Below are 72,089 nucleotides of genomic sequence, written 5' to 3'. Positions count from 1 at the left end.
TGGCTCAGTGATTAAGAGCACTGGCTGCTTGTCCAAGGTTCTGAGTTCAATTCCCAGAAACCACATGGTGAGATCTGATGCTCTCTGATGTCATGCAGGCATACATGCAAACAGTAGCCATATGCATAAATAAACAAAATTTAAAAAAGAATGTGTAATTGATGATAGGTAGATCCTCACACAAGATTCAACTGCTTTATGTTAATAGATGACATACAATATAATGGAGGCCCAGTTTGGATACATCCATGGATAGAAGCTTCTAAGCCTTTATGATTGGATTTGATTTTGATTCCTGGGACTTACATGGTCAAAGGATAGAACAGACTCTGGCAAGCTGTCCTCTGACTTTACACACACACACACACACACACACACACACACACACACAGAGAGAGAGAGAGAGAGAGAGAGAGAGAGAGAGTATATGCATGTAATAAAATGTTTCTAAAGAATATAAGTTTCTAAAGAAGATAAGGATTATTTTTAAAGAAATGATGCTGTACAATCTGGTCATCAGTAAACCAAACCAAATCCTAAAAGCATAACTTCATGTCTGAAACTGTCAGAATACATCAAGGACCTAACAATAAAGTCTAAACTACAGACAAACTCTAAAAACTAATACTGAAGTCTTCTGAACTTAGCAACTTAGCATAGGCAACATTTTTAGAGTTCTCAAAGTACCTTCCATTAACAAATTATAACTTAGAAATCATCCAAGCTAAAAGCGCAGTTACTTGGTAAAGCAGTTGGATTCAGTATATATATATATATACATAAAGGATGCTTACAATTTAATAGTATACAGTCCAGTAAGAACTTTTTCAAAGATACAAATAGCTAGAATGTTCATATATTGTTGATTAGAATGTAAAGTGTTGTAGCTGTTTTGGAAAACATTTTGGAAATTTATATAAGCATTCACTTTCTAAACAACAGAGCAGTTCCACTGTCTTATATTTGGCAGAGAGAAACAAAACTTGTTTCATATGAAGATCTTTATGTTCATGCTTGTAAATTTTTTTTAATTCATAAAAAACAGCAGAAAATCAGGCATCCTTTAAGTATTGAGTGAATATACAGACTTTTACCTCCATAAACAAGAAACCTAAGGCCTTCAAGATGTGCAACACCTTAGGCAATGTGAAAACCAAACCAAAACAAAACAAAAAACAAAGCAAAACAAAATGGTCTTAGAAGGCTTCATTTACTTGGCATTGTGGAGAAGGCAGACTCAGGACCAGAACATGTCACTGGTTGCCAGAAGCTGGGTAGGAAGAGGCAGGTGTTATATTGAAGGAAGGTAGAGACCTGGGGGAGGGGATTGAAGTGCCACTCTCAACTGTGTACACTAGAAGGGATGAGTGCTCCAAATCTGAATTCCATCTCATTATACCCAACTCTCCTTCCCAAATGAGGGGTGCATAGAAACTTAGAATCTGTACAAATCAGGAGCTTCGGACTATGTTTCAGACTCCATAATCAAAAACAGTAGTGTGTTCGCAATGTTAAGGTCCCGAGGGACTATCTAAAAGAGAAACAACCAGTTGGTGCAAACGATGCCTCTGGGAGGGAGACCAGGGAGATGTAATTTTCATTTTTAATTCTTGCTATACTATTATTATTGCCATGTGCATTTGTGATATTTATTAAACAAATAAAATATTTTAAAATCATAAATAATTGATTTAATTTTGCCATAGAAGTTCCTTTGTTAAATACTTTCTGCACTTACTACTTTTTTTTTTGCATGTATTGTCTTCACTCTGTAAAATGATACAAAGTAGAAAAAAAATCCCAAAATCAATCTTGGATATATCACAGTACATTTAATTAGTTAGCATATAGTCGCATGTGCCCCTAGGAAAAAAGATTGCAATGCAGGCACCTTACCCATAAGTAGGCAAAGGTCTTTGTAATTGTGGTGTTGCACATGTGACCTTTTAAAATTGAAAGCGTTCAGTTTAACAGGGGAGGGAACACTTACAAGCTCATGGGTTCCCTTGCCCCATTAACTCTACTGAAAGGCTTCCTTATGAAGATTTTTGCTTGTATTTTCAATCTCATGGATGCATTTAACAAGTCTCATTTTGCTGAGTCAGGTTACTGGTCCTCTCATTCACTATATTGTCTTGTATCTTAGTCAGGGTTTCTATTTCTGCACAAACATCATGACCAAGAAGCAAGTTGGGGAGGGAAGGGTTTATTCAGTTTACACTTCCACACAGCTGTTCACCACCAAAGGAAGTCAGGACTGGAACTCAAGCAGGTCAGGAAGCAGGAGCTGATGCAGAGGCCATGGAGGAATGTTACTGGCTTTCTCAGCCTTTTCCCTTATAGAACCCAAGATTATCAGCCCAGGGATGATACCACCCACAATGGGCCCTCCCCCCTTGATCATTAATTGAGAAAATGTCTTATAGCTGGATCTCATGGAGGCATTTCCTCACCTGAAGCTCCCTTATCTGTGATAAGTCCAGCCTGTGTAAGTTGACACACAAAACCATTCAGTACATCATGTATATGGTAGGCAGTCAGCAGTTTCTTATCTTCTGTGGTCAGGAAAGTGACCAGGTCTGTCCTATCGCTCTCCAAGACAATTGCAACAACAAGAGGATGACCTCTCAGGCTATGCTGGCTTTTGGTCTGTGCCTGAACTATTAGGGAAGTTTGTGTAGAGAAAGAGAGAAATGGGGAATGACTATCTATTTGGATAGGTCATGAACAGCTCTGCACTCGATATGCTAGTCCGATTTTGGAGTACCAATTTCAGTTCTGGGACTGCAGGGTGGTACAGCATGGCAGAAGGACCTGTGGGTGTTCACCCAGACTGCTACCAGTACTATTATAAGAAACTTTCAACATGGCTGAAGGAAGGCATCAATCACCATGATATCATCAGCTCCTCCATGTGAGCAAAATACTTTGGCAGATCAAAGGATGACTTTAACAAAATCATATTGACTTCCGACTACAGTATTGAAATGCGTCCAGCACGGAGAGTGAGACAAATGTGTTGAAGGTCCCCTTCAGCTTCATACCTCAGGGAGCGCCAGGCTTTCAAGGTGTTTCCTTATAGTCTCTGTTTCAATGCATATGTTTGATGATTCTACTTTTTAAACATTTATAGTCGGCAAGTTCCACGATAATTGCATACTACTAAAAAGTAAGATCTATTGCAATATTTACATTTTGAAATCTTTTCAAATATTTTGACTTGGGAATACTTCACCTGTTTCCATGTTTTAGCCTTAAAATAACAAGATATTCCAAATAAACTTAGTGATCATTTCATCTCAAAGAAGAGCTCTATGTACAATTTCAAAATTAACAAATATTTTAGGACTCTGCAGTTTTCCTTATTGAACTGTATATGAAGATTATATTTTATCCATCACCCTTCCCTGATTTCAATATATGTATTGTATTTTTTTAGGTTATAATATAATAGCATTAGCCCACCATTTCTCTCCTGCTCCTTCCATGTACCTCCTACACCTTGGTCTCTTTCAAATTCATGGCCTGCTTTTTTAGTTGTTGTTTATACATATACATACACATACACATTTTTGTACACATACATGTACACATACACATACATATACAAGTATCTATAGCTATCTCTATATATTGTCTATCTATATCATTATCACTATCCTTATATCATCGATTTCTATCTGTACCTCTTTCTCTCTTTCTCTCCAAATATAGAAGATATATAAGTGTTACTTTCTGTGTCTGTAAAATATTACTTGTATATGTGTTTTCAGAGCTGACCATTTGGTATTGGATAAAAAAAAATTGGCATGCTCTTTACTGGAGAAGACTATTTCTCCTGCTCTCAATATCGTCCCTTGTTTCTTGTAGTTCTTTGTCTAGGGTGGAGTCCTCCTGAGACTTCCCGCCCCATGTTAGCTTGTCTATTGATCTTGTCATTGTTCAGGCCTTGTTTCAGCAGCTGTGTTTGTGAGACTTTATGGGTGTCTTGCTACTTTGGCATTTCTACGAAGACATACTCTTAGAGCAAACTTCCTGTTCTTTTGTCTTCTGCAATCTTTTGCCTCCCCCTCTGCAATGATCTCTGAGCCTGAAGTTCCCACCAATTTATAGCTATTATAATTTATAAAATCGTTTTTTAGTTTGACATCAAGATTAGATCTTTGAATTTGCTTTCTTCCTTGAATATTAATGGGATTAATTTTCCATATTATTGGCAGTTTTTTCTTTTTTGTTCATATACTTTGTTCATTATTCTGTGGAAATGTTTGTAAAATCTAAAAAAAGAAGCCAATTAATTGAGAAGGAGAAATTTTAGTATAGTACTGAGTTTGAGAGTCAGTTTTTCAGATATTTCTACCCTCTGATCATACTCAGGTATTATTGTTTTGCAATGTTTCCGTTGTTATTGAACTACTGGTTTTATTTCATTTAGGTAGTATGGCTCTAAAAGCAAGAGTTTATCAAAACTAGAAGGATTTGCCAGGACTCTGAAAGTTGCATTTTAAGGAGTGAGGCTTGGATCTTGACTTGAGAGCTGGCCATCCATTCTCTGTAATGGTGGGAGCTAGAGTTGTAGTTTTAATTTTTTGAGACACATGAAATGTATTGTCTATATCATTTAATCTTCAAAACAGCCCTGTGGGATAAATTACCTCCTTATCAGCACTGTGGAAGACCTATTTAGAGAGGAACAGTACCTATTCAGGCCACAGGGCTGGTCTAAGAGGGGCTCAGAGGGCTCAGTATTTCAATCATGGGTAGAGAGTTTCTCAAGGCATACCGTCTTTAGCAAAAAAAAAAAAAAAAAAAAAAAAATGGTGAAATTCTGACCAAGTTGAACTCAGCACAGACAGGAAGACAGGGGTTTTGTTTGTTTGACAGTTTTTTCCTGATTACTTTTGTTTTACATTAATTTATACCAAAGAAGCGGAACAATGTAGGACAAGCTGTTCCATTTGCTCTGGCTGAGACAAAGCCTGAGTATTCGCAGAGTTCCATTTTCTCTCTGTACTTTTGCCCGTGTATCTCTAGGCAAGGGCAGTTATTATGTTGAGTGAAACATTGATAGACAGAGAATCCCGGAGAAGCCATGTAACTTCATCTTCTAAAGTGACTGTTTGATCATCCCTAGAAGTCTGAAAATTATATTTTTAGAAGTATTTTTTTAAATTACGGATTTAAGAAGTTCACCTCCCACTCATCAGCTCCCACTCCTACCCATCTTCTTTGCAGATAGGGCCAGGAGCTGCTGTCCTTTCTTTTTGCATTATACAAATTCTTGTGAGTATCCGGACTAGATCTATGAACCCTGGTGGTCAATATTTAAAAGAGATATGGGATCAGTACACACACACACACACACACACACACACACACACACTTTTCTCTAATTACTTGCCCCACTCTTCCTCTTTTAATTTCTCCTGTGATGGCTTGAATATGCTTGGCCCAGGGAATGGCACTATTTGGAGGTGTGGACTTGGAGTAGGTGTAGCTTGGGTGGAGGAAGTATGTCATGGTGGGCATGGGCTTTAAGACCCTCCTTCTAGCTGCCTGGAAGTCAGTTTTCTCCTACAGAGTCTTCAGATGAAGATGTAGAACTCTAAACTCCTCCATCCCCATGTCTGCCCAGATTCTGCCATGCTCCCATGCTCCTACCTTGATGATAATGGACTGAACCTTTGAACCTGTAAACCAGCTGCAACTAAATGTTGTCCTTTATAAGTCATGGTGTCTGTTCACAGCAGTAAAACCCTAAGACACCTCCCTTGTCATTCATTTTAGCTAGACCATTTCTTCCTTCAGAGAGCTCCGTGTTATTTTTCAATTCATCTATTCTTTACCATAGCCGATCATTGTAGAGGTGCACTTGTGGACTGTGATGGAGAACATTTTGATAAGTGAGCCCCTGAGGGGCTCCTCCTCCAGCCCTGGAATTTAACAATGAATTACCGGTTGATCATTTGCCCCTCCTTTACAATTTTAATCTCTTCCTTGAAGCAAGACAGACATTTATTAGTTTTTTTAATGTCTTTATTATTAAGTTAGGACTGGATGCCAGCTTTCTCAAGCCCACTGCATATGCTGCACAATCCTCATTTCTTCCACACTCTCGGGATCCTCTCCCATTTGGTTTTTGGGTTTTCTACTCATCACTGGAGAGAGAAAGCATCAGGTAGTGGCCTTCATGACTTCAGAGACCTCCAAGTGATGAATTCTGATAGTTGGCTTCAGCCTGATCAGGGTAAACTCTCTGAATCTGGAACGTAATTCTTCCTAACTTTCCAATATGGAAAGTCCTTGATTCTCTGAGTGTATTCTCTTTCTCTCTCTCTCTCTCTCTCTCTCTCTCTCTCTCTCTCTCTCACACACACACACACACACACACACATACTGCTCTCATAGGTTGGCGACACCATTGTATGAAGCAGTCACCCCTTAGAGTTGCAGAATCTTAGACCTTGTCTTAGTTAGGGTTTCCATTGCTGTGAAGAGACACCATGACCATGGCAACTCTAAAAAAAGAGTTAACTTTTTTTTTTTTAAAAAAAAGATTTAATTGGGGCTGGCTTACAGTTTCATTATCATCATAGTGTTCTCTCGATGTAAGGCAGATGTGGTGCTCAAAGAGCCAACAGTTCTACTTCTGCATCCACAAGCAGCAGCAGGAGACTGTCCCGCTGAGCTATGAGACCTCACAGCCCGCTTCCATAGTGACACACTTCTTCTAATAAGGCCACACCTCTGAGTAGTGTCACACCTTGAGGACCAAGCTTTCAAGCATGTGAGTCTATGGGGGCCATACCTATTCAAACCATCACAGACCTGAAGGGACCATTCATGATCATCTAAGAATATTTTCTCAGAATGATTGGTTGAGACATAATCTTAAAAGACTATGTGACTAAAACTAGGTTTAGAACCTTAAATCTAAATTGGCTTTTGCCTGTACTGGCTGGCACAGGACTCCTAAAATGCTGATTTTTTTTTTTTTACACACGTTTACTCCCCCATGCAATAGTACATGATATTGCCTAAGATTGCATTCTGCCAGAGAGGACATTAATTACTGATTATTTTTCCATGGAAACAATATTAGAATTGTATATTGTTATACTTAAAATCAACAACATATCATCAATTAAAGCATGTATGATTAAATTATTACTGCTCTGTAATGGCATTGTTTTTAAAAAAAAAATACACTATGCTCCTGGTAAAGCAACATAAAGGTGTGGGCTGACAAACAAAACAAAACAGAACGGAACAGAACAAAACAAAACACCAAAAAAAAAAAAAAAAAAAAGTTAGGATTTGTGCCCTACTTCTGACAGAGCCTTTACTGGGAAATTTCGCTTCATCAATTGTATTAGAAAACAGGAAATCCATCATTCTAAAGGATAGTTAATTTTTGGCATTTGAACATTTCCAAAGATAATTCCTTGATCTTGGACTGAGAGCATCCTTGCTTCTAAGATTCATGTCTCTTCTGACCTGGCTGGGGACATAACCGAGCAGGGGTGGTTTCCCAAAGCACATGCAGCATATACTGCAGCGGTGGGATTCTAAAGTTTCAACCAAGGAAATCTGGGATGTGAGATTTTATTGTTCAGGATCAGAGTAGAGGCCACTGTGGTGTAGTGACCCTGTGGCCTGCATACTGCCTCTGCAGCCACTAGGTGGTACCCAGGTGCCCCGAAACCATCCCATCCCTGCAGTAAGTCCCCCTTGGCTGGGCTCTGAGGTAGGAGACAAAGCAAGCCTGGAGTTTGCAAGGTGGGGACAAAGTGGTGTTCTGCGGTGCCCTACCTGGCCGGCGACCAGACAGGCGGCCCGGGTCCAGGAGGCTCGGAGCCCCTCTCTGCAGGCCAGGGGAAAGGACTGAACATTCCCCGTGGCACAGGCCCTAGGGCCCCCCGTGGAGGCTGGTGACTGGGACACCGGAGGTGGCGATGGGGTGGGTGGCAAGCTGGGAGTCTCTTCCAGATGGAGAGTGGGAGTGACAGAAGCCGCTGACAGGGAGGGGGCAGGCAAGACTCTCCGTGCCCGTCTGGTGGGCGAGGGCTGCCGCGGTTTCCCCGCTGCTGTGGTGGTTTTCCTGGCTGTCTGACAATGGCAGAGCTGGCTACAAAGAAGCTTTTCCTCCCAGTTGCCTTGAGTTTCTTGTCCCCAGACCCAGTGGGGTGAAGCAATGCCCCACCTCGGTGTTCCAACAGCCTGTATTCAAGCATGCTTGTTGTAACACACCAACCCTTATACCTAGTGGGCAAAAGTCCTTTAAGGCATGCCGTTAACCTCCATCCTACCCCACTCTCTTTCTTAACTCAGGCTTGGCCTATGGCAAACAAACTTTTAAAAAGTTTAACGCTTAAAGATAAAAAAAATCACTTCGAATGTGCTAAAGAGAAATGTGTATTATCAACATGTTCAATACACATCAAAATTCCACATACATGTAAAATTTAACTGTCCTTGACTCAGTAAATTGGAAGAAAATACTGAATATTTAGACCATATTTAGGTTTAGAACATGCCAAGGTTTAAGAGAAGGGAGAAATTTCAAGTAAGAAGTGAGCTTACACATATCTAAGTATGAACTCTATATAGAGAGATTTGGAGAGGCCAATAACTGTAGTCATTTTGGGGATATGAGGATTATGGGTAATTTACTTTCATTTCAATAGCATGCATATTGCTGGATTTGTTTTTGACAAGGAGAGAATCATAAAACCAAAAACCAACTACTCATGTGTTTGCTAGAATTCTTGGGCTTCCACCCCCAGCACAACAAGAGACAACCAACCAAACCAAAAAATAAAAATAAAAATAAAAATAAAAATAAAAATAAAAATGAAGAGAGGGTTAAGAGAAAGTAGCACTATGAAGGAGGCAAGTGACTTATAAGTTAGAAAAAAATTAAAACTCACAGGATATGAACACAATCATCCAAAATCTTACCCAACAGGAAACCAAACAAATATTTGGAAAACAAAACAGGTTTAACTCCTTTAGCTGGGAAATGAAGGTTAGTATAAGCTACAACTATCACGTGTCGTTTTATTTAGATCGCAGGGAACCAAACGCTTATGCTGGTCCTGTGGAGCGATCATACAATTCCAGTGGAAATTTTAACTGGAGCAGCTCTGGAAAGTTCTTTCACAATAGCTATCAAGAATGTGTAATGTTGTAATTCCAGTCTGGGACTCCTGCCTAGGAAAGGCTCCGTGCAGTGTTATTTATTTGCAGAAACTGAAAACAATCAAAATGGCTAAAAATAAGAAAATGCTGTCTACTGCCCATGTTCACTGATGACAGTGCTGCGCGTTCCATTAAATGATCATAACAAAGACAATGTTGAGTTCGTGACGTCACGGAAGAAATGAACGTAAGAGCAGCACCTAAGTTGTGTTAATGGATTCAAGTATGAACAACTCATGTGACAGACACGATAACAAAAATAGCTATAGGTTGTATGACTTTTAGCTCTGAATGCGTCTGTAGTTTTCAGTTTTCAACATATTGTAATCCAGCCCACCTCTGTAGTCCATTCCACTTCTGTAGTCCAGCCCACCTCTATAGTCCTGCCCCCCTCTATAGTCCAGCCCACTTCTGTAGTCCAGCCCACTTCTATAGTCCAGCCCACTTCTATAGTCCAGCCCACTTCTATAGTCCACCCCACTTCTATAGTCCAGCTCACTTCTGTAGTCCAGCCCACCTCTATAGTCTAGCCCACTTCTGTCATACCGGTATCACACTGTGGGACCCTGCTGTAGATGTTGGGAATGTGCTTAGATGGAAATGGAAAAAGTCTCTCTTTGTAACATTTTCGTTATACTGGAACAATAAATGAGCTAATTATAGATTTGTGGGAAGAAGCAAGAGAAGCAAGGAACAGATTCTTGATCTGGAGGATTCTGGGAAATTTTACCTAGGTGGAAATATCTGAGCTGAGGCCTGAAGAATTAAAAGGAAGGGAAGCGGTGCTTCGGGGCAAAGGGAACACAAAGAAAGACAAGGGTGGGAGGAGTCGTTTTATGAGTTCAGTGGTCTGAGCTTAGCATTAAAGAGGCGGGAAGAGCTCAGACTTTTAGCGTGTGTGCCTCTAGCACTGTTGACTTTATTCTAAACATGACTGGAGTCTACCGAACATTGCTAGTCTCCTGAGCAGTGGACAGTGTATTTTCAAGGATGGAGGGAGGATACGAGCTAAACGTGTGTCTGAGGAGCAGTATCTCCTGATGAGGGCGTTCTTGCTTTCTGACAAGATACTCCAGATTGGGTATTTCCTGTTGTACAAGACTATTACAAAATCGAGACTTGGTCAAGACACTCAAGACAGTCTGTGCCCTCTCTAAGGGGAAAAGAATTTAGATTATTCTGCACTGTGCAGTCACTACACAGGTCCCACCCTGGCTACCTAGCCTGTTGCCCATTGGTACCTAACTTTCAATGATCTGAAAGAGTAAACTGTCATCTTCCCATCTAACATTTCTTCTTTGTATTCACTTATTTTAAGGGATATTTTAATAGAATCCACACACAAAAGTTTTGTCACACATCAGGTAACTGGGCAATACCCCCTAACTGATTTCTGTATGTGGCATGTTGTAGGGTCTATGAGGCTAATACTCAATCTTTTAAAGACAGATCTGTGAAACAAATCTATGCTGATAAGCAAGGCCATGCAAATGAGAGCTTCCTGGTTTTTAAATTGCACCATGATCTCATGCCACCATTATTGTCTTTTCTGTGCTTTGTGACAACTTTGAGGCTATAAGTAAACAACACACTCTGGCCTTGTTTACCCATTATCTTTTGAAACATTTTTCTTTCTGCATGAAAGAATATGGAGTCCTCAGATTACTGGGTGTGGAACTCACGAGTTGTCTTTGGTCTTGAGTGTGTGTTCTATGATAGTGGGTATATTGTGTATGATTAAAGGATTAAGCATCAGTCTCTGAATATCTAACACCATTCAGGGAGTCTGCAACACCTTCAGGTTTCCATCCTTCCCCCTTTATTTCCTTAAAATGTGTAGGTAATGGAAAGAACAATATCTTCTCATTTGCTGTTGCCCCTTTTCTAGATAGATGGTCTTTAACATTTACCAGAGACGTTTGGATGGGATGGTGAAACAACAGGGCTCTCATACTACCTGAAATATTAGTGTGATTTGAAAGTTTCAACCTTGCCTTCTTCGGGTGCAATTGTTTCAACCTCAGTGCTCTCTTCCTGTCCTTCACAGATAAGAATCACTAAGGCACTTAATACCGAGATAATGGTGCAAGCGCAGAGAGACAGAAACCAGGACAACTGGTGGAGTCTGAAAGAGACTAAGGAATTTGTCTAAGGCCTGGGGCCTAGCAGTTAATCGCTTTTTATTAAATACTGTGTTTCCACCAAGGAACTCCCAATGGTCAGTGGGGTGTGCTCTTCCTGAGCCTCATGGCTAGACGTTGCACCAGGCTTCCTGGATGGGCTCCCTCTCGGCAGGAACTGCATTGCTGAGCAGGCGGGGCATGGCTTTCTGAGTTAGAGGCACAACTGCCACACTGTGCAAAAGAACATTTTCTCCGAGATAGCCCAACAGATTGAGTTTCTATGTGGCGAGTCTGTATTAAAAGCCCTTTAGGCCAAAGCATTGCATTTAAAGTGCCCACATTTCTTTAACACTATTTTCTTCTTCAGTCTTGTTTTGTCTTTACCAATAAGGGAGGCAAAGCCAGATGTGGTTGTATGGGCCTATAGTCCAAGCCCTTGGGAGGCTGTGGTGGGAGGATTCCCTAAATCCAGTATCAGCCTGGGCGGTGCAGTGACATAGTAAGGCCAGTCGAAAAGGAAGGCAGGAAAGGGCAACAGGGAAAGTCCCTTCAGATTCTCTACTGCCATTTGCCTTGTGTCTTTCCTGTGCACTTTCATCTCTCTGAGGGGCTTGGACTGATCTCCCTGTTATTTCAGGAGCCTACAAATGACAAAAAGATTAAACATTCAGCAGGTCACATCTAAAACACACTCTAAGTTAGAAACGAAAATCAGGCTTGATAGCCTGGGCTAAAAGTAGAATTAGTGGACAAAGTGAACTGATTATCCGGGAAAGAGGAGTGAGTATGAATCAGATGTTTGAAGTGGTCACTACATAGTTCAGCACGTGGTCTCAAGATGTAGGAAACACAAAGCTGACATACTGAAAGGACTATTCTAATTTATTTGTCAAAAAATTTGTCTTTTTAATGATACAGGATCTAAAGACACACACACACACACACACACACACACACACACACACACACACACACACACACTTTGTAGCCTAACAATTTGTACACTTTGGTCAACAGGGTGTGCTAGTCATCATGTGTAAGAAATGGGTGAAAATTTACTTTCTGTTTGATTAGGAATGTGCACATCTTTCGGTAGATGTGGGTAACAGATGTCTTCTGGGTAACAGATGTCTTGGCTTTTATAGACTAATTGGCAAAGAGGGAGAAAAAGGGAGATAATTAAAGGGGTGGGAAGAGACACGAGAAAAGTGCAGTCCTAGTGTTGGGGAAAGGTCTAATAGACCTCCTTATTACAGATAATTGCCTCTTTCTTCGACTTCATTTGCTGTCTTACACCATATGACTTAAGTATATTGTAAGAGAAAGTATAAGGTAAAGAACCACAAGGAGGGGCTGCTATCTGCTAGTGACCAGATTTATCCTGCCATGGAATACTCTAGAAGAACTGACTCGATTAGCATCAGGTTTAAAGAAGCAAAATAGAAAAGCATAAATCAAATCAATAATGGTAACTTCCATTTTAATTGGCAGCTTAAGGTTCGGTGTTGAGGATGGTTGATGTAAATATTCTCTAATTATACAAATGCAAGCACATAGAGGATTGGTGAGAAGTCAGAGAGAAGGGACAGAATCCGTCATGTATTGCGCTTACATCGTGTAGGTCTCATTTAATCTGCTGTATGGTCCTCATCAGTGCAGGAGTCTGCCAATCGACCTGGAGTAAGTGGAGACATTGAACAGATGCGTGAAGCCATTACCATTAACAATCCTCACTTTTGTCAGCATTTTCTATTATGCAAGGTTTAAAGTGGGGCGTTGTTTTCTATGTCTTCTCTAAGGTCTATATTATCTTGCTTTGTAACTTATTTTTTTCTTTGTCAATTTTCTATTTCTTATTTCTTTGTCAATTTTATTTCATATTTCTTTTTTATTATCTTTATTTCATATTTATCATAAAGGAGTGGAATTATATTAAATATTATCTGCATACATTAATATTATCATAAACATTTCTATTATATTATAAAATATAGTGAATCTTGACTAATTGACCTGAGGATGGAGAGTGAGTGGAAGCAAGAAACAGATTTGTCAAGCTAAAGAACACATGTTATAAAACCACTGTAACTCTTATTTTAAACTGAAAGAAGTTCTATAGCTTCTTAAGAAATTAGTGTAATTCCTGGTAAGAAATGAGTGTATTTCCTTGGTAAGAAATACTATATAATAATTTTTATAAAGATCCAGTCAGTGATTTAAAAAGAAATATAGGGGATGTGGTTGGGAGTTCCACAGAAGTCTACCTAATACAGAATTTTGATTAGCAATTTAGAGCAAATAATTTAGATATTTATTCCAGCTGTATGGAACGTGCTACTGATTTTTATTTGACCACGTGTCCTGCTATTAAGCCGGAAGATAGTGGGGCGACCAGTTCTTGCCACCGTGGCAGCTTTGGTGGGACAGAAGCAAGATTGCTTGTGTAGGCTAAAGGTTGTTACGTTCAGTCAATTACTTGATTTTTTGTGCCTCATTTCATATCTGCAAAATGCAGATCCTGACAACCAAGTTGCCCTGAGAATTGTACACCATGATAAAACGCACATGAAGTCAGCTTAAATGTTGAGATCATGGTGGCTGTTTTTAGTCAGCAGGGCCCTAACTCCCTTAGTTGGTTGCCTTGACTTCTGGACTTAGCTCCTCCTGGAAACAAAAACATTAAGATTAAAAAAAGAGATGTCTTTCTACTAGTCCATATGTGTGGATCTTTTTCTTACATGTATGTATGGGCACCATGTGCATGAGGTGCCTGGGAATGCCAGAGAAGGGCAATGGATACAATGGAACTGGAGTTACAGATAACCCTGAGCATCCAATGGGTGGCAAGAAGCAAATCCAGGTCCCGGCCAGGAGAACCAAGCATGCGTAACTCTTGAGACAGCTCTCAACCCCAGACAGTTTAAGATTTGGATGACCGTAGTGATAAAGGGTTTGAGATAGTATGTCAAATGGCTAATCTACCCACTTCCAACCCCTTACTTATGAAGGTACAGACCAGGCATAGAGTGGCTAGTGTTTTTTTTTTTTTTTTTTTTTTTTTTTTTTTTTTTTTTTTTTTTTTGTGTGTGTGTGTGTGTGTGCATTATAATATCAGATCTTTACAAACTGTAAATTTAGAGTCGTCATATCTGTCAAGAGCAGACAGTGCATCCTCCACTGGGGATGTCAAGATTTCTGTACCTGGTATATTTATTGGTTCCTTTGCAAAGGATACTGTTGCTTCCCAAAGTCAGCCAGCAAGCAGGGAACATAGCCAGGCAGAGATCCCCTTTCTTGTTAGTATGCACTGTGGTAAAATTTAAGAAATGCATTAAAATGTATAAAAATATACAGATCAACCTGAGATGTTATGTTCCTTCATTGTTATTTTTGTTTGTTACATTAGATTTATATTTTATTCCCAGTTGCTAAAAACTAGTGGGATCAGAGAAAACCCTTGCAAAGCACAAGGACACTCAGTCCCTCTGGCGGAGAAGGGAGAGACCTATTCCTTTGTTAGGTCTTTTAAGCGGCTGCTGTATCCTTCTTCATGGAGCTACTCCTATGTGGAGGATGGAAGTCTGCTGATGGTTCCTGTAAGAAAAATAGTTTTACCTTCTTGAGTGTTAGAAGAGGCTATTACTAATGCTTGTGTCATATTTCCTATGTGCCAGAAATGGGTGCAAAATTATATGATTAATTTATTCTCCATAGCAGCAGGATGAGGAAGTATGTTGTCATTGGAGTTAGCATCTTTCAGATGAGACCCAGAGGGACCAAGTAATGTCCAAGATCACAAAGTTCGCACAATCAGGCGTTGAAGACACTTGCCAGGTTGGGAAATGCTAACTCCACAATCAGAGATACCTGGGTTCAGGACTGTTCCTCATGTGATTATTCTTTTATATAAGGACACTGATTTAATGTGCTTCTGTTTTTGTTTCTTACTATGTATCCCTGCTGGACTGGAATGTGCAGAGATTCATCTGCCTCTGCCTCCTGAGTGTTGGGATTAAAGGTGTGCTCCATCTTAAAACGTGTTTTAGTTTCTTTGGCTGTGAGCCTCAGCCTTTAATGGCTGCATCATCTTTCTCTCCACCCCCTTCACACGTCTCTTAATCGTTCGGTTTTGTACACCTGGCTCTCTGGAATCTCAGCCAACCTAAAATGTCTGGTCCCACTACAGCTCATTACTATTGATAAAAGGGTATTTATTCATGATTAGTCATTTATAAACTGAATATCTTATTAGTATAAATTTGGGTCTAGCTTTAGAAATTCAAAATTTAAAGATTAATTTTATTAACAGTGTTTGTATGGCACAACTTTGCATATTAAGATAATTTCGGGGGCAGTTATGATTTAACAAAATATTCATTCAAGTCATGACAGAAATACTACGAATTTCAGTATTTAGAAATGATCCTTTGAAATGAAAATCTGAATAAATTACAACCTCTTTACTCTATACTGACAACATTTCATATCAGGACAGAAATATCAAACCACTTGAATGTGTATTTGTGAAAGCATGAGTGTGTACGCTAAGAAAAATGTTAAGATATGTTAATAAACAGATTAATTTAACACTGTCAATATTTTGAAGGTTTTATTGTCAACATTAGATTGAACTCTATTGTCAATGTGTATTCTTCTGTGGAATAGAGGTACACATTAAAAATTGTCTGAAGGTTAAAGTCTGCATTCGAATCGCTGTCATTCTAAAATACATTCCTTACTTGAGGGAGGCAAGTAGAATGGTCCACCAATGCCTTAAAGGTGCCTACAGCAACCCTAACAGCCTCGAGATGCAAAGAATACAAGCATCACCACTGGTTTTAGACCTATGCATTTCTAGAATTTGTTTTGTGTCCAGCACAATCGGCTAAAAGTTTGGAGAAGTGTAAGTGAACAGGGTGTGCTGGTTTGTTGGGTTGCAGTTGCCCTCACCTCTGTCACTGTTCTGGAAGCTGTGCCTGCAGGCTCCCTGTGTTGCTGAGATACTGTTTCCTAGCATGTTATAGGAGCTATTGATTTGGGAGTAAACCAGTAGAGCTTAGAAGGATTTAGAGCATGGAGCAGGAAAACAGTAACTATAGGGACAGCTGTATAAATTATAATAACTGTGCAAAGGATGATTAATTGAGTAGCCTGTTTGATGAAGTGCAGGATCAAGAGGGCATCCTTATCACATTTTAAAAGCCATCTTCAAGTTTGGTTAAGACTGGATTCTATTCTCAAGCACCACCAAGTAACTCTCTGCCATCTTCTGCCTCTTAAAACTTCTTCCCTTTCTCTTCCCAGGACTGAAGTGTGTGTGTCTTTTGTGTGATTCTTCAAACTTTACCTGCCAAACTGAAGGAGCATGTTGGGCCTCTGTCATGCTAACCAACGGGAAAGAGCAGGTGATCAAATCGTGCGTGTCCCTCCCGGAATTAAATGCTCAGGTCTTCTGTCACAGTTCCAACAATGTGACCAAAACTGAATGTTGCTTCACAGACTTCTGCAACAATATCACCCTGCACCTTCCTGCAGGTAAGAGGGTTGCTCAGTCACACTCTTTCCTAATTATGTTTCATTTTGGTTTTGAAAGAGGATAGCATGACAGAAAACAAACCAACTGATGTTTCCTAGGACAAAGATGTGTGTTTTGCAGCGCTTCTTGTTTTCATCTGGTGGAATTTTCTAGAGTCTAGCTGAGGTTGATTTTTATTTTTTAACTTTTAAATTGCACATCACTGTCAAAATGGTGACGGTAGTGTCACAATCTTGGGGAAATTTGACCACATGAGTTAGAGTTTCTTGACATAATTAATGGACCTAAACTAAAATCTAAATTTTTTTGTGAATTCTTTTTATCAAAGAAAGAAAAAGAAACTAATGTACAGTGATAGAAGACCATTGGCCTACCTCAGTAGAAGGGAAGGGACCAAGAGAGTGTTTAGAATGACAGACGTGTCGTGGCATTTACATGGTCATACACCCATTAAGTTTCATTCAACTGTACTTTTAAAGCATGTATGTTTTATCATGTTAAAAATTACTCTTCACTAACCCTTATCTTTAAAAAATGAAAGACTGGTTCCTGACTGAGCGTACTAACAGTATACATTCTATCCAGCCAAGGCCCTTTGATTGCCCAGGCACATAACAGCATCTTGTCCTGGAAGAGATGTTGTTAGAGTCCTGTCCTGTACTCATGTCGACTGGCCAACCATGGCCTTAAAAAAGGTCATTGCTATAGCCAATGGACTTCCCTCTTCAGCCCCTGCACCTTTTGGATCTTGTCACTGATAAGATCATCAGTAAACATAAAGTCTTACTTTAGGATGCCTCTGGGTCTTAGGTAAACTAAGGAAGGACATGTCCATGACAATTCAGATCATCACAGAGTCCAGGAAAGCTATGTATAAAACAGAGGGAGGAAATACCATCTAAACCCACATTACAGGGCTTTAGCACATGACATGGGCCAACTATAACTTGCTAGGTCGAGCCATGAGAAGTTATATTTGAAATAGTGCTTCCTAAAGCATGAACTATGTGCCATCGTAGTACTTCAGAGAATTTTTAGGTGACTATTAAAGTGGTAAACATGATATCAGACTTCATCTGTGCATTTGTAGGTATGCACTGAAAAATCACAATGAACTTTGTTAGTGTGTAAAACTCATTTATGTTGATCAAGAATCCTAAACACTTAAAAAAAACCAAATTATATTGAGTAATGTTGAATTATATAATTGGTTTTTCTAATTCGTTTAGTTTAGTGATATCTCTGCAGTACTTGACAGTGAAACTTCATGCCCATGGCCAACTCTGTAGAAAGAGTCAGGAGCTGACCAGAAGCTGTTGTGTAGATGTAGACCTTCTCCTCAGGGTTGTGGAAGGGTCTATGCCCCCATGTTCCCTTCCTTTCATCTATCACCCTACAAACCATTTGTGGATGGGTGATTTGATGAAGAACTAAGTCTCTCTTTGCCTCAGGCGGCCCTCTTTTTTTTTTTTCTTCTCAGATCTTGTTTGTAGTAGCTGGCCTCTTGGTTCCTTTCTTTGTGACAAAATTTCTACCTTGAATAAAGCTTATGCCTCCTCTACTCCATTTACTTACTGCTGTGGTCTGTAACACACAGCTGGGAACCACTGGCGCTTGCTTTCGTCCTCCTTCAAAATGCTTTTAAATGTTTGATGCTAATTCCTAACAGCTTAGGGGCTCTCATGTGGGTTTCTATTGTGACACAGAAAGACACTCATTTTGTATAATTTGTTTCACCTAGCATGGACATAGAACAAGAATTTTACAAAACAAATCTTTAAAATGTATAAGGTACTTCAATCATTGCTATTTCCTTAAAAAAAGAAAAAGTGCTGGTTGGATACCACTGATAAGGCTTTTTCACAGCTTAAGAAACACCATTTTAACTGGTATTTAAAGGGTAGAATTTGTAAATGGAGCAAGGGCATTTATTATTTTAATTCATGAATCTAAAAAAAAACTATTCAAAATGTTAGTTACTATTTTAATTTCACACATTTTTTTCTTTTAAATGGCCTAAAATTGATTATATTTAAGACAAATTAATTCACATCACTGAGACTGAAATTTAATTTAGATCATATTTAAATTGAATCATTTGCTCTTAAAACGTACCTTCTGGTTTAATTTTACACATGGGTATAATTTTCAGGAGTTAGCCGTTTTATTTGATAGAAGTAAGCTTTTATTTTGGTAGAAATATAATACTAGGAAATTTTTCTCTTCCTTGGAGTTTATTAAAACAGTTATTGTTGGGATATCACTGAAGAAATAAATAATTTTCCAAGTTCAACGTGAGCACAAATATAGGTATGTTGTTATTATTATTATTTTAAATCTGACAACCATTTCAAAAACTAACCTTTTTTTTTTGGACTGGTACTTAAGTTCGTGCCTTTACAAACAACAAACGTGTCAGGCCCACAAAACAAATGTGGTATCATATGTTTAAAATTTTAATATAGATTATGCAAATTAATTCAACAAGAGAAACTCATGTTTTCTAGAGCTTTCTCTGTCTAATCTCTTTTTTATGTTTATTGTTAGACTAGATGGAAAAAGTTTTTATTATTCACTGCCTCTTCCTGGAGGTGTGTTTCTCATTTTGACCCTGTGCCCTTCTACCCAGTCCTTCCTACAGCTATGACATTTACAGGTTGTCCATTCTCAGTTCCTCTGAAATAAGGAGAGGTGATATTTTGGCTTGAATATTTTCATTTTAGAAGTAAAAGACGTAATCCTAGCCCTTCAAGAATATTTCTAGTTCAAAAGGAATATATTGATTTGCATATGTTAATATGCACCAAGGGGAACATCTGTGTAGAGCAAACACATAATAATCAACAATTTTCTATATTTAGGGTATATTTGTCCCAATAGTGACTTCTTTGACTTCCACAGTCTATTCCCTTCAATTTTTCTCACATTCCTTTACGAATCTTACCACAAAAGCACAGCTCTCACCTCAAAGGGCATTACTGCTCCTTTAATTGATGAGGACTACTATCTAAAGCTTTTTATCTGTTTATCCAGATCTTTAGTTCAGTTTTATCCGCTAGTTTCCCTGATTTTATGTCTGCCACAGAAGAAAGCATTGGCTTTAGACTCTGGACCTGTGACTTCCAAACTTCTTTGTGTCACTGATATTCTAACCAGTCAGTCAGCTTATGACAACACAGCTCCTTTCCAGGAATTTTTTTTCTACTGTTACTTGGTATAAACTGGACTTTATAAACTCCTCACTCCTTCCTTTTTTCTCCTAATTTTTGACATTTAACCATTTCAACATCTACAGCTTCTGTGGGCTGAATTCTGCTGTTTTTGGTTCTGCTGACTCATGTTTCTTGGCTTAATTCCTTGTTTGTGATTTTTGTATGTGCGTTTGTTTTGGGATGCTTATCTGGAGAAAGGGTAGAAACCTAACTTAAGTTGACTTCCTCAGAAAAGACTGAGATTAATTTTTGGCAAGTGTCTCAGGGTGCAGTCCACTCAAACCCATTCCACAATTTAATTAACTAGTTTGGGTAGATCTAGAGAGGGAGTTCTAAGCCTGCGTTTCCTTCCTTCCCTCCCCTACTCTTTCCTTCCCTTCTTCCCCCTTTTGCCTTCCCCTTCCCCTCCTTTTCCCTTCGCCTTCTTTCCCCCCTTTCCACTTTTCCTTCTCTTTCCCCCTCCCTGTCCATTCCTTTTCTTTCTGTTTTACTGAAAGCAGTGGTTGAGGTAGAAGACTACTCTGTCTCCGTCTGTTGAATATTTTTGTTTCTTTTGTTTTCAAGACAGTGTCACCTGTCTCACCTAGGCATCTCTGGCCTGACTTTTTGTTGTTTCAGGACCATATTTTATCTCATGTCTTTGTACACTAAGCACTTGGCCACCATGACAGAGCAAACAATTCCAGGGTACACTGGCAGATCCTGTACTTAAGCACGGTCTGGATTTTCACTGTAATTTTGAAGCAATTCATCCCCTCCCCGCCCCCCTGCTCTGCCCCAACCATGAAACAGAAGAAAATCATTTCTTTCTTTCTTTCTTTCTTTCTTTCTTTCTTTCTTTCTTTCTTTCTTTTTTTTTTTTTTTTTTTTTTTTTTTTTTTTTTTTTTTTTTAGCATTTCAATGTATACAGTACCAGGAAGGGTGCCGGTGGCCATCTAAAGTGGAGCTTGGCAAAAATGGAAACACTAGAATGGATTATTTTTGAAAGGATACTGGCATAAATATCTATCCATCTGGAAGAAAACAGGGTTGTATCAAGTGTCACATCATATACAAAAATAAATTACAGCTTGATTAAATATCTAATTGTGACATACAGAACAATTTAAATGTCAGAGGCAAATTTAGAAGAAAAGAGTGTATGACTTTATAGTATGGAAACTGTTCCTAAATAAGACAGGAAACTTAGATCTATAAAAGGAAAAGACAAATATAAGTGAGTACATGAAAACTAAAATAAAATGAATGAGAAAAGAACATAAATAAAACTAAAAGATAAATTAAATATCGGGTAGAACTATTTGTAGTGTATATGACTGAGGAAAAAATGACATAGACATATTTAGAAAGTGTGTGTGTGTGTGTGTATGTGTGTGTGTGTGTGCATGTGTGCTTGTGTGTGTGACTAGAAGAAGGAAGAGAGAAGGACTGTAAGGGAAAAATCCAGGAGAGAGCAGGAGATGCAACTAGAAAATTTACAGTAGAGGCCGAGAAATTTCAAAGCAATCAAGTACTGAAATGGTGTTCAGTCTCACTAATAGCTAAAGAGATACACATTCATGTGACCATATACAATTTTCTACCCATTAGATTAGACAAGAGGTTTTCAACTAAGAGTCATCAGGAAATTAGATAATAACATCTTAAGTGATAAAAAGAGGTTCACTGACAATGATAACAAGAAATTGGGATGTAATAGAGTCTGTGGTTTCTTAAATAAGGGAACTGAATGATGTCGCTGTCCTGTGAGCACCTTGACCAGTGAGGACATTCTTATTAAATTCTCTGATCTTTCTATCTGCTATTTCCTGGCTCATGTGGATCTCCCATTGTTAATGAAGCAAATGCATTTTGTTATGGGGTGTTCAAGTTTCAAGAGTGATAAATGTCAAGAAGCACAGCTTGCCAAATTAGGCAATCTAATAGAAGCTGACAATATGCATGTGAAATATCGTTTCTTTCTTTGATGTAAGTTTAAATCAATCATATAATCTCGTCTCCTTCTTATCCTATGTAAGACGCTTAGTTTATTCCTACATAGAGCAGAAAACAGAAATACTAACACTCCTGACAGACTGTAACCAGGGGCTGGATATCTTGCAGACTTCAGGATCTTGTTGGTATGCTGGAGTGATACAGGATCCTCCAGATAAAAAACTTATGTTTGAGAAAACTTCAACCATGCCAACTGCCTCCTGGCAGGAACATACATGTGCTTGGGATGGAGGCACTTCAACATCAGGCCTGTAGGAGACAGAGAACCACATGATCAGTCCATAGTACAGAATAACCAATACAGGGGTATATAAAAAAGCAAAGAGAAGAGCCAGTGTCTGGAGAGATGGCTCAGCAATTAAGAGACCTATTCTTGTAGGGAACTAGAGTTCAGTTCTTAGCATCTGAACCCTAAGCAGATATGGTGGCTCATATCTGTCTATTACTCCAGTTCTGTGTGATCGTATTCCCTCTTCTGGCCCTCATGGGTACCAGGTATGCAGGTGTACAATATATACTTGCAGGCAAGTACTCATATACATTAAAAGTTAGATAAGTCTTAAAAGCATAGAAACCAGTATAGAAGAATACATGCACAGGGAATTAGCAGGATGATTATAGACTTAGTTTATAGATTATAGTTCCTTAGTTTAAGGAAACAAAAGGTAAATTTGAAAATATGTATAGTGAATGAAAAACTACAATATAGTGATGTAGTAGATGTGAACAGTAGCAGAAGAAAACATTAATAAAAAATCTACTACAATTGAAATTAAAAACCTGAAGAAATAGGCTTAACAACTGAAGGGATATTATAAAATCTAAGATTTGGGCCAAGTGAAATTAATTTCTGTGTACTGTGTAAACAATAAATGATGAAAAAAGTGAAGAGAGGTGACAACGTGACGAAAAGACAAGTACAGGAAGGATTAGCACCAGGTAGGTCTCACTAATGGTACAAAAGAGCAGAGAGAAAACAAAAAACCAAAACAAAACAAAATGAAGCAAAGTATCTTTGGATAAAAGAGCTGTCTACACAACTAATAGATCAAGACTGAGGAAGTACATGAGTCCATGAATCTCATAAATTCAAAAAATATAACCAAGATAAATGAGAAGACAGCCCCAACATATTGTATAACTAACTGTCGGATACCAACCCAAAGGGAAGGGCTTACATTTGTTGTCCGAGGAAAAAGAGTAAACTAAACTCAGAAGAGGCATAGCGAAGATGGACGTTGTCCTCTCGATAGTAAAGAGGCAGACTTGTTTATGGAAACATTAAAATTATTCTCATAGCGGAGATATAACATATACATTAAACAAAGATGACAATTTACTTTTGCTAAGTAAATTAGCAAATTTAGCAGACAGAATAGACATTAATGCAGAAGAGTTTCTAGAGTTTAAAAATGGTCTGTTCAAACATGGTAGCTCTGTGGGCTTGCACTTCACACACACACACACACACACACACACACCCCACACAAGGAAAAAGAATCAAATTGTGCACAAAAATGGTCTGTTCATACACGGTAGCTCTGTGGGCTTGCACTTCACACACACACACACACACACACACACACACACACACACACACACAAAGAAAAAGAATCAAATTGTGCACAATCAAGAACATAGTGTCTTTTTCTTGTGTGTGTAAGTGCATTATCAAGCATAAGAACTATAAGACCTGTCTACCATCTCAGAGGGAGATTTTAACAAGTAAACCACAATATAATCAACTAATATTATTTTACTTAATTAATAGACCCTGGCAACAGGCAGATTATTTTCTATAAAATTAGTTTACCTATGAGCACAGTCCTGTGGCATTAAAGAACTTGAGTCAGCAATTTGAAAACACTAGAGAAAGTTTCACTGCCCTAGAGGATCCACCAGAAAACCCTACCAACCTTCCAAGGACAGGTGGTTCTGACCTAGACTCTTCAAAGCACAGACATAGAAGAAATAGCCCATAACTCATTTTATGCTTGTTTCAAGAATCTAATCTGGAAGGTGATGGTTTTGGGATGTGTGTGTGTGGGGCGGGTGGAGGGGTGCTTTGAGGAAGTAATTAGGTCAGGAGGGTGGAGTCTTCAGGAGTGGGATCACTGTCCTTATAAAGGGTGTCTAAGGTAGTTCCTTTGAAACATGACGAAGGTGCCTGCATGAGCCAGAACACAGGTTTTCAGCAAACACAAGATCTGATGGCAATTTGGCTTTGGACTTTCTAGCCTCCAGAACTTAACTATGAGGTAGAATTTATGCTCTTTATATGCCACACAGCATTCCCCCAAATCAACAGGTTTGTATAATATATATATATTATTTATGAGTATCATATATATATATATATATATATATATATATATGAGTGCTCTATCTGCACACCTACATGCCAGAAGAGGCATCAGATCTCAGTACTGTGAGATTGTGAACTACCATGTGGTTGCTGGGAATTGAACTCAGAATCTGTGGAAGAGCAGTTAGTGCTCTTAAATATCGCAACATCTCTCCAGCCCCTATATTTATTTTAATATATCACCTTGTTCAGGTTAGTACAATTTCCTATCTTACTTTTTTCCTTAATATCTAAGAAAATCTTTTCCTATGTGAAGAAGTAGGAAAAAAGGTTTTGTTTGCTTATTAATTAATTAATTAATTTTAATTTATAGTAGGTAGCCTGCATTTTAGTTTCTAACAGAAATGTTTTCTGATGACTCTCAGTAATGACCAAGACCACCTAGAGAAGTAGTTATGCTATCAAGGAATATCAAAAGCACTCTACAATCCATGAAAATTCATGTAGCACAAAGTGAGGATTCTTGGGCTAGAGGAATCAGTAATTTATAGAGTTAATTGTGAGAGGAATTGCTATTTGGTGCATGCTTACACTAATTACAGCTCTTCGTATGGAAATAGACTATTCACTACCAACAACCTTCAAGCTACACAATCTTTATTTCTATTATGCCTCCAAAATACAGAGCTGGGTAAGGGCAATGGAACTGTAATGTCTCATTTTCCCTTCTACATTACAACATACTACTTTAAAACAACTACCTTATTTTTCACTAATTTAAATAGTCATTTTAAATGAAAAAAAAACTAGGTTCAGCATTAAAAGGTGTGTACTTTGCTAACTTTTGACCAATGCTTATTTCCTGTTCTGTTGTTAATGTGTAAAGAAAAAAAGAAGATACTTTTATTTATATCAATTGTGTGTGAGGTGTGTGACTCCCACCCATAGGGGACATGCCTAAAAAAAAGACTTTCAGTGAAATGAAAGGTTTTAATCTGAAGAAAGAGAAACTGCCCAAAGTATCAATTTTATTAGACATCAATTATTTGGAAATATACTATGATTTGTGAAAAATGAAGATGTTACTAGAAAATGTGCTTCATTCACCATTGTCTTTTGATTTTGGTTTTCTGTTTGAGACACAAATTCACTGCTTATAATCAGAATGAAGTAACATGTGCATGAAAAAAAGACTCCTGACTCCTCGTGGCATTGCTCCACAGTCTAGGGAGCACATCCCTTCACAGCTCCCCTGAAGGACGCAGTGCACACCTGACAGCTGTATCAGACAGGAATCTCTCCCTCACCCCAGAAAGTGAAAGGTGCTATACTTCATTTTTTTCTAAGTTCAATTAGCTCTAACATTCCAATATATCACACTTGTGTTCTGAAAATTGAATAGAAGAAACATTTCTAGCTTCCAGAAACAAGTACACTGATTTAAATTAGACACGTTTCTTCATGAGGACGCAATGGGAGGTTGAACATAAAATTTATAACCAATTTTAAATTAAGTATTCTATACTATGCAAGACTGTATGCATGTAAATACTTATATGCCTCACTCAAATCTGGTTTGGTGACTATGATGGGACCTTGAATGAGGTCAAAATGTGCTTATTAATCTTTTCCAAGTGAGCAGGCTGCTTTGTGGAACACATTAGAGCTTACCCCAGTGAAGACTTTGGGACAATGACCTGTAGCTTTTCCTTTGTCGTCAACTTGTTAAGGACCTTTCCCTGAGCAAGGCTGTCTGCTGTGAGCTAGGGAGATTTTCATTTTTCTAACAGAAAGGACTCTTTTTGGTGGCAGATAGCCTAGACTATCTTTTGAATAACTGGCATCTAATGTCCTTATAAACATGCACCACTGACATATATCTTGTTCGCAGAGATGAAAGACTATTCCCCTTTGCTGCCCTGAAATGAAGGAAAATGAATTTTGAAACCTACTTGTGTTTTCTGCCAATATTTTATGTTTTTAATGATCAAAAGGTTTTGCAAAGTTACGCGAGTATCTGTGTGATTGTCTATCATATGTAAGTTGGTACCCGTTGAGATCAGGAGTAGCATGGAACCCCTGGATCTGGAATCGTGGGTATTGTGAGCTGTAGCCACTCCCCATTGTGAATGCTGGCTCTCTGGGATAGCAAGAAGCTCTTTTAGACATTGAGCATTTCTATCCCCCCTCTTCCAACAGTCTGTGAATCTCACCTCTCCTTGAGTGAAGGTTTTGTTTGTTTGTTTATTTATTTATTTATTAATATTCTTAGGTCAATAATTATATCTTTCAGCCCAATGCTCTTATTTCCTTAAAACATAAAAACATTGGTGAAAAGTTTTCAGTCTTCTGTAATACTTCCCCCAAACAAGAAGCACCACATAAAGCTGTCCAGGAAATAATTTTTCTCTCATGTGTGATACTACCTGCCTACAAAATAAATCATGAAATTTGGCCAGATGTGTACCTAAAAAGGCCTTTTCTAGATAGAGCACCAGAGCAATGAAACTTGTTTAAATAGGCCACAGTTTCAGTTCAAAGGTAGAAATACTTAGGCTTGTCTCCACAGAGGCTTAGTAGAATATTTTAGACTCATGGTTCATGAAGTACCTGTGGATCACAGTACTTTGAAATCACGGACTAGCAGTGTATGCATAAGGAAGAACATTTGCTACTGTGCACACTTGAGCATTATGGAGGAATCTGGTCAAATGAATGTGAGTCTGGTTTATTCCTCCTGAATCTTACCATGGTCACTGTTGGGAAGAGGTAGTGGACTAAGACAAGCAGGAGGCAGAGAGTGGGGAGGCAGGTGTCTACCTGCAGCTAAATGAGTCCGTGATCCTTGGGAGGTGAGATAGAAGTCCAGGATTGTGACTCGTCCCCTAGGTCCTTCCACACTACATTTCAGCCCAAATGTAACTGTACATAATGAAAGGAACCTTTAATAAGGAGTGATTAACCTGGGTCTCTTTAGGGGTATTTTGGGCTCTTGTAATTTTCCGAAGCCACTTGTTACCATGTTTGTCAAGGAAACATAAACCTTGAGAAGCACTGTTGGCAGGAAGCCCTCTGGCTTACTCTTGTCTGCCTGAATTTCTTTTAAAATATCCATTTAGCTTATGCATACCTCTTTCATCTATGTAGTCTCCAGGCAATTCTCCATATTGCCTCACTGTACTTCTTCATTTTAGTCATGTTAATACCATTTCAAGGTGGGAGAGAAATGAGTTTGCAATACATTGAATGTAAACTTAGACTAAGATTTTTCAAGGCAAGAGCAGTGTGGATTTTTTGAAATACTTGTTCTAATGCATTTATCCATACTTGCTTGGCCATGATTCTACTTATTCCTAACCAATCTCCTATAGCAACCCACCAAGCAATCTCAATATATACCAAGGAAGTGCAAAATTGGTAAGCTGGGGCCATATAAATGTAATGGACACCAATACCTTTTTGTCCCTTTGATAAAAGATACAAGGTCTGCCAGGGTTGAGAAAACAAGAGACTCATGTCCAACTGTCTCCTCTATTTCTTTGCAAATTGTTGAGTTTTCTTCCCAAAGCAAGGAATGGGAAGTGGTGGGAGGGAGCTGATCATGAGCAGCAGTTCAGGGGGAGGATGACAGAGCCGAACTCCCTCTGTTACAGGTCCTGGTGGCAGTCACCACCAGCTCAACTAGGCATTGAAGGAAAGATGCAAATTCACAAGTTAGTTTCTTTCCTTCCTCCCTTCCTCCCTCCTTCCCTCCCTCCTTCCCTCCCTCCCTCCCTCTCTCCTTCCTTCTCTCCCTCTCTCCTTCCCTCCCTCCCTCTCTCCTTTCCTCCTTCCCTCTCTCCTTTCCTCCCTCCCTCCCTCCCTCCTTTTCTGCCTTCTTTTCTTCCTCCCTTCTTCACAACCTCTCTTCCTCCCTTCTTCTCTGTTTGCCCTTCCCTTTTCCCTTCTCTCTACCTCGTTAATCCATCTAGTCCTCCATATCTATGCATTCTGCCTCCACAGATTCAGTCAACTGCACACAGAAAGTATTTAGGGGGGAAATGTGTTTAAACACATCTCCACAGACTTTTTCTGTAATATTATTCTTTACACAATGTGACCATGACATAGCATTTACATTGTATTAGTTTTTAGAAGTAATCTAGAGACAAATTGAAGCGTGTGGAGGAGTGGTATGTGGGTTATGTAAAAGTCCTATTCCATTTTATATAAGGGACTTGAGTGTGAATTTTAAATTACTCCCCATAAATACCACAAGAGACTTGTATTTGTTTTCCCAGTTCGATGGATTTCAGAGCCCTGGAGAGATGCTTGAGTGCTGGTTGTTCACACACCTGGGCTCGTACCTTTGCATTGCCATTCTCTTTTATTTGATTGGCTTAGGAAGTAAGTGCTTTGACTTTATTTAGTGTTCCCCAGATGTCACTTGTGGGCTGTTACTTGTGCCCTCATAGTCAATGCACCCCCACAGGCACCAAAGAATCATCTTCACTAGCAATTGTCAAATAATAAGTTCTCCTGTGAACTCATTATTGTCCCCAAAGTAGTGTTTGCATCAAAGCTATCTTCTACCATAATCTTCTATCCCAACTTATTGGCTGTGGTATACATGTGTTTGTTTTCTTTCCCATTAGAATTACAGGGAACATTTAGTTTAAGGCAAGGGCTTACAAACATTTGCTTTTAGAATTGCTCAGTGTTTAAGGAGTCCTTTCTGGTTGGCGTTGCTAGCCTGTTTCTAGCTGAGTAATCTTTTTTTGTCTGTTACTAACTCGTATCAGTAGATCTGTTCGCATTGGCCATCTACAGTAAACATCTCTGAGAGCAGTGGCTGGCGCCATGGCAGGTGACTCTGATTTCACGGTTGCTGACCTTTTGTCTCTATTAGTTGCCATAGTGATGAGTTGAGCTCTGCTTAATAGAGCTTTACCAAAATGGAGACAATCAATAGCTTTTAAAGGCTAATGCTTATGTTGGTGGCTCCTAATAAGAGATACCAAAATTAAATGTAGCAATATGAATGCCTCTGATGACAGTGCTGAGGGTAAAAGATGTTATCACGTGGAAACGGGTATTTAAAAAAAAAACTTAATTCAGAAGATGAACACAGTCAGGGGCTTTTTTGAACACCTACAATCCTCTGAGAGGATACAGAAAGATAGAATGATCGTGGTAGAATAGGCAGTTATGGTCTTTTACAATAGCAAGCTCCAAAAGTCACAAGGACTTGGTTAGGGGTTCTGAAGCCTAGTTGTCAGGAACCCCTTTTTTAGCACCCCTTGAAGAATACTCCAGGCTAAGCTCCCTCCATCCTCCTGCACAGATTCTAATGATCCCAGAGGAGTCGTGAGACACACAGATATGTGGCGGGCAGTTCACGTGTACTGTGGAAGCACAAGCGTCTGGACTGAGTCTCAGAGCCCGTTATCCACTGACAGCTCCCCAGCAGCCGCTGGGACTGTGGTGACACACCTAGGAGCACACCAGGGAGGAAGTTCATATCCTTCCTGTCAAACCTAATTGCTCTCAATGGTTTCACATATAATTTTTGCCATATCCTGGATGAAATGCAAGTATCAGCAGTGTACCTGTCCACCTTTGACAGCACAAGGGTACTATGATTCACGAAGCTCAAATAAATGACAGTGAGCAGGAGGTTGGTGTCATATGTCCTCTCTGAGTGATCCCCACTTTATACATTGAGGCAGTGTGTCTGGATGAATTCAGACCTTGGTTGTTTGGCTGGTCTAGCTAGGCAGCCTGCTAGGAGGATCCCAGCTCTATGTCTCGATGCTGGAGTTCCAGACAGGACTCCATGCCATCTTGGCGTCTACGTGGGTTCTGGAGATCTGAACTCTGTGAAGTGAGTGTCTGACCCACTGAGCCAGTGGTTCTCAGCATCCTAATGCTGAGACCCTTTAATACAGTTGTGTTGACCCCCAACCATAAAATTATTTTGTTGCTACTTCATAACTGTAATTTTGCTGCTGTGATGAATTGTAATGTAAATATCCATGCTTTCAGATGGTCTTAGCTGACCCCTGTGAAAGGGTTATTTGACCTTCAAATGGGTTGTGGCCCACGGGTTGAGAACCATTGCACTAAGCCATCTCCCCTTCTCTTAATTATGTCTTACTATTATTTGGTTTTAGTGATCGACATTTCTAAAGGAGAGATCTCTTACTTATCAGGAATGAAACTAGTCGGTTTTTCAGTGACCTAAGAGTTAAGAACTCTTTCCTGGTGACCTGCTGTGAGTCAGGCACTGTTGTAAAAACACTGGGGATTCAGCTAAGAATATCACAGGCAGTTTCCTTCTGTTACAAAGCTCATGGTCCACAGAGAGAGTCAGATAATAGGTGAACAGGCAAGATGACTTCTGACAGGCAAATGGTGATCTTAGCCAGGAGTTGAGCATAGGGAGTTTCCAGGAAGTGAGTGGAGACTGGGAAGAAACTCTTAAAATCTCTACAAGTTTTATTTATTTTTAATTTGAGAGGATTAAATTATGTAGTCAAGGCTAGCCTCGAGTTTTCATTCCTACTGTCTCTGGGATTGTAGGTATGTTGCTTTGGGCCCAGCCCCCTGAGAGTACTTTTTGGTGGGGTTGTTAGCTGAGACCATCACTCTACCAGGTTTGTTGACCTGGGCTTCTGGCAGTTCTCCGGTTCTCCATTTTCATGCTTCCTGCTCCAGAGGCTATTGACACAATGGCCACTCAGAATAAAACTTCAAACATGTCCCCAAACCTCACATCCGCTTCTGTGTGAAACAAAACTCTTATTCCTTCGCTTAGCCTGCACCACAGGGCACGAGGGTTCCCTTCAATTCCCTGACTCCATTTCCTCCCGCCCCCCATTTCCTGCCCTCTAGGACCTGTTTCCAAACTGACCAAATAGTCCCTTGTGTACAACACCTGTGAGCTGTGACCACCCCTGGGGGCCGAACGGTCCTTTCACAGAGGCTGCCTAAGACTATCAGAAAATACAGATACTTACATTATGATTTATAGCAGTAGCAAAATTGTAGTTATGACTTAGCAATGGAAATAAATGAGTCCCTTGCACCGGTTTCCCTCTCCCCATGCCTGCCATTCCTTCCTTCTTTGTGTCATTGTCTTCAGGACACTTCCTCAGAGGGCCTTTCTAGGTCCACTCAATCTAAAGTGACGTTTTGCTCTCATGATGTTATTCTGCTCATTCTTCCTCAGAGCACTCGTTCCATCTTCTGTTCGTGCTGCTGCGCCACCGCCGTCTGCTTAGCCGTCTGTCTTTATGAGAGTGCGCATGCTCAGAGAGTAAGGCCTGGTCTCTTCACTCCTTGATTTCCAGCCCCCCCCAGACTAATAGCGCCATATTCCAAGAGCCCGAGGATTATTTGTGAAATGAGTGAATGGAGGACGGGTTTGCTCTAAGGACGGGACTGTCGAATAACAAAGAGGAAACGAAAAAAATAAAAGTATCAAATATTTCGGAGGATTTTTTGAAAAATTCCCAGCCGTGGCTTCCATATCCTTACCCCGACTCCCACGGCCATTGTTATAGCAGCAGCTAGCTCACACTTTGTTTTTATCTTTGCTTGCACTGCGGCATTTGCCAGTGAATTTAAATCCATACTTTAGTGGTTGCATAGTCTACTGTAGGCACCAATATCATACTGGTGACAGTACTTGGATCTCCGAAACATTTTTTAATGTCTACTTTTAAACCATTTTTTCAACTTCCATATAAAGTAATAAATGGGTTTTATTGTGAAATTTTCATACGCATATATTATTATGCCTTGTGATACATGCCTATGACCTCAGTGCTGGTGAGATGGTAGCAGGAAGATTAAGAGTTCAAGGCCATCTTTTTCTACATACTTTTGGGCTACACGAGACCCCGTCTCAAAAATAAAATCAAATAATCTTTGGTTTTAGAGTTACTACAAAACTCTCCAATAATCACTGTAAACAAATTCTGACGATATAGAGACAAGAAAAAATATTTTTTTTTTTAAAAAAAGGGATATGGCAAAAGCGTTTTTCATGAATTGATTTAAGGTTTCTTTCATCTTTCTTTTTAACCGCAGCATCGCCAAACGCCCCCAGACTTGGCCCCACAGAGCTGACGGTTGTCATCACTGTGCCTGTGTGCCTCCTGTCCATAGCAGCCATGCTAACGATATGGGCCTGCCAGGATCGCCAGTGCATCTACAGGAAGAGCAAGAGACACAACGTGGAGGAACCGCTGGCAGAGTACAGCCTTGTAAACGCTGGAAAAACACTCAAAGATCTCATCTATGACGCCACTGCCTCGGGCTCAGGCTCTGGTACGTGTATGTTTTCAGTGAGCAGACTCTTGCTTAAAAATAAATGAACAATGGTTTTGGTAAAAGTGGCCAACGTGAACTCATCAACTAAAGTGCTCAGTGAGGGGGACGATAAACAAAGTCGTGGGTAGAAATCGCTTGAAGGATTACGGCAGTAGGTTTCTGTATAGTTTTCAAAAGGCCTTTGGTTTCCTCTTTATCTCTTTACTACATTCCATTTTACGTGTGTGTTTGTGTGTGTGTGTGTGTGTGAGAGAGAGAGAGAGAGAGAGAGAGAGAGAGAGAGAGAGAGACAACTACATATGTACACACATCACAGGCATGGTGATATAGAGATGGGGGAAGAGAAGAAAGACATGGAATTAGTGGGGAGGAGGTGGGCGAGGGGAAAATATGGTCAATATAAATTGCATGAAAAAATTAAAAAAGCACTTTTTAAAAAAGGAGGTGTTGGATGAAGAAGAAAACTGTCGTGATGTCTTCTTAGACGTCTACTGCAGCTTCTTTGGGGTCAGGGTTTTTTTTTTTTTTCTTTTTTCCCCAAGTAACTGGAATATTTATTTTTTAATGCAGAATCCATATGGCCCTTTCTGCATATATTTGAACTCAGAGTTAAACAAGTGAATGACCAATTCTTACAAAAATGAATGGACATATCATTATGAAAGTCATTAACATATCATTGTATTATCATCTCTTTGCTTTGATTTATAACATATTTTTATTTCATTAATATCCTGCTGTAGAATTCTCAGTCGATTCCTGCTGCTGCCTCAAAACTTTTTTTTTTTTAATACACCTGGGATTTGGTTCCTTGTTTATTTGTTGTGACTTTCCTTTTGTCCCCCACCTCTTCCCTTTATTGCCAGAGCTCACTGCCACACTCGTGGGCTGCTTAATGGAAACAGGGCGGTTAGGGGTGTTGTATTTAAGTCCAGGAGGGAAATTAGTTAGCCAAGCAGTTTTCCTGTGGACATTTGTTTGTGACCCCAGGAGGCCTTGTGGATCTGTAGGTATCCCGTGGGGATATGCGTTCCAAAGCTAACAGGAGCTGCCCTGGAATTAACTCAACATTAAGTTCTGGAAGCCTAGAAATGGGAGCCCGAAGGAAGTTCGTGGCATGATTCTGAGGGTCAAGGTTACGCGTTCACAGTTATTTATTTATTATTAATTAATTAATTTACTTATTATTTATTCTAATAGATTAAGACCCCTGATGAAGAAATTCTGAGCTCCAAACTGCATCATGGAGTAAGAGTCTTTCTTAATAGGACAAAAGACCAGGAAGTATAGGAACAGAGCAGGATTTCCATGAAGCTATAGGGATTTCATCTCTCTTCCCATATGAATTTCTAGAAATCCCTAGACTTTGCAGAAATATGACCAAGAGTACACCCAGAAGAGCCACTTCATAAGTCCTTACAACTCTCCTCGATTTAGAAGGATCATTAGTGTCTTTATTGCAGCCAGGGACTGTGATTCCTGTCTGTAAGATAAGTACTTGCGAAGCTGTAGTAAGAGGCTCCTGAGTTAGAGAACAGCTTGGGCTCTGTGGCAAATGCTTGCCTTGAAAAAAATGAAAGGAAACCAAACCAAACCAAACTCAACCCAACCCAACCCAACCCAACCCAATCCAACCAAACCTAACCCAACACAACCCAACCCAACCCAACCCAACCCAACCCAACCCAACCCAACCCAACCCAACCCAATCCAACCAAACCAAACCAAGCCAAACCCAACCCAACCCAACCCAACCCAACCCAACCCAACCAAACTCACAGCTTCGAGGACCTCTCTCACTGGTTTGTGTGAACAGCGGCTAGCCAGACACTCTAACAGAGGCAGGAGGGAAACCACCTCACATTCATACAGGCATCCATATTCAACAGGAAGTGCTCTGGATTTTGCTGACCTGAAGAGTCTAATTGTTCAGGATATCACTATATCGTCCACTGAGAAATTTTCAGGAGAAAACAAAATCTTGCAATTATAAAGCATATGAAGCTGGAATCCAAATTATGTCATCGTATAGAAGGCTTACGTTTTTATCTTAAAAGCAATATTCCTCAATACTCAAACTCCGCTTTTTTAGGCATACTTTAGACCTACCCCCATTTTTTGAGTACTGGTAACATACAGGCACAAAGAACTCTGATTTATGCTTAGTTTAGAAACATATTTCTTTTTTTCCTTTTCTGTTTTTTTTTCTTTTGACTCAGTTTCTCTGTGTAAACCCCGATTTTCCTGGAACTAATTCAGTAGATAAGGGTGGTCTTGAACTCAGAGATCTTGCCTCCTGAGTTCTGGGATTAGAAGAAAAGTGCCACCACTACCAGAAAACCCATTTCTTAACAACATTCAAAGGACTGAACAATGTTCTGCTTAATTTCCACAAAACAAGTTTAGATCACTTGATGATGTTAGGTGGTGCCTTGGTTAATTTTATTGTCAACTTGACACAGCCTAGGGCTGTCTGAAAGGAGAAGCCTCAGTTGAAAAGTCTGGGTCAGGCTGCCTGTGAGCCATTCTATGGGGAAATTGACTTGATTGTTAATTGATGTAGGAAGGCCCAGCCCACTATAGGTAGATGAGCAGATGTTCTTGGACCAAATAAGAAAGCTAAATGAGAATAGGCCAGGGAGTCATCCAGCAAGCCATGTTTCTCCACAGTTCCTGCCTCTAGGTTCCTACACTGAGTTCCTTCAAAACAGGCTGTTTTCTGGACGTATAAGCCAAATAAATGTATACTTTCTACCTGCAAGTTGCTTTTGGTCATGGTGTTTGCTTATTTTTCTACTCTCTAAGTGTACTGAATCTGACCCCAAGGATTTCTTCTCCACCTTAAATGATAGAGATTAAAAAGCAGACGAGTAGAGGTGTCACTTAAGGAAGGAGTAATGAGCTGTCAAGAAGAAGCACTATTCTTCTTGGTGCTTGCCCCCAAGCCTGAGGTCTTGAGTTCATTTCCAAGGAGTCACGCGATAGGAGGAGAGAGAAGATCCTCATTGGTCGCACCTCCATACAAATAAATAAACTGAATTAATTTTTTTATAGGAAAGAGTCATGCTGAACACAACATACAAAATTTTGACAAGTGGCACAGACCCAGATCAGTGTAGATTAGTGCAGAAAGGTTATTTTTTTTTTCGTCGGCAGATGGAGACCATTAGAGAGAGCTGCAACTGTCCAAATTTCACAAAACAACTGACCATGGGGTACCCTCGGTCCCAGAGCATATACCTATCAGAGCAACACAACTCCTACACCTGAGGCTCAGGGAGCACTGCAGAAGATGGAGTGGAAAGATTGTCAGGGCCAGAGAAACAGGAAGACTTCTGTGAGATTGTGCCTCCTGGAATCGGCAGAGACCTTGACACTTGGCTGTCCGGACAATGCCAACACCAATAAACATGTTAGGGTGAAAGGGCAAAATCTCATGAAGCCACTGAATCTCACGGGGACCTCAAGTTGAGACATACCAAATGTAGTCATCAGTTGTACTTATATATTTGTATATATTATACACGTAACAATAAAAATGAAAAAAATTCATGGTTTTGAATGTTTTAGAAAAGTGTTTCAGGCATGGATATGAATTTCTTGGCTTCTGAACTGTTCCCTTTGAGATTATTCTAAGACATTTTATGAAAGGGAGAAGAAAAATGCCCAAGCCTGCATTATGTCTTTTGTTATTTTGCAGTGAAGATTGGACCTAGTGCCTCACACATTACATGCTGGGCAAGTGTTCTTACTCTGTCTGTCTGTGTGTCTGTCTGTCTGTGTGTCTGTGTGTCTGTCCATCTGTCCGTCTGTGTGTGTGTGTCTGGCTGGCTCTGTGTGTGTGTGTGTGTCTGTCTATCTATCTATCTATCTATCTATCTATCTATCTATCTATCTATCTATCTATCCATCCATCCATCCATTTACCTTCTGTGAGTATGGCACAGGACAAGGTGTCCCTAACTTCAATCTGTAGATTGTTATCACCAGGCTCTGCTTATGGGTAAATTTCCTTAAAGACAAATTTGAACCAGCTTTAGTCATATTGTAGAGCCACAGTTGTTTGGCAGTGACCCCTAGTTAAAAGCCCATGCCTTTGATCATCATAGAACAGACTTACCGTCAGCAACGCTTCTGCCACAATAGCTTTCCTGTGGGGAGGAGACTGGACCAAACTGCTGCATCTCTGCCTTTCTCAATTGGTTGGTGACCTTGGATCTGAGGCAGCTTTGTCAGATATTGAAAAACCCTGATTACGAAGCTTATCCATGACCAGGTCAGGGACAAATTTCAAAGAGACAGAGAGCCTACGAAGTGAAAATAAACGATGTTTTATTGGACTCTGCTTGAGAGTGAGCTTTGTCTCAGGCAGCTTTTAAGGAAGTGGGGAGCCTGCTTCTTTGTTTTACTGTATAGCATTCTGACAGACGGTGACACAAGCCAGACATCAGCTTTCTATAATCCCTGGTGAAAAGATTAAAATGAACTCATAGCAAGAGACAAAGTTTCTGTCCAAATGCAGACGGGAGGTGCAGAGCACAAAACCAACTGAGGTTCATTTTATCATTTGATTTGGGAGCTAGTGAAGCCGCTCTCATTCTCCTGCCTCACCCTGCTCACCCCACTGACCCCCTTATACGTTCTTCTTTGTCTACCGGTTGGGTGTTGCATCAACTGCAGTGTGAAAACTTTACGGGTTCCTTTCTTTCTTTGTCAGTGATGATGCAGAGAGCGGTGACTCTGAGATTTGGCTTAATTGTTAGTATCACGTTGTGCCAAACACATTGAGTGAAGCCCACAAAGATAACTTTGATCATTGGAGGTCTTCCTTCCTACAGAGAGGAGCACAGTTCTGTCTCCTCTGGGGGACAAAGCATTCTAGGCCAGCCTCTGGCAGCAGCAGCCTCTCTTTAGGTCTGATGATTGTCAGACTCCAATTTTCTCATCGATAGATGATGAGGCTGAACCAGATGGTCCCAAAAGAACTTTTGGACTGTGGGGCTTGGTGACTAATTGTTGAGGCTCATACCAGTGAATTTATAGTCTGCGCCTCTTCACCGTCGTGGGTGGTTCTATTGGAGATGAGAACATCTGTGTAAACACTGGCTCATTCTTGGAGCAGGGGACAATGCCCGGAGGAGCCACATGGGCACTGTTTTGTCCAGACACCTGAGGACATTGACAATTACCAAGCAGATTTTCTAGAATACACTTATGTGTAGCCTCTTTACCTATTTGCAATATGATTATAGGAATGATAAAACCTTCTCATAGACCTTATATTGAAAATACAGCAAATGAGAAGAAAAGATATTATAACTTATTCTGCTTTCATCCTGTGTTTCAGTTCCTTTCCTAGCCATAGTTTAAAAAGCTACAAAGTCATAGAGATGAAGTGTACTACCCTGTTTCCCATTCACAGTGTTGCAAAATAGCTTCTGTGTCATTGGAATACCTTTACTAGCAGTACTATTAGTGTTAATCTTCTATGATCCATTCTGAGCTTGCTGTAATATTAAGAGAGTAGCTATTATTGATCATGGATTATGCCAGGTACAGTGCTAGCTGCCCAATCTCCATCTTAACTCTTACATCATCTCATTTCCTGGAGAACAGTGTTGAAGCTCACAGAAGATGGGTAACCTGCTTGCACTGACTAGATGATGTATCTGTGCCCGTACTCCTGCACCATATTTCACTTGTCAAAGGTCTCCTTTTTCTTGATTACAAATAACAATGTAGTCTATAATTTTGCATAGATTCTCTACATTTTTCCATTAATTCTATGGAATATAATTTTAGAAGTAAAGTTATTGTTTTAAAAACACAACCAGTTCAGACATGGTGTAATGGTTCATTAGTCCTAGCACTTGAGAGGCAGAGGCAGGCAGGTCTCTGAGAGTTTGAAGCCAGTTTTCTCTGCATTGTGACTTCCAGGTCAGCCAGGGATACATATTAAGATCCTGTCTCAAAACAACCACAGCAAAAATTGATGAGCCTTATACATATACAAAGAACATGGTTTTTTTTGCATTTATTTCTCAGAAATATATTCTTAGTGTAGAATTCTCATCTTACTTTGTCATTGAATTTGGTTTCTTATGTGTACATTTTAATTTTGTTTTGAAAAAAAAAATCAGGAAGAATGTTTTCCCCCTTTGCAGCAGTACCAGAAGCCATGTATTTCAAGTGTTAGCCATGCATGATTTCCTTTGAGTCAGATTGACTTCCTGAGAAATTTAGTAGGATTTACCAAAATTCCTAGAAATCAGATTATCTGCAGCAGTAGGCTGTGTTTAAAAAGTTTTGTTTGGGAATAAGAGAAGTTAATAATTTAGGGCATTTTATGGATCATGCCTTTGCATTATAGTTTGTTGTAATGATGTTTATTTCTTCAAATTTAATATACTTGCTAAAGTGCTTAAGTATTTGCTTTCCATGTAATAGTGACCATCATTATGACTTTTGTTTGAATGATCAACCTGCCCTTCCTTTGATTAGGTCTGCCTCTTTTGGTTCAAAGAACAATTGCAAGGACAATTGTACTTCAAGAAATCGTAGGAAAAGGTCGGTTTGGGGAAGTGTGGCATGGAAGATGGTGTGGAGAAGATGTGGCCGTGAAAATATTCTCCTCCAGAGATGAGAGATCTTGGTTCCGTGAGGCAGAAATTTATCAGACTGTAATGCTGAGACATGAGAACATCCTTGGTTTCATCGCGGCCGACAACAAAGGTAAGGTCCCGCTAGCCAGGGCCGGCAAGCAACAATGTTGGGTCCCTTGCCCGGGGACGTCATCACCAATGTCTCGGGAAAACACATACAATTCTATCCTCTTTATTAAGAAAATCCTCTTTTCTTTCCCACATGCAAATGCACATAATTAAACAGTAAAGTGCAGCAGCAAATGATTGGTGTAGCGTCATGATGACACAGCAAGGCTGATATTTATATTTTAATTATTAGATGACTTGTATTGGGCAGGAACCAGTCTTCCAGTCTTCCACCGCTGGAATCAATCCTTGGAAAATCTACTAGTCTAGTTGTCCTGCCTTTAGTTATCCTGGGCCACAGAAAGATCTAGAACATTTCGGAATGTAGAGGGGGCATTCGGGTGCGCTGGCCAGCCAGATGTTCCTGGTATTTTGAATGGCTGCTGTGTATTGGCTGGGTTTACCCGCTATGTCACAGGCTCTCCTTGACGACGTCTGGATCTCAGCACATGTCCTAGACTGTGTGAGAATGAGTTAAGAGATTGTGAGTGGGGTTTGCTATCGTTAGTTTGACTATGCCTCAGAATTTGAAGCTTAACACTGACAGATAACAATTGTTAGTTGTTTTAGTGTCCGGGAGCAAAACAGATCATCACCTATCTGGTATTTACAGCCAGTACTCCCAAGGTTGTGCATATGCTGGGGAGTGAGGGAAAGATGCAGTTGGAGGCTCACCCCTGTGGCTTCCACTTCCTACAAAGCTTTGCCTCATTTTACTGTAGCAAAAGAGGAAATGCAGACAGAAGTGAGGATACTCAACCTGGTCAGGTTTCGAAGTGGAACTTTAATAATTTTTATACGATGAAGAACTTTGATGTGGCCTCAGATACATTCTTATCAAAAAGCAAAAGTGTTTAAACTAAATTATGTGAAAACTTTACACATTTACTATTTCCTGGGAAATTAGAAAAATCTTTATTTTTGTCTAATAGAAACATTTTATACTCATTATTAATATTAATAACAATATCAACAATATAAGTATATTATATATTATATATTCTATGTTATATATTATATATGAATTATATAAAATATATAATTCATTATTATTTTGAAATATGTAGTTACATAAATTAATATTTATTATTAATTAGATGGGAAAAGAGAACTTCAGCAGTTTTGTACATTTTGACCATAATTATGCTTTCTAGTTGGGATCTTTTGGGAGAATGAAGGCAAGCTGAGCTGAGACAGAAAGTTCTTCATGAATTCTATCATTATTATTATTATTATTATTATTATTATATGTGTTTTATTTCATGTGTTTGTCTGCGTGCATGTCTGTGCCTAGTGCCCAGTGAGACCAGAAGAGGACACTGGCTCCCCTTGTGGGTGCTGGGACTGGAACCTGGGTCCTGTGGAAGAGCAGTCCATGCTCCTAACTACTGAGTCTTCTCTCCAGTCCCTCTTTTCAATTTCTTAACGATATATACTTTAACATGATATCCTAGTGCTTTGAAAACCAGACATTTTGTTACACAGCTAAGTACCCATTTTCCCAAACCCTGCAAATGCTGAGCTGAGTGATTTCCTGGTCAGGTTCCCCAGCAGTGATATCAGTGCATCAGTAACCAGGTCCACAGCTCATCTTGATGAACTAGTTTAATGCCAGTGCACTAAAGAGGCCATTCTTGTTTTCTTCCAAGAAACTGGCGCTGGGTATATCCTTACTTGTTGATCCCTCTGTATAGATCTCAAATGATATAGTGATTTCTCTAATATCACTTTCATCTTTGCAAATTATTTACTTCATGTAACAGTCACAGTTTTAAATTATAGCCCAGTGTAGGACAAACCCCTGTGTGAGAGAGCACATGTCTAGGAACGGGTGTCAGCAGGGGCTCTGAGGGCGTGTCTAATGTGTGGTAGACTTTTAGTGAGCTTTAGAGTATATTGGCTTTTGTAAGGCGAAGATTTCTTACAGCCTGGTTGTGGAAATGAGATCTTTTTTTCCAGCTCCTGAGTGCGTAGCACCTGGCAGGATAGCATCTAAGCAAAACACTCACTGTAGAGTCCATATGAGTCTCAGGGCTGACCAGTGTTGCCCATATTGTCACAGACACTGGTTAGAAAGCTGCATCTAACCGCTAGAACCCTAACCTAACTTTTAGTCTGCTAAACAGTCTTTTTAAAAAATAGCGGCTTAGTTTTTGTTTAAATGGGTGTGTTACCTGAAGATGTCTAGTAATATTTTGGCTCTTTATAAAACCGGAGTACATAACTTCCTATTTTTAGAGGCAAATTTCATGGACATTATTAGAATGTCAGCACCTTTCGGGTAGTAATTCTGGTGAGAATTTGTTGGATTTATTGCTTTAATCTTTCTTAAAAGCTTAATAGTAATGGGCAAGGCTGTCCTGAGGTCAAAGGTGCTTCTCAGAAGATTCTCCCACAGTACCTCTCTCAGAAGGTTGTCATGCACTGCAGAACTGTCACCAGCAACTCCTGATGAATACAAACAGGGAAAGGATCACTCATTTGTTGGATCTGCCTTTCGCAACTTCCTGTTTTGATGGAAGCTGCCACCGTATCCATATCTGCAATAGTTTAAAAAGTGCTTTTTCTTTCTCAACATTTATGACGACGAATGATGTTCTCTCCACAGATAATGGAACTTGGACTCAACTTTGGCTCGTGTCAGAGTATCACGAGCAGGGCTCCTTATATGACTATTTGAATCGAAACATAGTGACCGTGCCTGGAATGGTCAAGCTGGCACTTTCAATAGCCAGTGGTCTGGCTCACCTACACATGGAGATCCTGGGTACTCAAGGTACGCATTGCCTTTCAGAAAGCTGCTCTTTGTATTGACTTTGTTTTAGTTCTTTAGCACCACCAAATACAGAGGAACAGTGGAAGTCCTAAAAGTGAGGTTCTTGTCATGATGAAAGCAACTTTCTCGCAGTCTCAGCACCACACGTGATATTCCTGATGGATTTTCATCCTCAGTGCATCCATCCTTGCCAATAGACTGCATACCTGGAGTTCTTGTTTTGGTGGCCAAGGCAATAATATAGTCATATATTGCAGATGATACAAATGCTTACTTTTGATGATTAAAATGTAATTGGTAAAGATAATGTCACCCTGAGTGGACACTGGGTGTGGGAAGCCAGGACAGAAGGATTGCCCGTGAGTGTGAGGTCATCCAGGGCTACATGGTGAGTTCCATGCTAGACTGGAACTGACTCAAATAAAAGATAGAAAAGAATATATGAATATCATATGCGAAGGCCTAATGATGTGCCCCGCCTTTGTCGATTTGCTGAGCCTACTGGAAAGTGACTCTCAAGTCATTAGTTTAAAGGCCACTAGGTTCATGACCCCTTTATACTCTTAAAAATTATTGAAATCCCCAAAGTTTTGGTAAATGTAGGTTATATTTATTAATTTCCACATCAAAAACATTTCATTGAGAAATCAAAAAATTGTTTACTTCAAGGAACTGTATTTAGCCAATTAAATATTAATGTGAGTAACGGCTCCCAAATGTTTTATAACTTTTTAATGCAATGTAGTAAAAATAGAGGTTTTGTTTTACCTTTGTGAAAATACACTAAATATCTAGCTTATTGTCTGAAATTTCCTCCGTGCTTCTCTTTATACTACTTGTCTCCGTCTATGGTTTTGGTTGAAGTGAGTGAAGAAATGTTGACGTGACCCTGATAAGTAGATGTACAGTGGTTTTAACGACCCCCAGGGCTCTTCTGTTCTCATTGGGGAATTACTATTCTAGTGCAGTACACATTTGAGTAAATGCTTTGTTAGAAAACATCTGCTCTGTTGTGATCACACAAAGTAGTAACTGTAAGTCATTGATTGAACAATCTGGTCACTAACGTTCACATTGGTCACCTCACATTGGAACTACTCGAGCATAAAGTGAGAGTCTGCCCTTACTTAATTTGGAGTTTGAAGAGGAGACTGCTCAGAAAGATCTGCTGGAGTTGGGTGTGCAGTCAGAGACAATGTGTCTGAGGAGGTGACATTTGAGTTTTCTAAGTGGTTTGCTTCAGTGGGGAAAGAATTAATACGCTCTTCTTGTGCTTTATAGGTAAGCCTGCTATTGCTCATCGAGATATAAAGTCAAAGAATATCTTAGTCAAAAAGTGTGACACTTGCGCCATAGCTGACTTAGGGCTGGCTGTGAAACACGATTCTATCATGAACACTATAGACATACCCCAGAATCCTAAAGCGGGAACCAAGAGGTAAGATGACTTTCGTTGGTGGCTTACTAAAGCTTAAATGGTTGATCAAACACCCTGAGCTTGTGATGTGTGTCTAAATGTGAAAAAAAGAGAAAGAAATTAGGTCAAGAAAACTAAGAAGTCTTTCTGGAGATATGGAGACACCAGTGACCACAGGTGGGATCACAAGGACAGGGTTGACTTTTTGCCTAGATGAAGTAGCCATTTTGGGGCAGAGTTTACCACAGGGCAGAAGTGAAGAGACAATTGGCATGTCTTGGCAATGTGACACATTTTCCGATGGCCTTCCTGGAACAAAACAAAACAAAACAAAACAAAACAAAACAAAACAAAACACTTTGGAACTCTCACACCCTTGTGTATCATCAATGAACTGAAATTCAGGGCCTGCTGTACAGGCTCGAGTTTTAAAGATCACATGCAAAACCAGTGCACTGGAATAGATAGGTTATGGAAGATATATAATAAAACCATGTATGTGATAGTCCTTGCTCTTAACACACAAAGCTATTGTGTATCCATTTGTATCTTACCAGTATCCTAACTTGTCCTTAGTCTCACAGAATAGTATTTTGCGGTAATATGTATTTGAATACAATTTCCACCTCCAAGGAACAGAATATGATAGCCCCAGGGGAAGCAGGAAGAACAGAGCACACATAGCTGTGGCTGTGACAGGCTCATCTGTCACCACATGCCTGCTGTATTTCTCTGTTTGACCAGCAGGTGGCTCCGCAGCTAGTCTACTTTCATGTCCTTTACGTGGGTTCCAGGTTTCCTGGTACTTTTTTTCATAATTCCAGAGTTCTTGACCTGGAAATCACAACGATCGAATTATTTTCCTGGACATACTAAAGCACTTGAGAATAGAGAATTTCTAAGGAGGTAGAACTGGCCACGGAGCCAGTGGAGATTTCAGGACGATGAGTGCAAGCCATCTGCTGTCTGCTGTGGAATTATCAAGTAGGCAGAGCCACGCCAGGGAAGCATGGTCAGGAGCGGCCCTAAAGGACACCTCTCCTTTTCTTAAAAGGGCATCCGTCTTACTATTCTTGCATCAGGGACACTCAGGCAAAACTTGGGTGCTGCTGTCCTTTGGAGGAGCCTAGTACTTTGAAAAGAACCCAAAGAGTATATAGTCCGGAAAGAGGCTCAACTCTGTATTGGCCAATAAGACTCAGTCTGGTCCCGTGAGTCTAAGCCTTCTTTCATTAAACTTTGTTCAAACAAGGATATACTTTTCTTGGCCATAGTATATAACAAAATTCTTCATTCTGAAGAAATATTTGTGGAATACCATGTAGCCTTGCATTGGCAATGGAGCCCCCTATGGTGAGGGAGATCCCTGCTCTCAGAAAGGGACTTTCCCTGATGAATTCTTGAAACCCTGAGCTGCATTTCTGTTGTTGGGTGCTTTGTTCGTTGACCTTCCCAAGTTACTCCTTCCAAGTACCAGGCTGGCCGGGCAGTGGTGGTACACGCCTTTAATCCCAGCACTTGGGAGGCAGAGGCAGGCAGATTTCTGAGTTCGAGGCCAGCCTGGTTTACAGGGTGAGTTCCAGGACAGCCAGGGTTACACAGAGAAACCCTGTCTCAAAAAACAAAAACAAAAACAAAAACAAAAACAAAAACAAAAAAAACAAGTACGAGGCTGCTGTCGATCCTGCCCTGCTGTGACATTGCATAACCTTTAGCTTTGTTTAAAATGTTTTTAAAATGATGGTTGTGTCAATAACCGTGTTTTTCAAAATTTCACCCTATTATGGTGTATGAGTTGTTCCTTTGAAATTGATGTGCTGCTGTAACTTATGTTCTGCATCAAAATGCATTAAAATTGTGTTTCACTGGACCGAAGCTCTGTGTGCACATTTTTGAAGGTATATGGCTCCCGAAATGCTGGACGATACAATGAATGTGAGCATCTTTGAGTCCTTCAAGCGCGCTGACATCTATTCGGTGGGGCTGGTCTACTGGGAAATAGCTCGAAGGTGTTCAGTTGGAGGTAAGCTTTTGGAGATACTCTTTGATCCCCTTCCCTTGGCACTGAGTACAAGATGCCATTATTTTTAAATTTTCTTCTCAGTATACTGAATTGTTTCTGAATAGTTAAGAGGGTCCCATTCAGCGATTTCTTTACAGAGGCAAAAGGAACCTCCTGTGGAGAGTGTGTAGAGGTTAGTTTTTGAAATCTACTTAGATGAGGGTGACAGTTCTGATCATTCTGATGCCCTTATTAATATTTTGGGTCACTTGAAAATGATCTGATTGGAGTCTGGAGGCAGCTGGTATCCCTGCTCTTACCCAGAGAAGCTCAGTGTCTTGGCAACGCTGCAGGTCTGTGAGCCTTCTGTTTCCCTGGCGTTCCCTCTTCTCTCTCCTGTGGTGGAAACAGCAATGTCAGATTAAATAGAGTGGGGAAGTGAGTGGCGGCTCACCTCCTGCCCTCTGCTGATCCTCGGAGCTTAGACATTAGTAAGGCACCCCTGCCAATGCAGTAATGAAACTGCTGCATCAGTGGACAAAAGTTAAATGCTGTGTCTAAAGCAGCTTACAGATATTCCCTTGTAAGCGAGACACACATAGGATGCAGCTTGGTTTAGGACTTCCTGTGTGTGAGTGAGTGTGTGTGTGTGTGTGTGTGTGTGTGTGTGTATCATTTTAACAGGTTTGCTAGTAGTAACTTACCTGATGAAGCAGATACCTAGACATTCTAAAACCAAAACCGCTGTTTTGATAGGTAAAATATACTCTATTAACAGAGTAGTGACATTATGCTATAGATATTGCAGTTAGGGAAATTAGGATTACATTTTTACTATAATAATGATAATTTATGAAATTAAAAAGACAATGCTTTTATTGGAGACGATATTCATTTTGTTTTATATTATTATCAACAATATAAAAAAGTACTTTATTTATGCAGTGTTTTATGTATTACATATGATAACTTTATTAACTTTACATCTTACAAAATTTACTTTATATTATAAATGTCATAACTCTATAAAAGTATCTACAGGAGTTAAGTGAAGTGAATTCTGTTTTACAGAGATATAGTATCTTAACAAAAGTAAGGCTCTATTTTTCCAGACGATCGTGTGTGTCTGGAAGAAGTCAGTGGTATCAGCTTGAAATACTGCGTCATTCCTGATTATACATATGTAGGGAAATGTATTTTCACATTTCTTATAGGACTTGTGGAGGAGTACCAGTTGCCTTACTATGACATGGTGCCTTCAGATCCTTCGATAGAAGAAATGAGGAAGGTTGTTTGTGATCAGAAACTCCGACCAAATCTCCCAAACCAGTGGCAAAGCTGTGAAGTAAGGCTGCTACGTTCTCTTTCTTCCTCTTCCTCTTCCTCCCCCATCATGTTCCTCCCCAGTTGTGCTCCCCTGCCCTCTGCCCCTTCTCCTCTCTTCCCCTTCTTCATCTCGTGGAGACCAACATAAGCTATGTTCTTATCTAAATCTTTCGATTTCGTTGTTCAGATTAGCATCAGTGGATATTTTCAGAGAATATGTAGTTTTTTCTAAACCCGGTTGCTTACTTCATTCTATTACAAAGGATACCTTTGGTTTATGTCTTCGGAGGGATTTTATTCCCTTTGGTAGTATGGGAGTACTATGACACAAGCCCTGAAGGCAGGGCAGTTTCAGACAACAGGACATTGAGTAGTGCTTCCCTGAAGTCCTCTCTGGCTTGGGCGATTGTTTGGGAAATATGTCCTCACCAAGGTGGCTCAATTCTCATCTTCACTGTTCCCTGACATCCAGGTCTCTAGATCTGTCAAAGAAAGGGAACAGAGGTGCAGCGTGGCTCTTCAGGGTTCAGCACAAGGAATGCACAGTTTCTTCTCTTGCCTCCTAGTAGAACCAGTGGCGTGGCTCCATCACAGGGCAAGGAGCTGGGGACTGAAGGGTGTGGGCAAAGTCGGTGGGTAGTTCTGCTGCAACTGGTAATTTAAACTTCATCTCAGACTCTCTGAAGCTTAATCTCCCTCATCAGATAAGCCCCTCACCTTAGATCCAGCTGTCAGCTGTCTTGTCTTCATAAGCAATACTGGCTCTGATCAAGCGTGGTAGGCCGGAGTACTCATTCTGTTGTCCGTAAGCTCTGACAGAGAGAGGAAGGGCAGTGATCCCCTAATCTGGACCTCCACCTCTCACTCCCATTCACTGCTCTTTATTTTCTACCATAGTTGAAGATAACATTTAGGTGACATGCTACTTTTCATTTTCTTATAGGAATTTTTATTTACTTATTTTTATTTATTTTTTTTTTTTACTGAGTTGCCTTTTTACGTCATCTGTTTCCCTCATCCAGGATTTTAATTCTTTCCTTTCAGGCAAGTCTTTTTTTTTTTTTTTTTTTTTTTTTTTTTTTTGTCTACTTATCTCAACTCTATGTTTACCTGAGAAGCAGACTTAGAGACTTGTATACCATACTGAAAGAATTTATTTTCTAATATCATTAGTCAGTTGAATTCACACGGGGAATATAAAGGATAACAATTAAATGAAAACTTGTGAATATGCAGTTTGAAAAGCAGATTATTTTCAGAAATCTTTGAGGAATTTTCTGCCTTGCTGAGTGGTTAATGTTGTTATTAATGATTTTATTATTCCCTGATTTTATTTAGATGTTGCCACATATATACATATATCCCAAAAAACATCTGCATTTATGTGTTTATGAAAATTAGGAGTAAAACCTGTTACATGTATTCTATTTTTTCAATACACAAAAACATATAAAAATATGTCCATTTTCATTGCTATGTAGCATTCTTCTGTGTGGATATAATAGAATTTCTTTGTCTATTCTAGTATTGGTTATAATGTGATTTATAGTTAGCATTGTTAAAAAGGATGTCGCTAAATGTATTAGTGAATATATTATAGTTGCTGCGACAGAATACCTGATGACAAGAACTTAAGGAAGGAAGAGTTAAATTTATCTCTAATCTTGAAGATTGCATTATGATGGAAGAGGCGTGTCAGCGGGAACACGAGGCAGCCGGTCACACTGTGTCTGAGTAATTTTTCTATTGCTGTGAAGAGACGCCATGACCAACGCAACTTAAAAAGAAAGCCTTTAGCTGGAGTCTCATGGTCCCAGTGGGTCCCAGTGCATGAGCATCATGGTGGGGTCATGGCATCAGAGAGGCAGTCATTCAGCTCAGGGCATCAATCAGCCCGTGGGATAATGCCAGCTACATTTCAGGCAGATGCTCTACGTTCTTAATCCTTTCTGGAAATAACCTCACGGACACAGCTAAACAATGTGTTACCAAGGTTATTCTAATTCTGTCAAATTGACAAACAAGATTATCCATTTTGCAGGACTGGAGAGATGGCTCAGTGGTTAAGACCACGTGCTGCTTTCACATAGGACCAGCATTTTGTTCTCAGCAATCACATAGTAGCTCACAACTGTCTGTAACTGCAGCTCAAGGGGATGTGACACTTCTGACACACACACACACACACACACACACACACACACACACACACTTATAATTGTAAAAGGAGAGTTATAGCATATAAATATATATGTTCAATAAGTTTTGAAGCTATTGATTCTTCTGAGGTGTCCTTTTAGATAGATGAGATTTCTGCTCATTCTTTCTTCCTGTGCTTTTGGGATCTCTGTTATATTACCTGAAAGCAGTGACAGGTAACCTTTTGGCCCTTAAAACATTTCTTTTACTGTTACATATTTTTTCTTTTAGAGTAAATGAAAATAGGCTTTGATATTAATTTGAGTTTGTCTCAGTGTCTTCTCTACTTGCTTTAAATGTGTGTTATCCTTTATGTGAATGAATATTTTGCCTGCATGTGTGTGTGTGTGTGTGTGTGTGTGTGTATACCATGTGTGTGCCTGGTACCCAGGGGGGCCGGAAGAGGGGTTTGGATTCCCTGGAACTGGAGTCGTGGGTGGCCGTGAGTCACTGCGTGAGTACTTGGAATCGAACCCAGGTCCTCTGCAAAAGAAAGGCACACTCTTAACTGCTGAGAGTCTCTCCAGCCCTCTCCTTGCTTTTAGGAAATTTTCTGTCCTTAGCATTCTACAGTTTCTCTGTCTCATGGACAGTCTTTCTGGTTGTAGGTGCTTCAGTGTTTTTTTCTTGTTTTTTGTTTTTTGTTTTTTTTTGTTTTTTTGTTTTTTTTTTTGAGGGAAGCTTTCTCCATGTAGCCCACACTCGTGGGAATCCTCCTGCTGTAGCCTCTGAGTGTTGATGTCACGGTGTGCCCCACTTTGCGTTTGAACAAAGACTGCTCTCATTCTAAGGACTTGTGACCTTCCTCTGTTCTAGAAAATTCTGTGAGAATACGTCTTCAGATAATTCTTCTCTCATTGTCTCCATTTCTATTTTTGGAAAACTCAGGGGCTGCTATTAAACTTTTCAGATTCTACTTTGTGTCACCTGTATTTCCTACCTTGGCACCTGTGTTCTTGCTCTTGTGGATTTATCTTCCACTTCTTTGCTTCTGCCTCAGGTAGGTCTCTCTCATTTGCCTTCTAATGTATCCACGAGATTCTTTATTTTCGTATCAAGAACTTTTACTGGTTTTCAAAGTATTGTTTCCTCCCTCCCCCACAGATAGTTGGAGTTCTATTTCTTTTTTTAATATGTTTCTTGTCACTGACCTTTAATATATGTTCATTTATGGATCTGATTCTTCTGGTTATTGTTTTGATTGATTTTTTTTTGCTTATCGGCAACCCTCCCCCTCTCTGAATGCAGATTTTTATGATGTCAGGTTTACTGAAAAAACTTAAAAAAGATTTTCTTTTGTCTTTACCAAAAGTCAAAGTAAGTGAATTTTCTTAGAGACTTCCATTCTTAGGGGGAAGAGTCATATGCACACATTTATTTTTATTATGTTTCTTTTCTTACATGTATGTGGAAGTGCATGTATGTGCCAGAGCATATGATGTGGTGGCAGTGACCACAGGACAACTGGCAGGAGTAAGTTTTCTCACTGCGCATGCAGGTCCCGAGAGATCAAATTCAGACTTTCAGGCTCAGTGTCAAGTTACCTTTACCTGCTGAGCCATCTCATCTCTCTAGGGCCTTCCCCCCTCATCTGCAACCTCTTCTCCGCATTCTGTTCACCTTCCTGCCCTTCACCTGTGGTCCCTCATCTCCAAGGTGCCACTGGAGTCCCCCATCCTCAGTGACTCTCTCTCTGGGTCTCTCATATTTCTGGTTTTACATTGACTTTTCGTCTAAGTGTACATCTTCTTTCTTTGATAGCTCCTTTATACCGACCTTTTCTATTTACTCTCAGATCATTGTCTGCAACATGCAATTATCAATGGCGGAATCATAAATCTTAGTTGTCAATCTGATGACTTTCTTTTCATGCATGTGCACCTCTGATTAAATGCAACTGGGGAATCACAACCGTTTCCACAGTCCTCCACAGCTCGTGACTCTTTTGAGCTGTTTGGTTTGAGACAGGGTTTCATGGAATTGGCCTGGCCTTGAATTGCTGCTGTGTTTGCCTCTGCCTCCCCACAGTACTGGGGCTGTGAGCTTGTACCACAGCACTCAGCTGTCATTGCCCTGCTCGTCTTAGCGGAGTTCAAAAACAGCCATTATTGCATCCCAGAAATCAATGATCTCATTTAAGCTAGTCTTTGCACGGTGAACATTTGTGTCTTTAGAAAGGATTTTTGCAGAAGTTCGGCCCAGTTTCCTCCATCATCCCTCTTCTGTGCCTTCACTTCTTTTATCCTCTGTTCTGCACACCTTAAACCTTTGCTGTCTTTCTGTCCTGAAGGCGCTCCGGGTCATGGGAAGAATAATGCGTGAGTGCTGGTACGCCAACGGGGCAGCACGCCTGACGGCCCTGCGTGTGAAGAAGACCATCTCTCAGCTGTGTGTCAAAGAAGACTGCAAAGCCTAACGGGGCGTTGTGTCCGGGCGAAGGGAGAGTGCTCAAGGCTTTGCTTTGTGTCTCCTGCTGCTTTGTGTAAATGTTTCCGCTTCTTTTCTGCTGTCTTTTATTTTAGTTCTACCTCAAGGATGACTCACTACAGTGTTGAAGTGTCCCAAAGGCAGCATGAAAAGATAACTCTGAAGTTAAGCATGGGCAGGTCTTGACTTTCCCAGTTTCCATGTTGTCCTTAGTTTTATTTTTAAAGGGGACATGACTCAGTTTTCTTTTTATTTAAGGAGGAAGATGTTATGAGTATAAGATAAGCTACATACAATGATAAAAAAAACAATCAAATTTTCATTATACTTGAACTAAGAGCATCCACAAAAGAGATGAAGACATATTTAAAATGTGAACTAGAGTGTGTTATAGTGAAATGGAACTGTAAAAATTAACTGGACCCTTGAAAAGTAAATTCTGCTCAGAATTTTAACATCTACAGACTGGAAAGGTAGAGTATCAAAGTATCACCATGTTCTCAGGCCTTGCTTCCTCTGCCTATTTGCCCCTCTACATCACTACGACAGCTGTCCCTAAGTAGTTTTTAAGCCACTCGAGCCATTACTCCTGATATACAACAGAGGTCCCGATGTCACTGTGAAATGGCCATGAGTTACAGAGCTCTTGCCAGAGATGGTCACAAACCCTGCGACAACTAGCACTGTGAAGTTTGCTGGCCATTATAATCCCTTGAATTCCCATAGTGCTTTTCTTCCCAAGTGGGAGCAATCATCAGTTGTAATATTTTAAATTTAGTCACATAGAGAGTGCATTGAGTATTTTGCAAGACCATAATAGATGTTCTAGAATTTCAGAACCAATCTGTTAGAATTTCATCATAGAAATGTCATCATTATCCCATTCAATAATGAAAAAAATGTTTTCTGAACATTGCCAAATATTAACCAATTGTAAGCATACATTTTCTAAAGATGTATGTCTTAAGATGCCATTGCTTTTGAGGTACACATTTGGAAAGGAAATGACAGAAAGGTAAAGAAGGAAACAAGGAAAGAATTTGGGAAAAGTTAAGAGAACTCTTCCAAAGGAGTTTAACCACTTGCTGGTAACAGAGAAGCTCACATTGGCTATTACAAGACATTCCTGGCCTTTTAAGAGGGACCATGCACAGAGAGATTTGGAGGGTCTATCTCTATTGTCCTTTTTTGAAGTCAGAATATTTAACGGGACACCAGATATTTCCTTCAAATGTGCTATAGGCTTTAGTGAAGGTGATCTAACTCAATGTCTTTCAGTGTTCTGAAACAGTTTCCCAAACCCCATTCCTTAGAACTTTCTTCTGCCTAGATGTTCTTAGAACAGAAGTACTCTGACAAGGTCTTGAAGAGTGATGTTAACATATTCTATTCTTTGATGGTTCTGGCAGTAAAGGCAGGTTCCATGGATATTTTTATGGCCAAACATTTGATTACTCACAGTGCAGCCTTTCCACTATAAATAGGGTGAAGTTTGACTATCTAGCAGCCTCTAAAGCCCAACATGGGAACTAACTTCTGAAGGAGACAACTATGTGTTGCATAGGAGGGCAACTTGGCGTCTACATTTCACCATGGAGATATGCTACAGATCCATCTCATTCGATTAAGTGAAGCTAAGAGAAACAAAAGCCCTGACAGCTATGGGGTTTGCATGTGCTTCCATTCCCAATTATGTCCTCATCCATTTATAAGCATGGGGCACCCCGTAACTTGCTTGCCACAATATTGGGTACAAGAGGGAATAACGAGATAGATAGGTCCTGCCCTCAGGGATTTTAAAGTCTAATTTGGGAATGGGAAAAGGCATGTGAGTATGAGGGAAGAGAGTAAATTGACAGATAAAATATGCAGTGGGATGCCTTTGAGTTCTGTGTGACAATGGCTTCTAGAATAGGTCTGAAAATCACTTCCAATTTGCAACACATTTAGAAGGGATCTTTATTTAGATATTACAGCCTAATTATATCACCAGTATCAAAAGGTGCGCCTACGTGAATGGATGTTAAGAAGAACCATATGAGGGCAGATGTGGCTTGTGTTTATTATCTTATTTCACAGTTTCTACATGACGGGAATGAAATTATTTACTTCGATGATTGTATTCAAATAGCCAATGGGGGAAAAAAAAACCTACTCTACCCTGTTCCATTTACCACTGTTAAGGGAATGTATTTCCTAGATTTTAAAAGAGAGGATGTTGTAACATCTTTATTTTGGTCATTATGTTTTATAATTTATTTCAGAGTATATACAAACATATCTTATATTTTCTTGGTTCAGATTTCACGGTGGGGAAATCTGCACATTGCTACATTTTGAGATGTTTTGCTTGTTGTTCTGTTGCTGAACTGTAATTCCTAAGTGAATAATCTTAAAGAGCAGAGCCGCAGAAGTAGAAGGGGAACAATAGAAGTCATAGTTTTTGCTTAACTCTCAACATAGTTCTACATAGAAACTGCTCACTTATAAAACATAGAGTAATATTTAGAGCATAAGGCAGATTTACTGTACATATCTATGCAGTACAATTTTATATTACATGTTTCTGATGGAATCTCATGTAACACTTGTTCCTTTTAAATTTTTGTTACGAGCAAAAATATCTTCTTAGGTTAGGTGCAGAGTGACATCATTGCTTTGCCCCCTATGGATATTTTGGCTCTGGGTATAACATGGAGCTTAGGAATGCTATTATGAATTTTTAGTACTGTATGCAGAAATGGTGGGGTTTATACACAGCGTCACTTCTTGAAATACGGAACGCATTATTTGTTGTCCACATTTGAGCATGAATTTGTTGCCTTGTTAGTTGTGTGTATAAGTTTGTAATCAGTACCGACTCTGTTGTATGCATCCTTCCGCGTCTAAAATATTTGGCATGTCACATCTAGAATTCTTAATTTACGTTCTGCCATGAGAGTTAAGTGAAACATGACTGTCATGCTCTATTTTAAGCACAGCACTTGCTTTTCATCTTTATACTTTTCAATTAACTTTGCATTTTAAATTTCCATAATTGTATGAAAATAGTAACCTGATCGCAATGTCTGAAGAGTTTCAAATCGGCTTTTATTTTAAAATGAAAAAAAAAACTACAATACATTCATTAGATCAGAAGTTCCACAATAACTTATTGTTTTGAGTGCTTCTACTATTGCAGAATGATTAAGTAAAAGAAACGTCTACCGTCCTGGAATTTTGCCACCATGGGACTTACTGAGACAGAGCGAACTCAGGGCAATCTTGGAGTGGAAGCAGAAGTCCCAGGGAAGAACTCAGCACATTGCCTGGGGGCAGGGAACGGGCATCTGCTATCTTACAAGGATCAAGAGAACAACTTGAAATTACTTGGCAGGCAGTGATTTTTGACTGATTCTTGAAAGTAAATATGAACATTTACATGGCTAAATTAATTCATTTAAAATGTGGAAATTTTGATTTCTATCTTGCAGTTAGGGAACAATAACAAATGTATCCATGTTGGGAGCTGAATTCTTCAATATTCATTTCCTTTATATAACTTGAAAAACCAATATTATCAACCACTCAGAAATGTTTATGCTTAGTGTCCTAAAATGATGTCACTAGTTTTTGAAGCTTCTCTCTCTCTCTCTCTCTCTCTCTCTCTCTCTCTCTCTCTCTCTCTCATTTGTGAAATGTATTATTTCCATGGCTAACAATACTGTGTTCGATTTTTTCACTATCTTAGTGAAGACGGCCATCATTTTAAGGGCTTTTAAATTTTATTTTATTTTTTTTGCAGGATTCTTTAAAACTAAACCAAAAAAAAAAAGACAGGGAAACAGACAGATAGGAAGAAAAAAAAAAGAAAAGAAAATCTAGAATGCAAAACATTCCTTACAAATTTAATATTAAGCAGAGTTTCTATAGAGTTCACATTTTCACGCGACACTGATGCAAACTTCCTGGTGCTTGGCTTCCTCTTTCCTTTCCACCTCTGCTTTGTTTCCATTATCTTTCTCTGACTACTAAACTTACTGTTCTTCTACTGTCTCCCAAATTATAGTTACTTCCTAATTATTTTCAAACATAGCTATTATTTAGCTTGATCATTATAGAATTGTACATTTATAATGGAGAAGAAGTCCCTTAGTGTTCTAAATTCTTTCATATATGCCACAGTGCAAAATGATAATAGGAATTTAAAAGTTAAAGGGACTCTGAGGCTCATACCTTGGTATTTAGCATTTTGTGGGTGAAGAAACTGAAGACCAGGCATTGGATGGCTGCTAATGGCTGTAGAAATGCAGTGGTGGTGACACCTACTTCCGAAGCCTCGCCCGCACTTTACAAATTGAAAGGTCAATCAGCCTGGACCTAACACTGCCTCCTGCCCATAGTAACATCACCTGCCCTTCAGGGCAGATGGTCAAGCCCTACTTGTTGGCGCATTTCTACTAAAATAAATGGCTTATGCCACGGTCACTAGGAAAAACTGAAAATAGACAAAGCAAAAATCTAAAAGTAGTCAACGAGATAGGCAGAAAAAGTCACAGAACGATGATAAATTTGGAAATGTAATTGAAGAAATCTAGTGTGCGGAGGGTTTTAGTGGTGGCTGGAGAGGTAGAGCGGAGGCAGAGGGGGCTCTGACAAGTGACAAGTCTGGGTTCAATCCTCAGCACTGGCAAGAGGCAGATAGGAAGGAGGAAAGGAGGGAAGGGAGAAAGGAAGGAAGGAAGGAAGGAAGGAAGGAAGGAAGGAAGGAAGGAAGGAAGGAAGGAAGGAAGGAAAAAGAAAGTATTCTTAGTATGAATAATGGTTAGAGAAGCTTCCAGATTTCCTTGTTCGTCTCCTGCATGCATTGCTCTTTTACCTTGAGTGCTGGAGTGGTGGAAGGTGATTCGATACATGAACTAGAGACAATGTTTAGTGTCACAGGCTCTCTCATTTGTTTTGTCTTAGTATCACTTTATCCCAGTGGCAGATTTCCTGAGCCTTACCCTCACCACTTCACACAGCTCTGTCCTTTCATGGATTTCAGCCCTGTCCAGACTGTTGCACACGGAACCTCTTAACAAGGTTTTAATTTCCCCACTGTGTCTAAGAGGTTTCGCCTCATCAGTTCATTAGTTCTCTTGACACTAGGAAGAGGGCTCTGTTAATGACAGACATGACTTTCTCTTCCATTTTAGTCAAACTGTCTGGTTATATTGTAGCTTTTGGCTAGTGTATAAAGAATGTCTGCTTTGGCTTTAATGCTGAATTCCGCTAAAACAGCTACTTGAATGAAGACTGTGAAATACATATCCCATAATGTGATTGCTCATGTTATGTCTGTTATAATTGAGCCATTGGTTTGTTTTACTCCTACCATCCTTTGAAATATTGTTATTTATTTATTTTTTATGTGTTATGGGAGTTTTGATTGAATGTGGGTCTGTGTACCATATGCATATCGGGTGCTTGGGTAGGCCAGAAGAAAGAGTCTGATAACCTAGTACTAGAATTACAGGTAGTTGTGAGCTGCCACATGGGTGCTGGAACCCAAACCTTGGTCCTCTGGAAGAGCATCAGCCAGTGCTTGTAACCGCTAAGCCATCTCTGTTCTGCTTCTGCCATGTTTTTCGACTGAGCCATGTGCCATGCTGTTTGGAATGCAGATTATGCTGAAATTAGGTAACAATCTCCACTTTAAAATTTGTTATTGATAACTGCCAGGATTTTTCTCCAGTTAGTCATAGATGAATACAACATTTGGGAGAATATGAGTTCCAGCTCATCCTCATTTTAATACTGCCAGAAATGTATTTTCTCCTTGTTGGTTTATGTTACACTACAAGAAGTTTTCTTCCTGGACCCAACACTTTTCGTTGGAATATGCAATTCTTCCCTGGGTTTTAGGAATCTGACTGCTCACACAGCCTGAGGGTGGTAGGGAATTCACCTTTCCAGCATCCTAAATATGAATTCTCCACAGGGAATTCAACAGCTTAGAACAGCTGAGGACTGAGGTGATCGCTGGGACCAGCTCTTCCCTCTAGACACAATTCTAGAACTTAGAGAAAAAGACATCGTGGGTTTCTTTATCAACATAAAATGCCCAGGCTTAGCCATCATTATTAAATAAAAAGCTAAATTAAGAAATGGTTCTGGACATATGCAAACTGAACACAGAATTTGGAAGAGTAAATATTCTGACTTTTCGTCCCTGTATTCCCAAGGGTGATGAGGTGGACCGTTTATCCTGGTGATGGATGTGTCTTTTCCCAAACCCAAGTCATCGGAAGCAAGACACATGTAACCTCAATTTCTAGACATCCATTAAGTTTTCATTCCATGGATGAAACCTACTCGCTTGCTTCACCTATAAAGGGAGGCTTGTATGGCAGGCTCTAAGAAGGTCAACCTAGAAAAAGATTTATCAATATGTTTGGTTTTTCATGGGCAAAACAGTAGTAGCTAGGCAATTTTAAAGATCTACCAGTTTTCTGTTCTCTTTACCAACTGAGAGTATCTGAGTAAAATGTTAGGCTCTAGGTCATTCCTGGAATGGCTCACATCAGGCTCATGAACTTTCCTAACCCTGAACTGGAAAGGATTATTCACATTTGATTGGTGTTTCAGGTTTTAAAACGGCCTAAGAACAGAAAATTGGATTCAGATCTTCTAAAAAAAAGGATTTCAGATTAATTTTCAAAGTACTAATACTAATTATACTTTTCTTGGGGTAGTGACTCTCTTCTTATACCTAAGAACATATTACACATGTCAAAACCATTGCATTTTGACATTGCGAAAACATGCCTTGAACTCTTGAACTCCTGTGAACAGAATCACTGTTGTAAAGACTTTTTTTTTTTTTTTTTTTGGTAAGCTTGCAGGTATTCGTAAGTATGTGAGAAGATGTGGGCTTCCACAGGCTCAAATGAATGCACATAAAGACTGGGAAGAAAAAAGTTGGGTTTTAAAAATAAGCACTGGGTGATAAATTGTATCTAAATTGTGCCGATGGGAATTGTTGTGTGTGGCTGTGTTTTCATTGTTGAAGGTTGAACAGAGTTCCACAGAGTCATGGATGACACTCAGATGTTTCATGAATTTGGGGTCTGTGAACATATGCATTTTATAGTCATATATACTTATATTGTTAAGAAATAATAATATTTTAGACAATAGTAAGAACTCAGTGATAGCCTTCATACCAAAATGTTTAACTTTGCCAACAGCGAGTCATAAAAACGTATTTATTTTAAAGCTTTTTAATACAATTGCATAACTTCCTGCCACCCCCAGGTGTACATAGTTCTCTGCCTAAATGTTATATTTTTATGTATGCATTTTCAGAAAGCATATTGAAAAGTGGCAAAGACAATGAATTAAGCACTCGTTGCACTTGTTTCTGTAAAGCATAAAGAGCTCTATTTTAAATAAAAGAAAACGTGTCATATGTTGGTGTCCATGTGCTCAGATTCTTTCACAACTGTGTTTATATTTGTATGCAGAGTGCAGGCAGGGACTGGGGATTGAGAACTGGTTCTGGTGGTGCTGGGATCCCCCCTTTTCCTCCCTCCCTCCCTCTTCTCTTTCTTTCTTTCATACCAAGTTATATAGAATTCTACAATTTCAAAGCCAGAAGACACACTTATTTAAAGCTGTTTTTTTCCCTCCGAATGACATGTAAGACAATATGTTCTTAAGGGGTTTATCTTTTCAATATTTTGCATTATATTTTTCCATTTTAAAATTTTATCTGTGTGCTTTGGTTACATTTGTCTATGTGCACAAAGTGCATGCTGTGTTCAAGAGGCCAGAAAAGGGCATTGCATCCTTTAGAACTGGAGTTACGGATGGTTGTGGTCACCATGTAGACCCTGGGAATTGAACTCAGGTCCTCTTGGAAGAGGAGCTATTGCTCTTATCTCCCGAAGCATCTCTCCATCCCCCAGCCCATTTTAAATTTTAAACATAATTTATTGAGGAAATACCAGTTTGACCTCCCTCTATCTGATTTAAAAATCACAACCGCTCAAGTCATGGATGGGCCTTCCCAGAACAGAGCAAATTCAGCATCTCCACTTCTGGAGACTTCTCTCTTCTTCTCCAGATTCTGCCTTCTTGCTGTTTCTTGGACTTTCCAAGCATAAGCCTGTCCCATGTGTTTGCCCGGAATGTGCGTTTCTTAGATGTGAGTGCACTGTGGATGCCAGGGAGGGTGTCACCTTTCCCGTCATCCCGTACTGTCCACCATAAGCTGCACCTTCCTGGGTTGCTTTATCGCACTTAGCACTACTTGGCATTATTTTCCAACCTTTACCTAGTGGATCTAGACTCACAGGGTCTAACTCCCTGAGTGTTGGCTTACAGAATTTGCAGATACAGTTTTAAAAACCATAAGAGTACTGTATTACTTTGTCTGATGAGAAAACTCTGTGGACCTTTTTATTCCCAACTGTCTATAATAACCTGGAAATCTATTGACCCTAACTAGCGATGGTTACTTGGGATTAATATCACAATTTTGATGCTTTGAACACTTGGCAAAACAGGCAGAATAGTATGTTGGTTTTACTCTTGGTAAAAGCCCTGAAATTCTTTTGCTACTTTTTAATTTTATTTTTAGGGATCATCTTTTTTCTTAATAAGCATCCCAGTGATCTTGCATTAAATAAGTACTAAACAGATTAATAAGCAGTTATTATTTATAAAAACTTTTATTTTTATCTACTTATATATTTAAAAGAACTTGCATATAAAAAAAGAAAGAAAGAAAGAAAAAAATCACACACCAAAATTAACCAGACCCAAAGTCTATATAGCTCAGTGAACTGTATTGTTAAAGTTGTGGAGTTTCTTGTTAGATTTATACTTTCACTGACCTGGTGGTTCTTCTGCAACACATTCCTGAGAGAAAGGATCAGGAGATAAGGAAAGCTGTGTTCAGGAGGTCTTGCTTACTAAAGCTTGAATTGGGTAGCTTTCTTAAAGTCTATTTAATTACCAACAGTTTCTTGAGAGGGTGGTTCTTATTACACTATCTAACAACATGATAATTGTAATCATTTCTATAATTAAAATTATTTTTCTTTCATCTATTAGTCAATCAATCTATCAGACACTGTTGCGATGTAAGAGTCTTCAATGAAATCTTCATTGTCTGAAGATTTCAATTCTGACTGTTGAATTAAGTACATATGATTTGGAAAGCAAGTCCAGGAAAATATGTATTGTTTTCAAATTATGTAATCAGAAAATGATATAACACCCACAAGATATACAAAGCAAACCTTTATTTAAAGAGCATGGTTTCCAAGAACTTTCCAAGAGAAATTAAATAACTCCTAAAATCTTGATGGTAATAAATATCTTATGACAAGAAAATGAGGCTGCAGATTTGAGAAGTGGAAAAGTCGGAACAGACGACTTTGTCTGACTTTAGAGGGTACAAATGGAGCTACTCAAAACAAAGTCATAATCATGCTTGATATGGGGACAAATACTCAACATCAGAGAAGACATAGGACCTGAGTGTCAATTCATATGAAAGTTCAGGGAACTTGACAAGCTAAAGCTTCCAGGGAGGAAACATTTACACCAGCCCAATATGAGAAGAGAAAAAACAACCAACCAACCAACCAACAAACAAACAAACAAAAACAAAGAGCAAAACAACAATATAAAAAAAACTTCCAGGTAGGAAACTCCCCAAAACAGATGCAGGGATATCATATGTCATTTAGGTATGGAGGCAGGTGTGTATAAGGATCAAATCTTTGTGTTGGATACTGTTGCTAAAAGATCAACTGAAGCTTTTACAGGACCACCAATCGCATAGCTTGCATTTAATAAAAGCAGATGAAAGCACTGCCTTGAAGATCTCAAAATAACACGAAGGCTCCTCAATATTCTATCTCTCATTGGTAAATATTTAGAGATGTTGTTACATTGGTGCAGAATTTCAAGATGACCTTATCTCTGAAGCAATACAATGTAGTATCACAAGAGGGAGAAAAAGAAATAAAATATTTCATCTTAAATCATTTAGCATAGTAAATATGACCCAGGTCATTTTTAAAACACACACACACACACACACACACACACACACACATACACACACACACACAAAAGCACTCACACACAACATTGAAAAAAAGACTACCTTGTCATTTTCTCTCTGCATGAAGAAACTTCCAGGTGCCACTGAACTGTGTGCATTAAATTTCAAATATAGTTAAATTGGATTTAGAGCTACTAATGGCTATTCCATAGAAGAACCCTTGCTTCAGCAACTTAGGAAATTACACTTGATTTTCTTTTGAGTGTAACTCAATTGTGCTTGAAATTGTTCATTTGAACCCTTCTAAACAAGAAGCAGGTGGCTAAATGCGGGGCCCTATTTAACATTTACACAAAACGTTCCCAGCACAATGCACTGTTGCCCTTTGAATGTTGGCTGCCTTTCACTTTGCTATCACAGCCTGTCCTTCCCTGGTCATTTCATCTGACCTTGCTACATCCCCGAGAAGAGAATTGGCTTCAATGCAGTTACCTGCTAGGGTGTATTAGACTATTTTTTTTTTTTTTGTAGTCTTCCAGCTAAAGCTTCTCATATGGCAAGTGTTGGTTATTGAAGCGGTGTAAGAAAAAGGAATTGCTGAGTTTGCCTTATTTTAAATAGAGAAACACAGAAGCACATAATCATATAAGATAGTGAACCAGAGCAGGGAAATACATCCAGGTTCCCCGTGCAGCAAAAGCAAGGCTTTGCAAATACTTGTTTCAACCTTGTGCAGCAGACTCAATCTTTACTTTCAGGAAATCCATAGCTCAGCTTTTCCTTTATCAGAATATATGGGTGATACCAGAGCATCCCTCTGAGAAGCCCGCTGTCCTGAGGCGTTTACACATGGAACGTTTCCAGCCAGGCAGGGAGCTAATGTTGGGAAATGTACACATGGTATCCTTTATTTTTTGGGGTAGGCTTTTGTGGGTGGAGGATGCATTCTCTCTCCTGCTTCTCTGGCCCCTCTGCATCACCCCCTCCCAGTGTAGAACTCTCATCTGAATGCTTCCTTTTCTCCATGCTCACCAAGGACTTTCTCTGTGTTTTGAAAGTCTAATGTTTACCCAGGACTCATGCTTGAAACTCTTCTTCTCAAATATCGCTTTTTGGTGACTTTCTTTAATCGTTATCTTTATCAAGGCTGGGGACTCGAAAATCTACAAATTTGTTGCAGACTTCCCCTCTAAGATCCAGAACTGTTGATGGAAATGCTGTGCTCACTTCAAAGTGAATAGAGGAGAGTGTATTCAAACATGTTCAGAAACATGCGACCCTGTTGCCTCAAATGATGTGCTTCAATGTGGTAACAGCTTCATGAAGTTTATATAGTTATGGAACAACAACAACAACAAAAACCCCATACACTAAAGTATTTAGAATATAGTGATGGAAGAAGCATCAGGTTGACTGATTATAGAAAATCTCTGTTACAGGTTTCTGATGCTAATTTTTTAAAAATTTGGTTTAGTGGAAGCTATCAGTCTACAAATAGATTGAAGGAGGTTTCCTGTGATAGCTACAAGTATGCTAGAGAAGACATCAATGAATGTTTATCAAGGGAGCTAAACAAAGCCTCTGATAATTTTGCTCTGGATCAGCCACATTCCAACTCTCCACACACATGAAGTTTTAACCAATCAGCCTTGAAGAATTGTCAACCTTGGTGTGTGTGTCCCCCATACCCCTACAAATCCAGTTCATAGCTCTGATGTCTAGCAGTTTCCTGATGTATCGGCTTGAATATGACATCTTCACTTCAGAGGAAAGGGCGCCTTTTGGTTTTCACCTTCCTTTGATTTGTGTATTGATTTTGAGATCCGAACAGGCTGTTGGTTGCTTTATTGCCTTGTTCTTTGACATTACTGGGTATATCCTGCTCTAAAAGCACCTCTCATTGGCATTCCCCTTTATCTGATGAATAATTAGGTTGCTTCCAGTCTGAAGCTCTTACGAATATATCTACTACAAACATTCTCATGCTAGATTTTAGAAGCTCTGCTTTTTGTTTCCTTTGGGTAAATACTTAGAAGAATAATTATTAGTGTAGATATATAATTCAGTGGGGAATTGTAATTGGGTTGGTCCCTCTGTTATTTTGATTGCCATCCATGAGGGTTACAGCTGCCCGGCTGTCAGTTTATCCTCTCTGTTGAGACTGTAGTAGTACCTCACTGTCATTTTCGGTTATCACTTGATAATCATTAACTAACTCTATGTGGCTTCTTTTTCCAGTAGATGCTGACTTCATGTAGCATTTGGGTCATCAAATTATTTTGCTCACATTTTTTTGTTGTTGTTTGTTTTCTTTTTTTATTGTTGAATTTCAACTAAACTTTATATTCATGATAGGATCAGTTTCTTTCCAACTGAAATTCAGTTTCTTTAATGACAGACCTGCCTCTGGTCCCTCTTCTTCCACTCAATAATCATGCCATGTTGTTCCTATCTCTTCAGTGTGTCTATCCCTCCCTATGACTTTGTACCTCCACTCTATGTATTGCCACTACACTGGTGTCAGGAGTTGTCCATTTTGGTTTACCTTGCTATACATTTGCCAACCCATGCACACGGTGGTTTTTGGTTACAAGTATTATCTCACCTGCTCTTTTAAAATCCTGTTTAAAAACTTTACATTTACTTCAAGACACTATAATTTTAATGATCATTCTTTGTAAATTTTTGTTTTTTAGTGTATGTGTGTGCTTGTGTGAGAAAGAGTCAGTGTGTGTGTGTGTGTGTGTGTGTGTGTGTGTGTGAGAGAGAGAGAGAGAGAGAGAGAGAGAGAGAGAGAGCGAGCTATGGAAGATTAACCACAGAACCATTTCTCCAGTCCAGACATTAATATTTTGTAATAACTCACTCCCCTTCATTTGTTGTGTCCAGGATCAGTCTCATTTCTTTCTCTAATATCTGTTAAACTCAAATACCAGAACAATCTATGTTTATTATTTATGATTTTAGAATTTTTTTTCTTATCATGTCTCTGGAGCTTCTTTGTATAACCTAGCAGATTATCATATATTTTCCTTAGAAAATTCACTCTAAGCGTGTTTTTCAGTTATTCTACTCACTGTTAAAGCAGCTGCATGTCTTAGTCTTAGGAGCCTTAGAAAAGAGCCAGGGAAGGGCCTGGATGGTGATGGTGTATATAATTAGGAGATACAAAGCTGATGTAGTAAAAAGATGGACTGACATTGTAGGCATTTTCCAAGCAAAGGAAAATGGAAGATAAATAAAATTTGTATTTATGATTGGATCCTTGTATTGATTTTTAAAAACATGGCATGTCTTTAATTCCAGCATTCGGGAGGGAGAGGTAGGTGAATCTCTGTTAATTCAGGGTCAGTCTAGTCAACAGAGTGAGTTTCAGAACTTCCAAGGATACACAGAGAAACCCTTGTCTTAAAGAAAATCAAAGTAAACCAAAACCAAAACAAATGAAAAATCAAATAACAACAAAACAAAAACGCAAAATAAAACAATAAAGCCAACCAAATTATGAACCAGCAACAGCTGTCAAATTTAACTATTGAAAACTGAATGTCTTTCCCCTAGATCAGAGATGAGCAAGTAATGCTTATTTTTGCAATTTCTATTCAGCATCTTGCCAGAGAAATAGCTCATTAAATAAAATAAGAGAAAGAAATAAAGCAACACAGATTGAAAAGGAAGAAATAAGTGGTTGATAAAGTAATTATGTATATGCAAAAAACTTGACAAATCTGCTAAAAAAAAAACCCTCTACTAGAACTAGTAAAAATAATTTAACAAGGTTCCAAGATATGACCAATCTGCAGAAATAAATCTAGTGTAAATAGAACTCTATGTAAGACAGAATTGGAAATATCATACAAAGTTGAGTTCTCTGTAATTGAAATATGTTTTAGTTGATAATTTAATTTTAACTTACAGTGTTTTTTGAAAAGTAGACATTTGAATTCATAAGATTAAGAAGAACTGTTTGTTAGTTGTGTATATAATGTGTGGAGTGATTTATGTTCTAATTAATCTCTCTCTAAAATATTAAAGAATTCTATTCTATGGGTTCTAGAATGTTCAGAGTTTTTGATTTTGGGTTGAAGGGTTCCATGGATCTTATTCTAGTTTCTGTGCATGGTGGGAAGGAGGCCATCTCTGTATGAAGGCCTGATCACTCCAGCATCTTTCAAGAAGAGTATCTTCTTATATGTAAATATTGACAATGTTAAAAATCACTTTCATGTGTGGTTTTTGGCTCTGTTTCTTAAAACTTCATGTCTATAAACATGTTACTCAAGCATTATCTGTATTATTCTTCTAATAAGTCTTTAAAAGAAGCAACACAATGCCTCCCAATTTGTCATCCTACTTTGATCTTGTTTCGTGCTGTGCTCGGTCCTTGAGCTTCAGTAGACATTGTCCAATCAGATTTCTACTTCTTTTTTGTTTTGTTTTGTTTTTTTACTTTTCTATCTCCCTTCATGCCCCCACCCCCCACAACATTCAATTATTGCTTTATGTTGGAATCAACGATTGATCTTGTCAGTGTAGTCTTGTGCAGGTAGCCATAGATACAGCAATTGCAATGGCTATGTGAGCATTTCCCAGAACTCTTCACCATCCTTTGGCTCTTACTTTCCTTTTTTTCACAATGTTCTCTATACCTTAGGTGTGGGTTGATACAGATGTTCATTCATGGCTGAGAACTCTGATGACTTTCTCAGCACTGTGACCAATTATGTGTCTTATTATGAATTGCTGACCACTGAAGAGGGAAACGTTTCTGGCCAAAGTCAAGGGCAGTACAAATCCTTGGATACAAACTTAAACATTTAGAAGGTGGTTTAATAACATGTCAGTTTAACAAAACAACAGTAAAAGGCCTGTCTTAGTCAGGGTCTCTATTCCTGCACAAACATCGTGACCAAGAAGCAAGTTGGGGAGGAAAGGGTTTATTCAGCTTACACTTCTGCATTGCTGTTCATCACAAAAGGAAGTCAGGACTGGAACTCAAGCAGGGTTGGAAGCAGGAGCTGATGCAGAGGCCATGGAGAGATGATTCTTACTGGCTTGCTTCCCCTGGCTTGCTCAGCCTGCTCTCTTATAGAACCCAAGAATACCAGCCCAGGGATGCTACCACCCACAAGGGGCCCTCTCCCCTTGATCACTAATTGAGAAAATGCCTCACAGTTGGGTCTCATGGAGGCACTTCCCCAACTGAAACTCCTTTCTCTATGATAACTCCAGCCTGTGTCAAGTTGACACACAAACCCAGCCAGTACAATTGACCCCTTGTCAACTTGACACACAAACACATCACTATTAAGCCTCAACCCTTACTTTCTTATTAATCCCCAAGATCTAAATTACTTTAAAAGTCCCACAGTCTTTACATATTAAAAGTTCAATCACTTTAAAATGTCCAATATCTTTAAAATTCAAAATCTTTTAAAAATTCAAAGTCTCTTAACTGTGGGCTCCACTAAAATACTTTCTTCCTTCAAGAGGGAAACATATCAGGGCACAGTCACAACCAAAAGCAAAACTCAAACTCCAATGGCTCAATGTCTGGGATCTAACTCACAATCTTCCGGGCTCCTCTAAGGGCTTGGGTCACTTCTCCAGCTCTGCCCTTTGTAACACACAGCTTGTCTTCTAGGCTCCAGCTGCCTGTACTCCACTGCTGCTGCTGTTCTTGGTGGTTATTGCATGGTACTGGCATCTCCAAAATACTGCTATCTTCTACTTTAATTTGGCTTCACCAACAGCCTCTCATAGGCTCTCTTCATGGTGACAAGCCTCTGCTCCTATGCATGACCCCTTCAAGTCCTGGGCCATCAATTGCAACTGAGGTTGTACCTTCACCAATGGCCTTCTGTGGCCTCTCACTGTGCCAAGAGCCTCAGCTGCTCTTCATGACCCCTTCATGCCTTCAAAACCAGTACCATCTGGGTGACTCTTACACAGTACCAAGTCCAGCCATAGCACAAAATAAAACCATGGCTATCTCTGGAACACACTCTCTGTGCTCTCAGAAAACACTTCCCAGAAAATTTCACCTCAGTGATGCTGGTCTCTTCTTAATCACCACTAATTTCTTAGCTCCAGCTAACCAGCATCAATAGTCCCAGTAACACAAAGGTTTGCTTTAGTGGTTCTGGTTTCTTGTTAGTCACAGCTGATTCTTCAGCCCCAGCTAACCAAAATCACAGAATCTTCACAATCAAAACATGGCCACTGTAAGAGTCTTTAATCTTCCCTGTGATATTTCACAAGCCAGGCCTCCATCTTCTGCACTGTACGTAACATTGTCTTCCAAGCTCCTACAGAACTTTCCACAGAGCTCTTAATATCCTAATGGCTTTTCTAGCTCAAAGTTCCCAAGTCCTTCCACAGTCCTCCCCAAAACATGGTCAGGTTGTCACAGGAATACCCCACTTCTGGTACCAATTTGTCTTAGTCAGGGTCTCTATTCCCACACAAACATCGTGACCAAAAAGCAAGTTGGGGATGAAAGGGTTTATTCAGCTTACACTTCTGCATTGCTGTTCATCACAAAAGGAAGTCAGGACTGGAACTCAAGCAGGGTTGGAAGCAGGAGCTGATGCAGAGGCCATGGAGAGATAATTCTTACTGACTTGCTTCCCCTGGCTTGCTCAGCCTGCTCTCTTATAGAACCCAAGAGCACCAGCCCAGAGGTGGTACCACCCACAAGGGGCCCTCCTCCCTTGATCACTAATTGAGAAAATGCCTCACAGTTGGATCTCATGGAGGCACTTTCCCAACTGAAACTTCTTTCTCTGTGATAACTCCAGCCTGTGTCAAGTTGACATACAAAACCAGCCAGTACAAGGCCCTTTCTTCAGGTCTATTACATGCATAGGCATAGAGTTCTAGCCAGGTTTACAGAACCAGGCATGAATTTCCTCCTGTAGAGAAGGCCCCAAACTCAGTTCAAAAGAGTTGGTTATCTCTATAGTCTTCTTGCCACTATTATATTATTGGACAGAGCATGCCTGACTGGTTAGTGCTATAGCATAAAAATTCACTGATGAGGAATACCATGAATTGTCCACCACCCCTGAAGCCCGAGTATCTTCTAGCACCATGAAAGGTAGCCAACGTGAAGGAAGGAAACCTTTAGGCTAGTTTAACCTTGATTTCTCTATATCTTGCAAGCAGATGTATTGAAAACTTCAGCTGTAGGGTTTGAACAAATCATGAACAAAAAATACACTAATGAAAAAAAATCTCAAAACAGTAATAGACCTTTGGGGGTCTGGGGGTGTGAGGTGAGTTGTTGAGTGGGTGATTCTGGTGTTTTTCTAACTAATAACTCAGAGGGACATTACTCAATTTAGTTTAATAACTCTTATCTTTTAGGGGAAGACAAATATGAGGGATATCTCTATTTAAACTCTGTTCTTTGGTATATTTTTAAAATTAGTTTACAAAGTAATAATTTTCCACAGTGTTCTTTATCCTTAATTTAGGTTAACCTAGCCTAAACACCCCCTTCTCAGATTTAAATTTTCTACAAAAAAAAATCCTAAGATATTTTGGTGGATGCCATAGCTCAATTTGGAAAAAAATGGCTTTCGTGAAACTATGAAGATATCTAATTGCTGCATTTCTTCATTTCTTGTGATTTCTTTAATTTCTCTCAGGAATGTTTTAGGGGTTTTCTTCTCTTAGTCTTGCACCTATTGTGTTTAACTTTCCTCACTGTGTCACTATTTGGAAATGCAATTAGTTTCACTAGATTAGTTCCTCAAAGGCTAAGTTCTTACTGCAACAGTCTTTCACTTACTGAAGTTCCAATGATGGTGAGAAGTCTTGGGACAGTTAAATTGCAACAACATTCTTTGTTTTACAATGAGAAAGCTGTGCCTAGTATTAAATCGCTGGAAATCTTTTAATGACTGCTTCATTTTCACTAGGGGTTATATAGGTCTGTTTAAATTGCTTACCTCACCTTGATTTAACTTTGGTAGGTGGTATATATCAAGATAATTTCCCATTTCTTTTAGGTTTTTCCAATTTGGCGGAGTACAGGTTTTTAAAGTATGCCCTTAAAATTCCCTGGATTACTTCAGTGTCAGTTATTATATCTCCCTTTTCATTTCTAAATCTGTTCATTTGTAATGTTCCCTCAGTCCTTCAGGTAATTTGGCTAAGAGTTTGTCAGTCATATTGATTATCAAAGAACCAACTCTTTGTTTGATCAATTCCTTGTTTTATTTTATCTGTTGGTGTTTGTATTTTATTGATTTCAGCACTGAGTTTAATTATTTCTTGTAATAAGCTCCATTTGGGTGTGATTTCCTTTTTTTTCTTTCTGTTTTTGTTCCAGAGCTTTCAGGTGTATTAAGTTATCGCCACCATAGCTATGAGCCTCAGTATCCATTGCTGGAAGAAGAGACTTCTCTTATTAAAGCTGAGAGTAACATTTGTTTGTGAGCATAACGATAATATTTAGATTTTTACTATTTAAATATAACGAAGCTAGAGTATTAAATTCCCCTCTAGGGCCCGTGACAGCCTATCTATAGCCTTTTGATCAGATTTATAGTACCAGACTGGGTTTCCCTTCTGTGGACATCTCAAATCTAATCATAGAGTTTTCACTTCTATAATAGTCATGTCCCTATTGAACAAGAGAGTCTATCTTGCCTGTTAGATTGGTCTTATGGTTTGTAGGATTCACAGCTGGGCTAGGGTGCTGATGGGTTGTTTGTGTTTTGTTCTTCCTTCTACTCCCCCTGGGTCACATGCATAGTACTTCCTGGCACAATGAAAGCCAATGCTGGGGAGGAGACTTCCATCTCCGTTTAAGCTTGATGGTTTTAAATCTTGTAATCCAGGCATGTCATGTCAGGAATGGGGTCTTAATACTGAGCTTTTCAACAATGAGATTACAATGAGTTTAGTGAGCTTTTAGTTTGCTTGCTTATTAACTGATATTCCTTTCATTAAACTTCTTGCTTTGTGTTTACCATTTTCAATGACTTCTGGAAATTTTTCTAGACTCCGTGTGTACCCATATATATTACCATATTTTCTCTTTTCTCTTTGAGGTACTTGAAATCCATGGAAGTCGTACAACTTGGTGTTTCTCTAGAGGCTTCCGAGTCTCTGTTCATTGCTCCCTGGCTTGCTTTCCGTGTGTCACAGTGTTTCCAATCTTTGGTTTATATTGCTGAGTTCAACATTGCTTTATTTTGATTTTTTCTTTTTAAAAAATGTTTATATTCTTGTGTGTATGCAAATATGTATGCCCATGCTCATGCACCGCCATGTTCTACTCTGTGTATGTCAAGGCCAAAGGACATCTTTAGGGGTTGGTTCTCATTCTACAATATGGGATCTAGGGCATAAACTTAAGTCATAAGACTTAGTTACAAAAAGCCTTTACCTACTGAACCACGTCGCTGACCCTCCCCTTTGTGTGTTAGCTAATCCAATATATCCTTCCAGTAGAATTGTGTTCTAGATAAATAATAAAATGGTATCTAGAAATATCATTTGACTCTTGACTTTTAATGCTAACCATTTGTTTTCTGACTCATTCTTATGCTAAAACATACTCACAGTGCTGTTATTTTCATTGGTTCCTTTTTGAAGTATTAAGCTTTAACTGTAAGCATTTTAAGGGGCATGGAGAATAGTTTGTTTGCTTGTTTGTTTGTTTCTTTCTTATTAATCATTCCATTTGTTTACATCTCAAATGATATCCCACTTCTTGGTTACCCCTCCACAAGCCCCCATGTTACAACCTCCTTCTCCCCCCTCTGCTTTGTCTCTGTGAGAGTGCTCCCCCACCCACCTACCCTTTCCCACCCCAACCCTCTAGCATCCCTTATACTGAAGCATCAAACTTCCACAGGACCAAGGGCCTCTCCTCCCTCTGATGTCAGACAAGGCCATTCTCTGCTACCTATGTATCTGGAGCCGTGGATCCCTCCCTGTACGCTCCTTGATTGGTAGTGTAGTTCCTGGGAGCACTGGGTGGTCTGGTCAGCTGATATTGCTCTTCCTATGAGGTTACAATCCACCTCCGCTCCTCCAGTTCTTCTGCCAGCTTCCCTATGAGCATCCCTGAGCTTAGTCTGATGGTTGGCTCTAAGCATCCACATCTGTATTGGTCAGTTGCTAGCTGAACCTCCAAAGGAAGTTCCTGCAAGAAAATGCCTCTTGCAAGGACAACAGGATTGTGTTTGGTGTCTGCAAACAGGATGGATCCCCAGGTGGGACAGTCCTCAGACGGCACATCCTTCAGTCTGCTTCATTTGTTGTCCCTGTTCTTCCTTTGGACAGGAACATTTCTGGGTTAAAAACTTTGAGATTAGTGTGTGGCCCCATCCCACAACCGGGAGCCAAGTTTGCTCTTTTCATGCCTGATTTTTCATGTCTTTCTGGGGAACGTGCAGTGTAACTATTAATCTAAACCACCTTA

At 39.5% G+C, this 72,089-nt stretch overlaps 1 protein-coding gene across 3 annotated transcripts; it reads left to right on the top strand.

The window, feature by feature from the left end:
* Positions 1 to 16,690: 16,690 nt before the first annotated feature.
* Acvr1c (activin A receptor type 1C) lies at positions 16,691 to 52,323 on the top strand. Of its 3 annotated transcripts, XM_052182503.1 has the most exons (8): positions 16,691 to 16,859; positions 32,447 to 32,686; positions 39,191 to 39,421; positions 42,068 to 42,235; positions 43,517 to 43,673; positions 45,551 to 45,675; positions 46,869 to 46,999; positions 51,470 to 52,323. In XM_052182503.1, the coding sequence occupies exons 1-8, from the start codon at positions 16,706 to 16,708 to the stop codon at positions 51,593 to 51,595; spliced, it is 1,332 nt and encodes a 443-aa protein (XP_052038463.1). In that variant the 5' UTR covers positions 16,691 to 16,705; the 3' UTR covers positions 51,596 to 52,323. The 3 variants fall into 3 exon arrangements, with proteins under 3 accessions (XP_052038463.1, XP_052038464.1, XP_052038465.1); XM_052182504.1 differs by lacking the exon at positions 32,447 to 32,686; XM_052182505.1 differs by lacking the exons at positions 32,447 to 32,686; positions 39,191 to 39,421.
* The last annotated feature ends 19,766 nt before the right edge of the window (positions 52,324 to 72,089 follow it).

The sequence above is a fragment of the Apodemus sylvaticus genome, chromosome 5 (assembly GCF_947179515.1).
Source record: "Apodemus sylvaticus chromosome 5, mApoSyl1.1, whole genome shotgun sequence".
Taxonomy (NCBI): domain Eukaryota; kingdom Metazoa; phylum Chordata; class Mammalia; order Rodentia; family Muridae; genus Apodemus; species Apodemus sylvaticus.
Note: the sequence above shows the minus strand (reverse complement) of the source record. Positions and strands in the feature narration are given on the sequence as shown.

Excerpts from the sequence above, each read along its gene's own strand:
- Acvr1c (XM_052182503.1), top strand. The coding sequence starts at position 16,706 with ATGCTAACCAACGGGAAAGAGCAGGTGATCAAATCGTGCGTGTCCCTC. Across the intron at positions 16,860-32,446 it reads CACCCTGCACCTTCCTGCAG|CATCGCCAAACGCCCCCAGA; the intron begins GTAAGAGGGTTG and ends TTTTAACCGCAG. Across the intron at positions 32,687-39,190 it reads TGCCTCGGGCTCAGGCTCTG|GTCTGCCTCTTTTGGTTCAA; the intron begins GTACGTGTATGT and ends TCCTTTGATTAG.